The 63,006-nt window shown below is 40.6% G+C and overlaps 1 long non-coding RNA gene across 8 annotated transcripts; it reads left to right on the forward strand.

The window, feature by feature from the left end:
- The first annotated feature begins 1,138 nt into the window (after nt 1-1,138).
- LOC147999889 (uncharacterized) lies at nt 1,139-38,492 on the forward strand. 8 transcript variants are annotated; one of them, XR_015642670.1, is made up of 8 exons: nt 1,152-1,234; nt 2,913-3,072; nt 11,928-12,080; nt 29,010-29,086; nt 30,240-30,451; nt 37,175-37,236; nt 37,778-37,868; nt 37,993-38,492. It is a non-coding gene; the product is annotated as an uncharacterized LOC147999889 (long non-coding RNA). The 8 variants fall into 8 exon arrangements; XR_015642672.1 differs by having other exon boundaries at nt 11,928-12,051; XR_015642671.1 differs by lacking the exon at nt 11,928-12,080.
- Nucleotides 38,493-63,006: the final 24,514 nt, after the last annotated feature.

Below are 63,006 nucleotides of genomic sequence, written 5' to 3' on the forward strand. Positions count from 1 at the left end.
TTATGAGGTAGGCTTTGCTTGCTTCGTGGGCACTTCAAAGTGTTTATTTTTTGAATGTTTATTCTACACTCAGCATTTTCTAGATTCCAGATGCTTACTAAGTATACAATCTAGTAGAAGGCGCTGAACCTCTGTGATTGTCACTTTGAACCCTTTTAACTTTGTCATTCTGATGTTCTCATAAAAATCCAACATGAGTGTGTTTGTAGGATTTACAATGATTTCCAGTACACTTAAATTTAATCCTTGTAATTGTTATTGGGAAAACATATACTCCCCATACTCTAGCTTTTGGTTGTGAAAACATTTTACTTGTGACATAAATTTGTATTCTTACACACAGATCAGACACCTCCCATTTCATCAGCCAAGCTCAGGTTTGCCGTATGAACATGAGTGTGAACCATGCATTGATGAGAGAAGCCAGTTCTGTCGCAGTGAGGATAGAGACTGCAACAGTTCGTCCCATTCATAAGACATTTTAAACTTTCAAAACACTTGCACAGATGGTCCTACCCAAGAATGCAATTTGCGTTGTTTTTATTTCCTATCTTTTTATTAAGCAAAGTTGGAGATGACCAGTAAAAGATTTTCATAAAGATTTAAGAATAGTCAATGAGTGAGAGACAGATACACACACACACACACACACACACACACACACAGAGAGAGAGAGAGAGAGAGAGAGAGAGAGAGAGAGAGAGAGAAAGAGAGAGAGAGAGTTTTGATTTTCAGACACTGGATTCAACCAACTATATTGATTATTTTGACACATAATTCTGCAGTTGGCACTGCTTTGGGGATTTTAGTCATCAACTTGGATGTACTCTTAGACTCTCAGTTTCTTCCCATCTGAGTAGCCCACTACTATTCCCTCCCATTCACCTCTTTCCTCTGCTCCCACCCCAGTTCTTTCACCCTAGCTCCTTTCTCATCACCTCCTCCTCTTCCTCTCCCTTTCCCTGCATGCTTTACCTTGTAAACATTTACATATTCTGTGGTGTTTTCTACGTGAGCCACTAGGCCAGATTAATAATTAATAGAAATCTTCAGGCTCAAGAACTCAGTTTTATGGTGGAGGTAAATAAATAAAGAAGCATTTGTGTTCTGCTGTGACAGTGATGTCACAATGATAAATGGGCATGATTGGGGGAAGGGTCAGGAAGGAGGCCTGATGATAACCTCAGAGTATGCTCGGAGATAACCAGCCAGGAGAACATGTACATTGGATGATGTGCGTGAAGACCCCAATCCTGCTCTTAAATGCTCTTGGTTTGGTTGAGGGCAAAGGAAAGAGGAAAGAGTCTAGTTTTCTTGAGTTATAATTTTCCTAACCCTCAAACTCTGGAATTATTTAGGGTTGGGGCTTAAAAGAATCAAGCGTTGGATCTTTGTAGTTCTTAGAGACTGCTATCTTAAGCTGTCTGGGCCATTCTTCCCCTGGTCAGACCTGAGGTGCTGACTGAGCTGCTAGGCCTCCCGACACTACCGGGTTTGCTGGTGATTAAGAGCATGTTTGTCTGAGTGCCTAAGTACCACGGCAAACTGCCCAGTTCAAATGAATCGATGGACTAAAAATTGTCTTCCCCGCGACACTGCCAAGAAGCCTCCAGCCAACACTCCAGGCCACTGAGAAAAGATCCATTGAGCTCAGCTGGAGGCTCGGTTTCAGCTGACTCAGCATCCTGGAAGCACTTCACCAGTCATTTACCTCTCTGCGTTTCTCGTTGCAGCTCTGCACTACATGGCTTCTCTTGATGCAGTAGGCTTTCTACCAAGCCAGGAGGCCCTGTGGCTTGAAATGATGGCTAACAACATCTCTGTGTGCTTCTGAAAGGCCCGCAAAGTAGACCTTGCCTCCCAGTCCATTTTCTTTCTCTCTTAGTTTAATTCACATTTGGGTTTAGACCAAGTCATAAAGGATTTAGTTCAAGAAAAACATTTTTCAAAATGATGAATGGAATTAATCTCGTAAAGGCTGGGGAAAATAATATTTGCGTTTGAAACTCAAAAGTTTGAGGAGTCTGTGAAAGTCAATGAAAGTGGCTCTGGTCCAACTCGACTGAGAACTTAGAACAAGTTGCTGCAGTGACTGTGGTCCATGACCCAGAGTTGTGGCCTTCAAGACAGGTGAAATGAAGTCTTTGAACTTGAGAGCATCAATTAGTGCATTTGTTAGAAAGAAAATGAAAGAGGGAGGGTTGGGAAGGGGTTACCATCCAAGCATTAGGACTGTGTGCTTTTAAGTAATTATGGAACAAAAATAATGTTCCAGGTAATAGAATGGTTTGTCTTCTCCTGGCACAAAAGAGGACTTATCTCTTCCAGGCTCCGGGAACTGAATCATAAACTCATACACTTGTACAAGGCATAGGGGCTTTGGCCCATAGAATATCTGAAACTGATATCATCATGTTTTCCTGAAGGGTTGAGGTATTGCTGGCACTCATTCTTAACTGCCTCAGTTCTACCTATTTCCTTCCTTTTCAGTCTTCCTTCAGAGGACGTGACCTACTGTTAGGTAGTGAATGAAGGCATGACAGTTATGGTAAAGAACACATGAGCTCCTTCAAACTGAAAGGCTTGTTGTAGTCAGAGTCACTACTCAGAGATCTTCCTGATGTCCCACGGTATAAAGCTGGAGAAAGACCCATTTTAGGTTTCATAGGTATGCCCTCATAAAATAGGACATAGTATAATCTGCAGAAAACAAAACAAACTTGAAGATTAAATAAGCAAGGACCGATGATACATAAAGTCAGCAAAAGTAGGGTTGATATGACAGATGATAAACAGACAAAACATGGTGCATTTTTCCACGCAGGATCTGACCAAGTAGTGAATCCCAAGCCAATCTTTCATGTATATCTTTTAGGTTTTTTTTAATGCTACTTTGAATTCTGTTTTTGCAGGTCTTCCTCCACCAAGCCCATACTGTTTCACCCAAACCTACAGACCACAGTAATAAGAGGACAGGCATCACTTAACTCACTGGCAAGAAAGCCCAGCATACTCTGATTCAGAAGGATCGTGTTGGCCAACAAGTTAAGGCTCTGTTGTTGAGCCATAAAGGTGGGTTACCAAGTGGATTGTAGGACTTGGGAGAGGTTGTAAATACCTAATTAGTGTGCACGTGTAGTAAGTGAAGCTAGTCGGCATGTAGAAACTCTTAAAGGTGGACTGAACTGTTGATGCCTCTGAAGAAGGTTCAGGGAACTGTGGAGATTAATGTGTTCAGTTTTATGAGGGAGAATGTTTGCTTTAGAAAGGAACCTACCTTAGTAAACTCTTCAGATGAAGTAAAATTGAAAGTTTTAAGGACATGTACATTAGGAAAGGCATTTACTATAACACACTGATCCTGTCAGGGAAAAGGTAGCATTGGGTAAAAAAGAGGAACCTCATTCCTTTTAGGGTAACAATATCAGTGATATGTTTGATCAGCCCACCCCTGAATTTCTTTAGAAAGGATGTAGGGGGGTCTCCTCTGCTATCCAAATTTCTTGACACAATAATATAAGGATTTAGTTTTGGTTCTTTATGTTTTTTCAAAGTAATTGATTTATTTACTATACATCCTGAAATTTAATGCCCTCCTTCCTCTCTTGTTAGTTTCTTCCTCCCGCCTTATATGCCTCATCCTCCCTTCTTCCTTTTCTCCTCAGAAAATGGGAGGCCTCCCATGAATATCCATCCACCCTGGCATATCAAGTTGCAGTAGGACCAGGTACATTTTCTCCTATTGTGGCTAGACAATCAGCCCAGTTACAGGAAAGGGATGCAAAGGCAGGCAACAGAGTCAGAGACAGCCCCTGCTCCTGATGTTAGAGGTCCCACATGGAGACCAAGCTGCACAAGTGTTACTTATGTGCAGGGGTCCTAGATCCTTCCCAGGAATGTTCTCTGTACAGATCTCTGTTTAGCCTCTGTGGGCCCCTGTGGGCCCAGGTTAGTCAGTAGGTTTTCTTGTGGTATCCTTGACTGCTGCCTGGTTCCTTCAATCAATGTCTCTTCCAGAGAATTCCCCAAGCTCTGCCTAATGTCTAGCTGTGGGTCTCTGTATCTGTTTCCATCAGTTGCTGGGTGAAGCCTCTCAGATGACAGTTTTGCTAGGCACCTGCCTGTAAGTATAGCAGAATATTGGTAATTCTGTCAGGGGTGATTGTCTCTAATGGCATGAGTCTCAAGCCGGGCCAGCCATTGTTAGCCTTTCTTTCCATTTCTGCTCCACCTTTACCCCTTTACCTCTTGTAGGCAGGAGAAATTGTGGGTCGAAGATTTTATGGTTGGCTTGGTGTCCCAATCCCTCTACTGGAAGTCTTTTCTGTTTATTGCAGATGGCTGTTTCAGCTTCCACATCCCCTATTGCTAGGAGTCGTAGATCCGGTCATCCTCATAGATTCCTGGGAGCTTCCATTGTCCTAGGTTTCTAGCTTATCCCAGACATGAGCCCTCACTGATTCCCATTCTCTCTCCCAGGACTTTTCCCACAATCCTCTCTCCACTATATCTTCCCTCCTCACCCCCACCCTAGTTGTCTATTTTATTTCCCCTGCTCACTGAGATTCAGGTGTTCTTTCTTGGATACTTTTTTTTTCTCACTTAGCGTCTTTGGGTCTGCAGATCGCAGCATGATTGTTCTGTGTAATATCCACACGTAAGTGAGTACATACCGTGTTTGTCTTTCTGTGTCTGGGTCACCTCACTCAGCATTATCTTCCCTAGTTCCATCCACTTACCTGCAAATTTCATGATATTATTGTTTCTAGTAGCTGAGTAATACTCCATTGTGTAAATGTAGCACATTTTCTTTATCCATTCTTCAGTTGAGAGGCGTCTGGGTTGGTTTCAGTTTCTGGCTATTTATGAATAAAGCTGCTGTGAGCATAGTAGGACAAGTGTCCTGTGTATGGTATGGTGGGGCATATTTTAGCTATATGGCTCAGGAGTTTATATAGATGGTCCTTGAGATAGAACAATTTCCAATGTTCTAAGAAACCACCAAATTGATTTCCAAAGTGGTTATGTAAGTTTGCACTCCCACCAGCAATGGAGATGTGTTCAATTGTGTTTGCTTCACACCCTCATCAGCATGTGGTGTTCTGACTGTTCTCAGGTAGTAGGCAAGAAGGGCCTTCGCTTATTGTTCCCAAAGGGGAAGTGCAATCTTATTCAGGGTGGCTTGGGAGAGCTACCTGCCCACCAATAGTGTCAAAGGCTCCCCACTGTCCTGTCAGTGTTAGTAAGTTCCTGCTCAGTTTATCTCATACATTTCATCCCAGCACAATTCTGCAGCCTATAAAACTGCAGTCTTTTCTGTTGCTGTTAAGCACTGGTTAAGAGGTAGCATATTCACCCACGCCAAAGCATAGGGTTTGGTTAATCCCTGGATACACCTATATATTTATCAGGAACTTTTGAGCATTTATCCAGATCAGTCTTAATTTGCCTCAGTCTTGAACAGAAAGGAGCATATGGATCCAGTTGTGTCTTCTGTTAAGCCTAAGCCACCTACAGGAATCTGTGGCTTTGATTCGCCCTGAGAGGGTAGGCAGGAAGGAGACACTATAGGCTTCTCTCTGCATGGAGACTTGTTCTTTACTGCTGCCCAAATTCCCTTCTCTCCCTAGGGAGTCTATTTAAAGGCTGTTAAGGTTGAACCACAATCGGGGTTAGGATTTGGGAATCCTTGTCACTTTTGACATGAATCAGGTTTACCTCTCAAAACAAAGAAAGCTTACACATAAGGAATCGCAGGTCGCGCTTCCTCCTCCAGACAAAACAAATCCAAATGCAACATGGTAAGACTGATACATCCCTCAAGGGGCCACTTTTCTCCATCTCACGGTTGGTATTCTGGCAAAGAGCGACGGCAGAAAAGCATCTTCCAGGTCTTCTTCAGTGTCTGTGGGTCAAACGGGTCCCCGATCCTTAAAATTACACCCCAGCAGAGAAGAAGCAGGAGTGGTCTCTGGCTCTGAGTTTCTAATCTTGGTAACAATGAAAAGGCGAAAAGGTGATATTTGCTCCCTTTCTAAGTTAAATTAGGAGCAGCGCCCCATCCACCCATTCCCTACTTCCTCTCTACACAAACCATGAGCAGAGCATTTCTGAGTCCTGGACCAGCTTGGGGAGAGCCAAGGCTGTACTGTCAGTATAGCATCATGCCTGAGGGTGAAACTTCTGGACTCCAAACCCAGACTTTCTAATTCCATCTGCCAAAAGTAGCCTTTAATTTTTCCCAACGCAAAAGCAGTCTTTGTAGGAGCAGCTGGTGGGAGAGGCTCCTGAGAGTTGCCCAGAGGAGCGGGGGGGGGGGCACTTAAATCAAGAGGTAGAGCATAATTTAGCCTTAGTAATTGAAGAAACGTGTAGGTGAGTACTGTGTGTAAAATAAAAACCTGATCACATAAGCCTCTCAGTGGTTAGCTCAGGAGTCTGGCTTATCCGGTCTCAATTAGCTCCGTATACAGTAGAGGTAACCAGGGTAAGGTGTATGCTCCACAATGGTGGTCTAATATGTGTTTAACGATTAAGTTACCATTACCCATAAGTGTGAGTGTGGACTTCACAATCGCCCCAATGTTCTTTGTATTGTGTATGGTGATGGGACTTGGGGTAAATTTTTCCTGATGGGGACCTAGGTGATACCCCATTTTCCCTGGCCCCTTGGGCACTCCAGAAACTTAAGCTGTGCCAACCCAAGAATGTTTCGATAATTCAATTCCTCACATTTATATCTGCTGTGGGGAAAGGGTAGGGCAGAAATCTGTGTTGCCAAGAGAGTCCAGTTTCATGACAGAGCAAGTTCTCAGCACTCAGATCACAGAGGCATTCCATTTAAACTCATCTAGGCTGTTGAGGAGAGGAGCCACCCAGGGAGAGCTCATCAATACATTCATCAACTCTAGGGAAGTGATTCAGAGAAAAGGGATGCCTCTCCTTTGAATAGTTGTCGCACTGTTGGGGTTTTTACCAAGAGACTGTTAGAAATACACTAAAGAGCAACAATAGTCAGGTCTGCCAGTTGCCTCATGCGTTTCTTCAGTCCCTCTCATCCAAAGTCCTGTCAGAATGGTAAGGGTGCTGGCAATTAGCCAACATGGTTGGGCCCTCCCAAAAGGAAGATCTGGAGACTGACAGGAGCTGGTCATGTGAAGCTTTAAATCTGAGTCGTTAGGACAGCTGCCATGATTGGTGCTTTTAGATGGGAGGTGAGTGCCTGGGATACGTAAGAGGTGTGTTTTTGTGTAACGGGATAGGAGACAAAGAAGCTGGTTAATACCTGACCTCACAATTGTGTTCTGTACAATCTCGGGTAAGTTCCCAAACCATAATAATTATCTAATACTGAGAGCACGCTCTGTGGACTCTAAGGAATAAAGTTGATGGACCTGAGAGACACATACTAGAAATAGAGAAACTCCAGAAGCAGGAGGGATTCTGAGAGCAAAACAGCAAGGGCTGTGTTCATTCAAATGGTACAGCAGTGGGGAAAGGGTTAACATTGTGACCTGTCTTCTCCTAGTGCACAAACTGAGCAATGAGTTAGTATAGCAGAGGGATGGATGCCCATCCACAGATTATCTGTAACCGACATCGTGTCTGGGGTCTCCAGATGGTGGGGTCTTGTCAAGAGTGATTTCTAGCTGCCCACATTCCCTTTGCCTTCTGAGTCATGATGACTCTTGGCTAATTCTAGTCTTCTGTTCTTTATAAGAACGTTATAAAAATGACACACTGCATTTATTTTTGTCATTCATGAAGGAGGGTACATGACATTACCACAACCGTATAGATGAGTGCGGTTGGGCAGACTTGTCAAAAGCTACAGGCAGAGAAAAAGTAGTCACGAGAATTAAAATCTTTACTCATGAGGACTTTTAGTAACATGCCACGTTGTACAGTGTCAGAGTGCTATTAAGTCACAAACTAGATGTGCCCAGAAAGATGATCTGAAAGCCATTTCTTCAGGTTAGATTGTTTTGTTTGCTTGCTCTTTTGAGAGAAATTAATTATGATTATTATAGCCCATGGTTTGAGGTGATAAAGTCAATCATGGTGGGACAGTTTATTAATCATGATTCTCTGAAGGAACAGAAGTGATGAATGAGAGAGAGAGAGAGAGAGAGAGAGAGAGAGAGAGAGAGAGACTCTGTGTGTGTGTGTGTGTGTGTGTGTGTGTTTATTAGCTGTGGGTGTGTGTGTGTGTGTGTGTGTGTGTGTGTTTATTAGCTGTGGTTGGGGTAGTCTAATACCTATCTTCCAATGAGAAAGCCAAGAATCTGATAGCTGTCCAATTTACAAGTAATAAGACTACATGTTTCAGCAGTCTCATTGTGATGTTCCAGTCCCAGAAGTTTCCTAGAGACCTACTGGTCTTCAGTCTCCAGTGGAACACTGGAGAGGTAGGTGACATAGGATACCAGTGAAACAGAGCTTCTGGAGCACTTGCCAATGACAATGAAGACAAGTGACCAAACCACAAAAGCTTCCTTCTTCTATGTCCTTTGATGTGTCTGTTTCCACAGGTTTACAATAATCGTTTGTCATGGTGCTTACAAGATTCTCATTGTATCTGTGTTGCCCACATTACTCTGTTGCAGGCTTGCAAAGTGGGCCATCCCTAGGAGACAGTCCTGGGATGTCAACGAGGAATGAGGCCAGGCTGGACCTTTTAAAGTAAACTAGCAGTATAACTCAGGTTTGCTGAGTTGCTGTTCTGGAATACTGTTTTTCAGGGAAGAAGTCTTCAGATAATTTAGGAAAAGTTAGAAATGTACACTTTTTCTTGTTTGAAATTTCTGAGCTGTTCTTTTTTTTGTAGAAGCTTAAAAATCAAAGCAAATGGAAGCGATATTTGATTACCAAAGAAAACAATGCTTGTGTCCTAGAAATAGGCAGGTTACTCTTTCTGAATAGCAAGGTCTAAAACATTGGTTCTCAGCCTGTGGATCAAGACTCCCTTGGCAAATCTCTATCTCTCAAAAAGTTTATGTTACAATTCATAACAGTATCAAAATTAGAATTATGAAGTAGCAACAAAAATAATTTTATGGTTGGGGTCATCATAACGTGGGGAGTTGTATTAAAGGGTTGCAGCATTAGGACGGTTAAGAAGCACTGCTCTATGACGTCTTGCTGAGTGTGAACTCTCCATCTTTCCATAAACCTTCTTGGAATTCCTCCTAAGTTGTGTTACTTTGAGTGAAAAAAAGAAAAAAGACATTAATTGGAGATGCACGTAAATGCTTGATATATTTTCATAGTGTCGATCATCAAAATGCATCACTTTGCAAATAGCTTCAAAGAGCTCAACTGGGAAGGCTTAAGAGAAGGCAGGGCCCTTCCAATGGAGCTCGTTATCACACTTGGCTACTGCTGCCACCTCCAGGACCCACACTGCACACTAGTGCCCCTGTGCCCATAGATCCACCACTGTGGAATACAGCAATGTAGAGAAGCTTGCAGGGAGATTCAACCAAGATCAAAATGAGCAAGTAACAAGAAGATTACAGGAAAAAAAATTTTTTTATTATTAACTTGAGTATTTCTTATTTACATTTCAGGTGTTATTCCCTTTCCCAGTTTCCAGGCCAACTTCCCCTAATCCCTCCCCCCATTGCCGCCCTCCCCCCAACAATCACGTTCACTGGGGGTTCAGTCTTAGCAGGACCCAGGGCTTCCCCTTCCACTCGTGCTCTTACTAGGATATTCATTGCTACCTATGAGGTCAGAGTCCAAGGTCAGTCCATGTATAGTCTTTGGGTAGTGGCTTAGTCCCTGGAAGCTCTGGTTGCTTGGCATTGTTGTTCATATGGGGTCTCGAGCCCCTTCAAGCTCTTCCAGTTCTTTCTCTGATTCCTTCAACAGGGGTCCTGTTCTCAGTCCAGTGGTTTGCTGTACAGGAAAATGTTTATTGGCGACTTGAGCTGGGACATAAAGTGATAAAGATGTGACTGAGTGCTTGTCTTGATTTGGGAAAGTTATAGATTGCACAATTAAAGCAGATCTAGCCATTGGGAGATTGAGAGGGTGTGCATTTGAGCCTTTCAAAGACACTGCTACTGATAATAGATGCTGGAAACGAACGAATGGAAGCTGTGTCATAAGTGGACACATCCCGAATCCTTGAGACATTAAAAAGGAAGGAACCCCTTAAAAAGATTTTGTGGGTGGATTGAATTCAGATAGTTCCAAAAGCAAATTTAAGGTTATTTTAGAGCCTTGGAAAGTGAAAACATAGAACTTCCAGCGGGTACAAAAACAAATGAAAGAAGAGGATTCACTCTATAACTGACCCGGATGAAGAGTAAGGAAAGAAATCGTTAGGAAGCAAAGAATATCAAATAGTTTCTGGGAAGCAAAGGTCAGAGTTGCACAACCCAAGGTATTTACAGGCAGCAATACCAAGAGCAGAAAGGAGGAAGAAATGCTACTCCTGCTCGAAGGTCACTCTAGGGGACAGAGATGAGGTGAGGGCCAAAACTGAACCCAAGGATTTAATAACTGCTGGGATCAAAACCAGAGGATTATAGTTGTGTTGATGATGGAGAGCAAAGTCAACGGTGGCCATGGTGGTGTCATTAAACTGGCCATAACTGTGGTTTCAATGGATAGGGATGGGGACAGACAGAGTATAGCAGTCAACAGAGCACGTCCAGCAAAGCTTCCTGAGGGTATGGCAAAACAGCTAACAGCCATAGTAAAGGAGGACACTGGAAGAAAGCAGGAGATGTAAAGAAACCATCTTCAGGACCCCATCGGGGATGGCTCTATCTTTCACTACTGTGAGACAGTTGTTTGGTAAAACATCCTTTAGTGTACACGGCACAACCGTGTCCAGCTGTGCCCAGGCAGCAACTTGTTTCTTTGCCTTTATTTAGTCCTTTGCTCTCTGTGTTATGACTCAATGTAAATTTGCATTTATACAAATTTTATGGGAAAGATTTCATGCTAGACCTCAAAGAAACACTTTCTTACACGTAAAAATAATGTAGAAAGGGAAGAAAACTTAAGCAACCCTTTTTATTCTTTGTTGTTGTTGTGGGTGGTGGTGGTGGTGGTGGTGGTGGTGGTGGTGGTGGTGGTGGTGGTGGTGGTGGTCGGCATACACACTTTAACTTTTAGAGGCTGTCTCTCCTGGATAATTAATCTTAGATCAGCCAACGAATCAATCTTATGCTCCACTGAATCAATTTGTAAATGTAAGAGATGATTTCTACTCTTTTTGTTTTCTTCCTCACCCTACATGATATGCAAATACAATATGACACACAGCCATCTAACCTTACCCTCCTGCTTGTCCTTTATCTATTTGTGATTGTCATTCTCCAGGGTGACTGATGTCCCATCTCTTTTGATATGGTCCCCTTCTCATGTCACTGAACGTATTCTCTGGGGCTCATTACTTGACCTTTTTGATGTCTCAGCCATAGCTGAAGGAGATAGCAAGCTTCTCCCTTCGTGCCTATGTATTGTTTCCAAAGCTTCTCTGCCTTTTTGGCTCCAATAGCTCATGGAAAGGGGAGAGTGGGTGTGGCAGACAGTTCAGCTAAGGTGAACCATGCTTATTGCCCCAAATGATTGTTCAAAATAAAGTGGAAGGAGAAAGAAACAGGATTCTACATTCCAAGTTCAGAAGAAGCAGCATGTGGCCATGAGTAATATATATTAAACTAGAGCCAGTAATGTTTGTATCTAAATCATGAGTAAAATCAAAGAGGCTTTGAAACTTCAACTACTGTCAAAGCTGGATCTAAGCTAAGGAGGCTTTCATTTAAGTGACTGTAAATTATTTTTAATGATCCCTTGGGTAGAGGATGATATTGTGTTTGTGCCGCACTCTTGGTTAGGAACAAACTGATTGTGCATTTTTTTATGAAAGGACTTAATTTCCTGTTTTTCCTGTTACCTCCTGATTGCAGTCAACTATAACTCGTCATCCTGAATCCTTTGTGACTTGTACTCATTCCAGTGAGTTGCGTCCATTTGTTCTGGTCTCAGCCTACTTCTCAAAACAATGATACAAAGGCACAGAGTGGGGAAAAGGTAAATCAAGGCACTTTGCTAAATTTGGGGTGAGTATCTGTAAGGTCCCCTATGTCAAGTCTCAAATACTCAGAAGTAATGTTGCTGCACTTGTGGAAAAACTTACTCTTTTGTTATTGAAGAAATTGAAGTTGTCCCTTTGAGTTCTTTGTTTAATAAAAATAATTTAAAATTTGTCTGGGAGGAAGCTTGAGGAAACTTTTATCTTTGTTAAAAAAAGAGCAACAGGGCAAGAAAACTCTAAAATCTTGGAAGTGAAGAAGATGTGCTCTTTTGTAAATAGCCACAGGCAGCCACATGGTGAGAACTTGGAGCAGGAGGGGATTCAGAGAAAAGAGAAAGCTCAAGGTGTGAGGGAAGACATGCTCAAGAGTGTGATAGGAAATAAAAAGGGAAACTTACAGATTGTGCGTTAGAGCTGAGAAAAGTGAACACAGGCTGCAGTGTTACGGGTCTGGGACTCTGCCTGAGACTAGACTGTGGGTGGAGGTCTGGGAAAGGAAACACACATTATCTCACTAAGGAAATAATTGCTTCAGTCTTTCCTTTAACTCCTCTGTAGGGGTCCCCATGCTCAGTCCAATGGTTGGCTGCAAGCATCCTCTTCTGTATCAGTAGGGCTCTGGCAGAGTCTCTGGAGAAACCCATATCCAGCTCCTGTCAGCAAGCACTTCTTGGCATCAGCAATAGTGACTGGGTTTGGTGTCTGCATATGGGATGGATCCCGGGTGAGGTAGTCTCAGGATGACCTTTTCTTCAGTCCTGCTCCAGTCTTTTTCCTTGTATTTCCTCCCATGAGTATTTTGTTCCTCCTTCTAAGAAGGATTGAAGCATCTACATATTGATCTTCCTTCTTCTTGAGTTTCATATTATCTGTGATTTTTTTCTTAGGTATTCCAAGCTTTTGGGCTAATATCCACTTATCAGTGAGTGCATACCATGTGTGTTCTTTTGAGACTGGGTTACCTCACTCAGGATGATATTTTCTAGTTTCATCCATTTACCTAAGAATTTCATGTAGTCATTTTTGATAGCTGAGTAGTACTCCATTGTGTAGATGTACCACGTTTTCTGTATCCATTCCTCTGTTGAAGGCATCTGGGTTCTTTCTAGCTTTTGGCTATTATAAATAAGGCTGCTATGAACGTAGTAGAGCATGTTTCCTTGTTACATGTTGGAACATCTTTTGGGTATATGCCCAGGATTAAGTAGTATAGCTGGGTCCTCAGGAAAATCCAGACTGATTTCCAGAGTGGTTGTACCAGTTTGCAATCCCACCAATAATGGAGGAGTGTTCCTCTTTCTCCACATCCTCGCCAGCAGCTGCTGTCACCTGAGTTTTTGATCTTAGCCATTCTGACTGGTGTGAGGTGAAATCTCAGGGTTGTTTTGATTTGCATTTCCCTTATGACTAAAGATGTTGAACATTTCTTTAGGTGCTTCTTACCATTTTGTATTCCTCAGTTGAGAACTCTTTGTTTAGCTTTGTACCCCATTTTTAGTAGGATTATTTGATTCTCTGGAGTCTAACTTCTTGAGTTCTTTGTATATATTAGATATTAGGCCTCTATCAGAAGTAGGATTGGTAAAGATCTTTTCCAAATCTGTTGGTTGCCATTTTGTCCTACTGACAGTGTCCTTTGCCTTACAGAAGCTTTGCAGTTTTATGAGATCCCATTTGTCGATTCTTGATGTTAGAGCACAAGCCATCGGTGTTCTTTTCAGGAAAATTTCCCCTGTGCCTATGTGTTCGAGGCTCTTCCTCACTTTCTCTTCTATTAGTTTCAGTGTAACTGGTTTTATGTCTTTGACCACTTGGACTTGAGCTTTGTACGAGGAGATAAGAATGAGCCAATTTACATTCTTCTACTTGAAGGAGTTTTCAAACCCCATAGGAAGAACAACAATATCAACCAACCAGACTCCACCAGAGCTCCCAGGGACTAAACCACTGACCAATGAGTACACACTGGGAGACCCAGGGCTCTAGCTGCATATGTAGCAGAGGATGGCATTGCCCAGCATCAACAGGAGAGAAAGCCCTTGGTCCTGGGAAGGCTCATTTCCCCAGTGTAGGAAAATGCCAGGGCGTTGAGGTGGGAGTGGGTGGGAGGTAGTGTGAGCATCCTCATAGAAGGAGGGGGAGGGGGTACGGGAGAAGGGGTAAAGGGGATAACATTTGAAATGTAAATACATAAAATATCCAAAAAAATAAAGTTTTTTAAAAAAGGAAATAATTGCTTATTTTGTCTCCTTGGATGTTAGCCTTTTTGAGGAGGAATCTCTTGGCCAAGTGACTGACAGGCTGAGTGTAATTAAGTCATGCAGGAGAAGAAAAAATATATAATTTTCTATAATTTGGAGCAAATAAGAATGTAATATCTCCACCCAGAGTCAGAGGCATGTTTCATTAGATAGTGGTCCAATCATAGTGGCCTTTTTTTTTTCCAGAGCTGGGGCCCGGACCCAGGGCCTTGCACTTGCTAGGCAAGCGCTCTACCACTGAGTTAAATCCCCAAACCCCCTCAGTGGCCTTTAAGGCTCCAATAACACTTTAAGCATCTCAAGTTTTCTCTACCTTTCTCCCTCCCTTCATTTCTCCCTGCCTCTCCCTTTCCTATGTAATTCTCTCCCTCTTTCCCCCTTTCCTTCACCCCTTTCCTCCCTCATCCCTTCCTTTTTAAAGAAAAAAGAGAAAGAAGGAAAGGCAGGAAAGAAAGAAAAATCAAAACATAAAACAAAGCAAAACAGAGACACCCAAACTCTAAACACTATAATTATTCAGTAAAAACAATAAGCACTAAATAGTCACTTAATATTAAAATGGAAACAAGTATGCATCTCAACAAGTTAGTAGCTATCTGAAAAATAACCTTGTGAAGAGAAAGAATTTTTTTATTCTTAAAATAGCTCAATGTTTTTTCTAAGAATCCAAGCAGGCCTGTTAGGCACAATATAATTTCTCAAGCCGTAAGCACTTCAGTTCTTCAGTTTTTGTTCTGATCGGGGCAGGAGGGGACAAGGACCCCTGGCTGGACCAGCAGTCCTGACCAACTCATTCTTTCCCCTTCCCTCATCCTTGTTTCTGTGTAAGTCCTTCAAAGGTCCCAGATTAGCAGCTCTCCCTGCCCTTGCACACGGGTTCTTTGTTCTTTCTTTCTTTGTGCTCCCTAAGCTCCCACTTATGGACCCAGAAAAATGAAATTTGCTCTAAAACATACCCTCTGTGGTCTTTCAATTTCATTCTTCAAATCCTTGAGGGAAGACCCTGAACACCTTTCTGGCTTGAGGCTTTGGTGACTGTCAAGTTTCAAGTTTCTAGCACCCCAACTCTCCGCTAACAGCATCAATGCTTTTCAAGATACCCCAATATTTCTGTATAATTTCTGCCTTGGTGTTTGTTCAGTTTCTTTTTGACTCACTGGTACAGATGACCATCAAGCTTTTCAATGAAACAGAATGATCAAGAGGAACATAAAGCAATTTTGAAACCATGAACTCTCTGGAGCCAATAGTTCATTTTGTGTCTGACAGACATCAATTATTGCTGTTTTCTTTTTCACAGAAATGAAGAATATAGGAAGACATTTTGCTATCATTTCTGTAACATTTTGATACATTTTAGCTAATAAAAAAAAGGCCAAAGAATCAACTGTGAATCATAGCCCTGAGTCAGCTAACATTGTAACACTGGACCAATCATTTGAACTTTCTCCAGTATGTTTCCTTACTGCTCTGGAGGATGCTTCAAGGATTTGTCAACCCTTGTGGTTCCTTCTGTTTGCTTATCAAAAGTGGTCTTATTCTATGAGTGCCCCTAAGGAAGCTTAGAAAGAATTTCTTACCTAAGTAGCAGAGAATCATACTTCTGGTCTTGAATTCAGACACCTCAATGCCCGACTACCCTCCTGACCTCTTTTACCTTCTGCATGTTTAAATTCCATTTGGAGGAGTCCTGTAAGGAATCCCACATGTGCTTACCACCAGTCCTGGGAAGCAGGGGGAACAAAGGAGCCTGAATATTCTGATGCTTTGAAATAGTCTCCTTACTGACACACAAGAAACACCCTCTAAACACTTTTTTCCTTTTCAAAGAGACTCGTTTGAGAGGATGAAGGCTTTCTAATCAGCACCTGTGAAAGCATATGGAGTTCGGGCTGGAAGGGAACTAATTTTTTAATAGCAAGGATGAATATTATCTGGAGTAGGTCAAGTGAAAAAGCCATATGTAAAAGTTTCCAAAAGGAAAATATGGAAAATAATTTTCTTCACTGGTGTTTTTCACTAAACAGAAAGCCCCACTTATTTATAAATCATTGCTCCTTTTTAATTGATTTCCATTGGTGAGCCTCATCCCACCAGGTCTTTCTCCCTCATGTCTCTCTCTATCCCTGTTCTTATTCTCCCCAGACTGGATTTGAACTCGCAACCACAAGAGATCCTCTCACCTCAGCCTACCTAGAATGTGGGATTGCAGGTGCTACCAGGCCCAGCTTATTCATGTACTCTTGACCCTTACTTGTGTTTTTATTGTATAGCTTTGTGCTATGTATGAGCATAGAAGAGGGCAAATTCTCTATTCTTCAATTCATTTTTGATAACTTATCTCATTAGCTCGTTCCTATAATTAGATACCTTGGTCTATTTTGTGTCCCTATAATAGACAAGATGAAGCTGTGTTATTATAATGAAGAGAAATTCATTAACTAATGGCTCTAGAGGCTGATAAATCAAAGACTAAGAGTTTAGCCTTTAGTGAGGAACAACATGCTATGCCTTAACATGTGTGGGGACAAGATTAGGTCAAGGAGAAAAGGGAAAGTAGGTAAAAGACAGTCACATTTCCCGGTTTTATAAGGAACAAAAAATAATACTCACTATTTGCCCTTTCTGGCCTAATTATAAGGCATTTAGTCTTCTTTTCTGATACTGTTGCAGTGAGAACTAAGTTTGCAATGTGTCCTTTTGGGGACACATATTGAAACCATAGCAGGAAGTAACACAAGGTTTCAGAGAGGTACCACATAGAAGATGTACACCATGGGATACAGTTAGAAGCAACAAATTAGATAGCATTCCACAAAGTATCCTTAAGAGATAATTAAAATAAGCAGGGAGAGGGGTAACAAAATGAGGTGTACAGTGCAATAGCTTTTATGAGAAAATTAAAGCACATAGGCTTACAATAAAATATACTTAATCTTAAGAGCACATCAAAAGGAGCAACAAAATCATTAAGCCTATCAGAGGTGCTCTCTGTTAGGTAGAGTAATAACTGTGAGTAATAAAGCTAGATAACAAATATTAAAAAGAAAAAATTAAAATAAAAAGGGGTTTATATTTTAATGTAGCAAACTATATCTAAAATAAAATATAATGGTGATTTTGAAAATAGAATAAAAAACAGCAGGACAAACTTCCCTTATTTTTCAGGTTGGGACTAGAAGGACATTCTTTCCATTACGTCATTTTTGGATGGACAGGAGGAAAGAAAGAAAGAAAGAAAGAAAGAAAGAAAGAAAGAAAGAAGGAAAGAAGGAAAGAAGGAAAGAAGGAAAGAAGAGAGAGGGAGAGAGGAGAGAGAGAGAGAGAGAGAGAGAGAGAGAGAGAGAGAGAGAGAAAAGTAGCAGAGTACCCAGTTCTACTCTGCAAGTCTGTGCTTATAAACAATCAACCCACTCAGTGAGTACACAGAGACTCCTCACGGGAAGGGGTGGCATCACTGAATAGTGTTTCTTGTTAGTTATTGATATTGCTCAGAACCAACCAGTGGGGGAAGACTATCCCAAGAATCTCCAGTGATCTCTCTGGGAGGCCCCAGATGTAAACATGAACAGACTCTGAAGCCATTCAACATCCATTGCTTCAAACAAAGTATCTCTTCATCCTGGAACACTGTGCCCTAACAACACTGTCTTGTCTTTTTGTCAATTATCTTTAACTCCAAAATAAACACTCTTCCTTTAACGATAAGCTGCCTGAAGGTGCATTTCCTGAGGGTCAGAAAAGGAAACATAGGAGGAGAAAGAAAGCACAGAAATAAAGCTTAAAACAGAGTTGCGGGTCTTGAGTAGAATTCTACTGAAGAGCTTTGCGTGAGCCTCAGTCCAGGGAGGAGGAGAAGATGGAGATAGCAGGTGCTTTCAGGGGTCTTCATTTGCAAAACCAGCCATTCGTATGGGGAGCCATGAGGCAGGTCGTGTTTTCTTACAAAGCTCGTCTTACTAGTTAGTGAACCGGAAGCATTTTATTCACATGCATGTACACATACTTATGTTTGCTTCTATTCTATTTGAGGGAGAGAATGTTATTCAAATTCTTATTCCCTATATTTTCCCATTTCCATCTTTCTCCCGGAACGGCACCAATGGCAGTGTGCTTTTCCCTTCCCTTCCTTCCCCGAGTCTCTCTGTGCTTAGCAAACATGAAATCCAGAAGTTCACCTGCTAATTAGTGTGAGCATGATTTGCAGCCTGCCCAGAGTTGCCAGAAAGTGAAATGCAACCTTTTCAAGTTCCACGGCGATCATGTAATGCAAGTCAGAACAAAGATACAGTCAGCAGACGGAGCGGTAGCGGAGGAGTTGAGGTTTGTCCAGTGAAAGTTCAACCGTGACGTGTCACCTGCAGGGGACAGTGTGCTAAAACGAGACTTTCTAGACCAAGCACAAGGAAGAACCTGTCTTATTGGAATGAGCTGTTAAATGTGGGAACCCAAGAACTGGGACGCCTGTTTTTAATCAGATGCAAAGATTATTTGCCCTTCTCTTCAGTTCTTGAAATGACAGCTTTCAAATAACTTTGGAGGAATAATAAATACTTGGTTGTCTAATTATTAGCTTAGATAGTTTTGGGATTTTTCTTCTCCTCCCCCTCCTGTTCCTCCTGCTCCTCCCCCTGTTCTTTCTGCTCCACCCCCTGATCCTCTTGCCCCTCCCCCTGCTCCTCCTCCTCTTTACTTCATCTTTTCTTACTTCTGCTAAAGACAGGAAGATTTTTATTCTTTTAATCAAATCGCCAGTTCTTCAAACCTTATTTCTCTGGGGCTTTTCAACACAAGTCTTGTCCACCTAGAATTCCATTTTACTTTGTGGAGTCTGGACTGTTAAATTTATTTTAACCAATGTTTGCACATAAACATGGTAGCAGTATTTTCCTTACAGGGAATTGTAAAGTAGACAAGCAGGCTGGCCTGAGCGGCAAACTCTCATTCTAGGGTTCACATAATAGTGATAATAGCATTTCGAGAATTAGAGTTCTTGGACTTAAAATCCAAATAGCTATTAAGGATTTTTGGCTGCTACAGAGAAGCTTAGCAGGCTCGAGGAGTCTTTTTTATTGTTTGAGAATTTCACACATATATTTAATGCCTTTTGACCAAATCAACCCCAGCTCTGTCTCCTCTACAGTTTTCTCTGACCCTTCTCTCACAAGCGTTTCTGCCTAATGTCACACGCTCTGCACTTAAACCCAGCAAGCTGACTTAACATCAGATATGGATGTACACAAGCACCAACAATCTGCTGGATTATGAATATCCTAGAACCCCACGCTCCAGGAAAACGGACTATTCTTCATTTAGAAGCCATCAGCTCCCAATGTCCGTGCCAACATTTATTCTCCTCCTCCTCCTCCTCCTCCTCCTCCTCCTCCTCCTCCTCCTCCTCCTCCTCCTCCTCCTCCTCCTCCTCCTCCTGTTCCTCCTTTTTGTTATGGCTATTTTATTTATTTGTATTTCAAATGTTATTCCCTTTCCCGGTTTCCCCTCCGAAAACCCCCATCTTATCCCTCCTCCCACTGCTTCTATGAGGGTCCTTCACACCCACCCACCCACCCACTCCTACCTTCCCCTTGGGGGGAATCTGAATTGAAGATCCAGAAATGAACCCGCACACCTATGGTCACTTGTTCTTTGACAAAGGAGCTAAGGAAAAAAGACAGCATTTTCAACAAATGGTGCTGGTTCGACTGGTGGTCAGCACATAGAAGAAAGCAGATCAATCCACTCTCCTCTCCTTTGCACAAAGCTCAAGTTCCGGTGGGTCAAAGACCTCCACATAAAACCAGATACATTGAAACTAATGGAAGAGAAAGTGGGGAAGAGCCCTGTCCCATTTTTCAGTTGTTGGTCTTAATGCTACAAGGGGTCTAGTTCAGAAAGTATTTCATTGTCTCTAAAAGAGGCAAACCCATTTTCTGCTTTTCTCAATTTGACAGTCAGGGTATTAGGCCTTAAGTTGATGTCCTTGATCTATTTGGAGTTGAGATTGGTGTAGGGTGAAAGAAAATTTCTAGTCCATTCTACATGAGGCTATCCAGTTTGCCTACTTGAAGATGCTGTTTTTCTCCAGTGTGTGTTTTGGGCCTCTTTGTGAAAAGTCTGGTGGCTGTAGGAGTACAGTCTTCTCTCTGGTCCTCTTTTCTGTTCCAGTTTCAACGTGATTTCATGTCTTTCCCATGCTGCTTCAGTCTGCTGGATTTCTTCGAATCAGGGATGGTGATCTCTCCTGCGGTATTTTTATTGTTCAGGATCGTTTGGCTGTCTTTTGTTTTCTATAGGCAGTTTTAGGGTTTCTTGGTTTGTTTTTGTGTTTTGTAATTTCTGTGAAGAACTGTGTTGAGATTTTGATGATGAGTGTGTTGAATCTGTAGATTGCTTCGGGCAGGATAGCTGTTTTCATACTACTAATCCCAGCAGTCCACGATCATGGGTCTTGCCCACTTCTGGTATCTTCATCTGATTCGTTCTTCAGGGCCATAAGATTTTCTTTCTGCCATAAGATTTTTCTTCTGTGGTAAAATTTATCCCAAGGTATTTTTTGAGGCTATGCGAATAGGACTATTTTCCTGATTTCTTTCTTATTACGGTTGTCATTTCTGTATGAAAAAACTACCAATGTTTGTCTGTTAATTTTGTGTCCTGTGGTTTTGCTGAATCTGTTTGCTAGTTTTAGGAGATTACTCATGAAATGTTTAATATATATATTCTGCAAAACAGAATGTTTTGACTCATTTTTCCTTTCGTATTTCATCCCCCCTTACCTTCATATTTCGTTTTCTTGTTCTAGCTAATACTTCAAGTACTATATTGAATAGAAATGGAGAAAGTTGCTATCCTCGTCATATTTCTGATTTTGTCGTTAATGTTTTGAATTTTCATCTACTTGGCATGATGTTGGCTGTGGGCTTGTATTGTCATTACCACCTCTATTGTTGATCTGTGCCCTGTATCCCTGGAAACTCCAGCATTTTATCATGAAGAAGTGTTGGTTTTCTTAAAAACAAACAAACAAACCTTTTCTCCATGTAAAGAGGTGATCCTGTGGTTTCTTTCTTTGAGTATATTTATGAGACGCATTACATTTATAGATTTATGTATAATGAATCATACCTGAATTTGTGGGAAGAAGCAGACTTCATTGTAGTAAATGATTTTTATTTTGATGTATTCTTTGCAAGTTTGCTTTGTTTTTTCTGTTTTTTGTTTTTTGTTTTTTGATTTTTGGTTTTTTTTTTTTTTTTTTTTGGTTTTCTTCTTCTTTTTTTTTTTAACCTATGATCATCAGAAAGATTCAACTACTTTAGCCCATGTTTGGGTCTCTATTTGGTTTGGGTACCAGAATAATTCTCGCTTCAAAAAAAGAATGTGAAAACATTCTTCCTTTCTTTCCTGTTTTACAGAATATCTTGTGGAGCATCAGTCTTAGTTCCTAGAAGGTCTGGTCGAAGCTTATGTGGATCTCTCTGGCCTTGGGTGTTTTTCAGTTGAGAGGTTTTTAATTACTACTTCTACCTTATTGGTTGTTACAGATGTGTTTAAATTATTTACATTTATATTGATTTAGATTTGGTGGTCATATCCATCTAGATATTTTTCAGTTCATTTTAGGTTACCCAGTTTATAGGAATACAGATTTTTAAAGAGCAACCTTAAAATTCTGTGAATTTCCTCAGTATGAATTATAATATCACCTTTGATCTTATTAACTCAGATCTCTCTTTCTCTTTTGGTCAATTTGACAGAATCGCTGTCAATTCTGTTCATCTCTTTTAAGAATCATCCTTTTATTTTATTGATTCTTTGTGTCTTTTTCATTTCTATTTCATTAATTATTTCTTCCCTTCTACACTTTTTGGGGTGTTGATCTTGTTTTTCTGAGGCCTTCAGGTCTATCAGTAAACCATTAACTTGAGATCTCCCTACACCTTTTGTTTTTTAAACATTTTTTAAAGGTTATTTTATTTATGTGAGTACACTGCTGCTGTTTTTAAACACACCAGAAGAGGGAATCAGTTGTGAGCCACCATGTGGTTCCTGGGATTTGAACTCAGGACTTCTGAAAGAGTCACTGACTAGTGTTCTTAACTACTGAGCTCTCCGGTCATTCCCTACATCTTTGAAGTAGGTCTTTATTGCTAACAACTCTTCTCTTAGGACAACCTTCCTTGTGCCTCGGTACGTTGTATTTTTATTTGTTTGAATTCTAGAAATATTTTTAGTTTGTTTTTCATTTCTTTATATATCAAATTATAACAATGTATTGTTTAGATTCCATGGATTTGTGGGTAATTTATATGATTTCTTTTCCTCTTGGTATCTACGTTTTTTTCCATGTGGTCAGACAAGATTTCAGGATGTTATTTGACTTTCCTAATTTTTTTTTTGAGATGTGCCTTGAGTCCTAATATGTGGGTAATCTTGGAGAAAATTTCATGAGCTGCAGAAAAGAATGTGTATTCTTATATTTTTGATTGTAAGCCTAGACTTTAATGGCTGAGCAATCGCTCCAGCCCAGATTGTGTATTCTTTAGTATTTGAGTTTGAAAGTTCTATAGATATTTATTGGGTCCAATTGATTTATTATATCATTAACTCCAGTATTTTTCTGTTTAATTTTTCATGAATAACTCATCTGTTGGGGAGTATTGAAGTATCACTTGGAGTAATCTCTGGTTTTACAGCTAGTGTAGTTTTTTTTTTAATGAAATTTGGTACATTCGTGTTTAGTGTATGTATTTTTAGAATTGCAATACCCACTTGGTTTATTGTATCTTTGATGAGTATGAAGTGGTTGTCCTTGCCTCTCCTAATTTTAATTTGAAGTCTATTTTGTGAGCTATTACTATTATCTACAGCTACTGATTTTTTGCATCCATTTCCTTGGGTTACCTTTTCCCATCCTTATTCCCTAAGTCTATCATTGATATTAACCCATATGTGCATTTCTTGAAGCCAGTAAAAAAAATGGATCATATTTTCTGATTCAGTGCAACTTTTTACTTTTTTTATTGGAAAATAAGGCCATTGACTATTCAGAATTATGATTGACAAATGTGTGTTAATTCACATTTATTGATTTTGTGCTATTTTTGGACTTCTTTTCATCTACTGATATGGTTAGTGTGACATCGTGTGTGTGTGTGTGTGTGTGTGTGTGTGTGTGTGTGTGTGTGTCTATCTGTCTGTATGTGTGTGTGTCTGTATGTATGTGTGTGTGTTTTCTCTTAGATTGAAATATTCCTTAGCCATGAATTCTTTTAGTCTATTTTATTATGAAAGTATTTTATTTCTCTTTATATTTTAACAGACAGTTTTGCTGTCTATAATAGTCTGGTTTGGCAGCTGTGGTCTTTCAGAATTTGGAGTTTACAAGTTTCTGGCAATAACCAAGCATTATTCTGTTCAGCTTGACTTTGAAAGTGACTTGACCTTTCTCTCTTACAGCTTTCAATTCACTGTCACTATTCTGTGTTTTTAATGTTTTAACTTTAGTGTAGTTCTTTGTTTCTTTGTTTGGCTGGTTGGTTGGTTTTTGTTGGAGCTGAGTAGATACTGAAACTTTTTTTCTAGGTAAGAGAATATTTTTTTGTATGATTTTACTTAAAATATGTTCTATGGTGTTCTTCTTCCTTTTCTATGCCTGAAGGATATGTCTTTTCATTGTGTTCTGAAGCTCTCCAATTTTCTATTCCCATATTTATACTTACAAAACTTTATCATTGACCTTTATTCATTGATCCAATTCCTCTACTTTGGCTTCCAACCCAAGTCTCTGTTTTCTGCTTAGTCCTTTCTGTTGGGAAAGCTTTTTACCGAGGTTTTTATTTGGCTCATTGAGGTTTGCGTTTCAGTTTGCCTTCTTTGACAATTCTGTTTCATGCCTTCTATCAACTTTCTTATTTCAACCACATTTGTTTTGTTTTGCCCTATGTTACTTTTGTAAAGCCGTTTAGCTCTGCTGTCAGTACAGGACACACCCAGACCCCAAATTCACAGCTCGAAAGAGGTTTATTTCTCTGGAGGGGCCAGTAGGAGGGGGACATGAGAAGGGGGTGGGGCTGCAAAAGCAGAAATCAATCAATCAAGCAGCAGCAGTAGCAACAAGCAGCAAGCAAGCAAGTATTTGTTGCAAGAGTGGGTTTTTAAGGAGAAAGGGGGAAGTAGATCTGTACTAGTGTGAGTTGGTAAATCCTGATTTGGACATATTAGCTAAATAATAAATTGTGTTTTAGACCTAGGCGTTTTATCTCAGGAATGAACCAGTGATCAAATAAGGGAATGAACCTTGGGGACTAGATTTAGGAATGCCATCTAATAATTTTTAGCAAGGAGAGAAGGGTAAAAGGGGAAACTTATCAGCACCATGTTCGCCATGTTTCAGCTTGTGTTTGCCATGCGGGGACTTATTACAAGTCCCTTCAGCTTGAACATAGTTGTAACCATGTCTTGGATTTTTTTTGTCCAAGAGTACTTTGAAGCCATTTCAAGTTGAGGTCAATTACTGTGAGATTAGTAATTTTTGGAGGAGACGTGTTGTCTTGGGGTTTTCATACCGTTTCTATTTGTACTGATATTTATGTATTTGGATTTAGTTGGTTAGTGGAAATATGGCACTGGGAGTGATTACTAATCTGTAACTAGAGCTATGGAGCATGCAGAAGTGTGGGCAGAGTCAGGGACCCCTTCAATATCTGTGGCAGGAGATTGGTAGACAGGACACAATATTCAAGGCTTGACAAGTCTTACTTTTTTGGTGTGGATCGGTAGGTAGACAAGGAGGTGGGGGCAAAGCTAACTTGATGACTCTTAATGAAGGTATTCCTTTGAAAATAATTGATCCACAGTTATTCACTAGACAATAATGTTTCCAAATACATTATGTAAAATCTAGGATGTTTTTAACAGGCTCATGTATTATTAATAAAGAGGTAGCCCAGCATTCCTAATGTCTCTGAATATTGAGTAAGCTGTTAAACTCAGTGCAATAATAATATTCATGATGCATAATTGACAAATAGATTAAGGGACATGTCATATGTTATACAGTTAACATAGAATGGGTCTGGGATTACAATTACAATTACAATTTAAAGTCTATTTATTCATCAACTGCAAGTTTCTTAAGAACGTACCATGCCTAAATGTATTTTTGTACTCAATTTATAATGCAACATCTGGTTCCTAAAAGAGGCCCAAGAAATATGTATGGATTGAGTGTATGTGTTAAATAATTCTGTAGGCACTTGATTTAAATTTCTTTCATGAGCTCCAAATCTCATGTAGGCTCCATTTAGTTTATACATTTTCTTTTGTTATATCAGACAGAAATCCAGATTTACAACAAAACTCTGAACTTGGTTTGAGTTTGTCTTTTCTATTCTTCCTGGATCTGAGAGTCTACAATGATTATATAATCTGGTGTTGATTTACTACAGCAGTGGCCATTGGCCAACTTGCCAGCAGTGACTGGAGCTGATGTTACAACTTGAGGAGAATAAAGACACCCTCACCTTGTCTCTATTTTAAGAACACTGGTCTGGATGTACCACACTTGAAAGTTACAGTCTTCACTGTTAGACGGTCTAGCTCAGGTCACTCAAGACTTGAATTATTTGATTGAAGTAAGATATTTTCCATTCTTCTGCCCTTTCCTACTTCCCCACACATTCAGAGTGGATATGTTCACTGATAATTACTATTACTACTTATGTCTGGAAAGTGTTAGTGCTATAGACAGGAAAGTGTAATATTAGGATGGGAAAACAAACCACAACTAAACCAAGCCAAGCAAAAACAACAACAGAGAGAGAGAGAGAGAGAGAGAGAGAGAGAGAGAGAGAGAGAGAGGAAGAAGAAGAAGATGAAGAAGAAGAAGAAGAAGAAGAAGAAGAAGAAGAAGAAGAAGAAGAAGAAGAAAGAGGAGGAGCAGAAGAAGAAGGAGGAAGGAGGAGAAGGGGAAGAAGAGGAAGAGGAAGAGGAAGAGGAAGAAGAAGAAGAAGAAGAAGAAGAAGAAGAAGAAGAAGAAGAAGAAGAAGAAGAAGAAGAAGAAGAAGAAAGAGGAGGAGCAGAAGAAGAAGGAGGAAGGAGGAGAAGGGGAAGAAGAGGAAGAGGAAGAGGAAGAAGAAGAAGAAGAAGAAGAAGAAGAAGAAGAAGAAGAAGAAGAAGAAGAAGAAGAAGAAGAAGAAGAAGAAGAAGAAGACTGACTTGGAGGTTTGCTTTTATAGGAAGTCTGTCAAAGCTAGAATCATTTACAATTCACATGTCTTACCATCTTGGATCCAGTACCTTACTTATATTCATAGTGGAGAGCATTAAAATCCCAAAGGACGTGTCTTTTTAAGGCTCTTCAGGGAGAAAAGAGATAAGTGAGAAGGAAAGAGAGGAACAACAGTGAGTGTGAGAATTGTCCATGTGCTGTGGTCAGAGATCTTCATATTTTGGATTATCTATGTCTTATTTATTTTCCTTCAGTTAAACATTGTTTTAGTTTATCTATTTGTAGTGTTGGGAATTAAGTACAGGGCCTTGTACTTGAAACACGAGTCCCACTGTGCTGCATACCTGGTCTTGGTTTTATTAATTCTTTTCCATGACCTTCAGAGAAAAGCTTCTTTTTATACAGAAGAGGTAACTCAGTCTTGGAGAGGGAAGGTTACAAGCTCGCATAACTAGAATGGTCCAGATAAGCTATTTATGTAATCCGTTCTCCCAAGTCTCCAGTTTAGGATGCTGTCATCTGAATTCTTATCCATGGAAACTCACTGGGAATTTGTTCATTCTGTGCTAACTACACTGCTTGAGGTGACTCAATGCTATGCTTCTCTCCAGTTCGTCAACCTGAGCTGTGCTCTGTTCAAACCCAGGCTGGGTATGCTTGATTCTGTGATTCAATGCTGTAAGGCTCTGGGACGAAACAGATACCAGCTCTCTGAAACCAAATTCACTTTAAGCGATGTCAACCAATAAGAAAGGGGAATACATACTTTGCACAATGCGATGTTGATACAATGTTAAGAATTTAGAGGTTAGCGCGAAGGACAAGGATTTTTGTATTTATAGAGATTACAATATTAAAAGAAATAATGTAAATAAAATATGAGGGGAATTTTGCCAGTGCAAGTACAATATGTTGTGAGAATACATAGCAGGAAAGCATAATATAGACTCGGGACCAAGAGGAGGCTTCCCAAAAGCAACAGCTAGAAGAACAACAGGAGTTAGGGCCACGGAAGATGCAGACGAAGATCCTGGCTGCAGAGATATTTCAGAAGTGGAAATAGTGCTCGCGGATTCTAGCAGTCTAGACACTGTGTTCAGAAATTGCATTTGACCAGAACTGAAAGCAGCTTATTATGGTGGAAAGGGAGGGCGGCAGAGAAGCTGAACTACTCAAGGTAGGAAGTCTCCAGATGGACAAAAGCCACGAAAGCCCCATTAAAGTCTTTGGATTTTATCCTACAGCATTGCTAAGCCACTGAAGTTTCCCAATCCCATAAAAATGATCTAAGGATTAAAACGAAGCAGTCACATAAACAGGTTTATAGTTTTCGGGATACTTTGATGGCAGTGTGAGTGATGGATTGGGCTGGGCTGTGCTTGGAGGCGGAGAGGCCAGCTAGGAGCTGACTTCATTTGGAGACTGGAGTTGTGTTATTCATCCTCGCAGTTTCAGCACCGAACACACTGCCAGTGCCTAATATGTATTAAACAAACATGGCTCGAGTAGATGTGGAAAGAAATGTTCTCCGGGAACAAAACAGCTCCCAAATATTTCTTGCTCCTTCGCGGCTTTTTTGTTCAACTATTTTTCTTCCTCAGCCGGGCGTATTTTTTTTTTTACCATTTATTTCAATGGCTCCCATTTAAACATGGTTTAAAGTTTAACTTGAAGCTCTGTGCTTCTTGAATTGTTCTTCGACTTCTATTCACTTTCATTGACTTTCGAGCATGCGCAGTTACAGTGTGGCTTGCATTCTGCTTAAAGCTTTATGATGTCACGCAGCGCCGTGATTCTGATGCTCCGTGTTGTTGACTCCATTTCTCGATTTAGCTTTGAAAAATATTTTAATATTTAAGGCTATAATAATAATATCTATTTCTATGCTAAAATGTTGAACGAGAGAACGTCTTCTGTACAGATTCCTTCCTGGAAAAACTAATGAACACTTTTACAATATTCAGATCAGTCGACTCAGAAATATTTTTAACTAATACATTTTTGGAACTAAAATATAAGTGCATCATTCCTCCCTTTCCCCCCCACCCCATGAAATCCCCATTCTTGCTCTCTCTCAAATGTATTAACTCTTTCTTGTAAGTTTTATGTATATGCCTACAATTTTTCTCTTAAGGGTCTCCGCTAAGCTGAGAGGGAGAAGTTGACACAGTACCCCACCGCTAACAAAGAATTGATATACACTGGCAAAGGGAAAACCTGTTTTCTCCAAAGGAGTCTCACTGGGTATATTAACCTCACTTCAGGGCAGGCCCCTTTCCCGGGAGTCATTGGCCAACACGAAATGAGTTTAATTGTGTTCTGTCTACTTTTTGTTTCATTTTGCTTTGTTTGTTTTTGTTTGTATTTATTTATTTATTTGTTTGTTTGTTTTGTTTTGGGTTTTTTGAGGGGGGTTTTACTCACCTTTTGCCTTTTTTAAATTTTCATTTGTGTTTTGCAGGCTTTTGTTTGTTTCTCTTTATGGTGTTGTTGCTGTTTCTTTGCTTTTGAAAAAGAGAGAAAAAGAACATGAAGTTGGTGAGTAGGAGAGGGTCTGGAAGGGACCAAGGGCGGGGAAAACCATAATCAAAATATTATGTATGGATTTTTTTCAATAAAAGTCTCTGCCAAGGGAATGGTCAGAAATGGTAATAAAATGATAATTTCATCCTTGTCTTTCGGAGTTCTGAGAAACCAGAAGCCATCTTAGTCAACATGGGAGTGAATGTTAAAGATATCGCATTACATTCATATGTAAAATATGATTAAAAAATAGGCTTCAGTGAAACATAACGAAGAGTGCCATTTGAAATGCTAAAATGATAATATAGTCGTATGGATTTTTTCTATAATTTTTTTCACACTGATAATATAGTTAAACCACCCATAGAAATATTATGTCAAAGCACAATTATTTTCTGTTTTTTCCTACTGCAAACTGCCCAAGTTGGCAAGTAGGACCAGCATTCCATTCAGAGACCGCACCGCACACCTTCTTGGCAGCAGATGCAAAGGGAGAAGAAAGCTTCCTTCCAAGTTGGAAGGCAGCGAGATGGCTTTCTTTTCCTTTCCTGGTCTTCAGGCCAACCTTTGGAAGGACTGTAAGGAGCCAAGCCTAAGAGCCACCTGTCCAAGCACTGGTCTGCTCACATCTGATTTACTTTCTGCAGACGTTCAGAGACATGAAACACTGGCAGGCAGGATGTGGCTATGGCTCAGGACGACACAGGAGCTCCTTCTAATGGGATTCCAGATCTCATTACCTGCCAGGCAGTCTACCCTTCCCTTCCAGCAACTGCCTCTACTCCGAAAGCAATTACTATAGGTCAGATGATCATCCTCCTTTCCTACCTGGAGAATTGTGTTAGACCTGGTTCTTATCCTGTTTAACTGCATTGGGGCATTCTTATAAAGTGTTAGTCAGGGATGGCCTGGCTTATGGTGATGGGATTAAGTGCTATGAGAGTTGTTATCATAAATGTCTCTGAGGTAAGACCCTGAAGTACAGAGTATATCATGATTACACCTTCAGTGAGAAACAGAAACCGTCTAATATGAAGCAGCAGCAGCAGCAGCAGCAGCTGCCGCCAGACTCAAGGACCAGCTTTCAACTCCCCCTTTCATGATGCGATAGTCAAAGCGGATAGACATGTTTTTGTGGATCTCATTTGAAATATTTCTTATCTTCTAGGTATAGGCTCCTCTTGCTCTTCTGCAATGAATTAGAATTCAAACTTCTGTGATGAATCAGAATACTTTGTCCTGGATTGAGTTTTAAGATGGACGTATTGATTGCTTCCATGGAGTCTCGCAATAATCACATGCGGTGGATAATATCATAGTCATCACTTCAATTCACAAATGGAAACACGGAGGCATAAGCCATTGCCCAATGTAATATAAGTAAGAATTAAAGAGTAAATAAAGATCAATCAATATTCTGGCAATCTGATGCTGGGCCCTACCATAACTATCATAACTACTATATTGCATTACATTAACATATAAAAATGCTTAGATCAGTGACTTCTATTCTGTTGATATAAAATAAATATTAGCTACCATTAACTCATTTTAATAATTCTTATCAGCCTCCAGTTTTATTCAAGGGAATTAAATCTCTCTCTCTCTCTCTCTCTCTCTCTCTCTCTTTCTCTCTCTCTTACACACACACACACATACACACACACAGATACATACACATACACACAGATACACACACACACACATACACAAACACCAAAAATATTACAGATGCATGAATTATTGTCAGACTTCTTTGGATGAGACAAGGAAGGGTTGTAAAACAAGGACATTGAAGCTGTCTTAGTCTTAGACTTTATACCAAGTTAGGAATGTGTTAGGGATGATGACAGGATATGTCAAGGTGAGGTTACAACCCCCAATTCCACATGACAGTGGCCCCTCAATAGTACATTGTTCCTTTCTTGTGTCAAGCAGGTCATAGAAGAGGGGTGGGGGTAGAAAGAGACAAATGAAAAATATCACTTACAGTCTTGAAGATACCGAGACTTTCATGATACTCACACACCTTTGATGGTCTGTTTCTTACCTGTATTTTATGAGATTATCTTTCCTTCAGTAACTTCTTTTACCTCAATTTGGCCAAACTCCTACTAAAGTATGTTGAACCCAGAAAAGGATCAGGAGAGAAGCAGGTAGTGAAATTCTCTCCCTGCTCTGCTGCATTTAAGGGCATGTTCATGCTGATGGAGTAATTTTAACGCTTCTTATGGAGCATAGAGAATCACTGTTAGGTGGCTTACTGACTCCAGTGCCATAAAAGTAAGCAATCACAAGGACTAGGAGCCTTCTGTGGAATGTTTAACGTGCAACCGATATCAATACCTTGGGAGGCATGAATATTAGACTGATGTACATAATGAAATGGTAGGAAAATCGCTTTGAAGAAGACTTAGTCTACTGTTGCTTAGAAACAGTAGAACAGCACCACAAAACTTGACATCCTTTGTACTTGGGACAATTATTTGATTCCCCCATGTAGCTGGATGGTCTCCCACAATTTTACATTCATGCTATGGCCAAGGCCATTTGATGAAGGCCAGTGCAAGAGTGGCCAAGTCTTAGAGGACCTTAAACCAGCAATCAATGTTCTGCTTTGAGAGTGACACAAATCACTTATGCCCAAACTCTAGACGTAACCCTTGAACGTGCCATTATTTCTTGTCATTGTATGGCTGGACAGGTAGAGATCCTTAGAAAGTAACAGAACTACTGTTAGTATCGGATATGCTAACATTTGACTGATATGTTTCAGTCTAAGAGAGGAAGGAAGGGGAAGAACATCTAAGAACCACTGGGAGGGTTCGTGAGAAAACGTAGCAAGGTGTCCTGGCTCATGTGTGCACTCCTCATCCTTCCAACACAGGAGGATTGCTGTGTGTTCAAGGCCAACTTGGGCTACCTGGTTTTGCCCAGCGTAGCCTCTATGCAGTGTGAGAAATTGTGTCAAAACAAACAAACAAGAAAAAACCCTACTCAACTCCTTATGAAATGGCTAATTTAGAATTGTAAAGTCATTCCTTGGAAGAATCTTAAAAATTAGAATTTTGGATTTTTTACTTAAGGTATTGATTTCCAGCTTATATGCTTTTATTTTGTTTTTCAATAAAGATAATCTTAATACAAACTCTTGAGGATCCCAATATGTAAAGTTGCTTTCGAATACAAGGTCAACCTGCCTGTTGTCCTAAGAGAATGTTGGCCATGGAAGCTGTACCAGTTCCCACTCTCCCTTTATGGCACTCCCAGCCTTCTTAACACAGCTGAAAATGCCTAATTCTAGGATCTTAAAACCCTGGCTAGTACATTTCAATATTGGGGCTATAATGACAAGTGACAACTACTGACTAATTTAAAAGGTAAGTTTGGCTGGGACAGAAGCCTGAAGTTGAGCATTCACAATACAGCAGAAAGTACCACGTGTGATGGCATTTAATAGTAATATCAGTATTAAAGATATAGAGGTGGGTGGGTCACTAATTGGAGACTACTCTGAGATGCATAGTAAGTTTTTGCATTAAAAATAAAAGTAAATAGGACCAATTAATTGGTTCAACAGGTAAAGCTGGGACTAAGACAGATGACTTAAGTGCCATCCCTGAAAGTCACATGGTAGAAGGAGAGACTCAAGTTCTGTAAGTTGCCCTGTGATCTACACACACACACACACACACACACACAGACATACATACATACATACATACACACATACACACACATACATACACACACACATACACACATACATACATACACACACACATACACACACATACACATACACACACATACACACACATACACACATACACACACATACATACACACACACATACACACACATACATTCACACATACACACATACACTCACATACACACATACACACACACATACACACAAACATACACATACATACATACACACATACACACACACACACACATAAATAAATAAGCCAATATTCACCAAAATAAACAATTTTACGGCATAAAATATTAAGATTCTAGACTCTGGTAATGACGAGGATGGATCAGGCTCCAAGAAATTTTGAGTAAACTGGTGATTGGTTGAACTTGAGAGATCATAGAAAAAGCAAACTCAAAGAAGACAATCTGCATAAGGGTGTGGCGGGATGATGGAGCAATTAGTGTTCATATCAAGATGAGTAGAAAAAAATATAAAATTATCCAAAAAGGTCCATTTAATAGCTTGTCTGATGTAAATTTATCATCAAATATTTTAGTTTTAAGTAGCAGCCAATTAGCCTCAGGTAGTTGGTAGCAAACCATTGTTCACAGCTGTAAATATGGCTGCTCATGAGCCAGGCCTAGGCTGGAGTTGTGATTTGGGCGCTTCAGAGGACAACGAAACCTGAAGACAAATGAAGTAATTATTTTTGGAACTGATAACAATGCAGATTTATACATATCTGACCCAAAGCACTAAAGGGGATCGCTCCTCTGTAGTTCCCCTAAAACAGTGACCAGTGACCAGCCAGGGAGATGAAAATGAAGACAATGGGGTGGGGAGGGGACTTCTCCAACAAAATCTCATGCACTAGAGTGGGCTGAAAACGTTAATCTTTTCCTCTGGTGTCCTTGGTGGTGGGTTCATTCTTACAATCCTAAAAAAGTAATTTAGATGGCTCCTAATTGTGTCTTCTTATTTGAGGCCCCCAAATAGCTTGTACATTGAAGCCATGAGTCCTAGACTAAAATCTGAAGCAGAAGAGTTAGAGTCCATAGTCAATATAGTACTAAGGCCTGTACGGGGAATAAGAGGGCCACAAAAACAAAACAAACAAAAATGTAAATAAAGAAGCCATTCATATATTCTTATGTATTTAATGATCAAAGACACCAAGGTTATTGAGTTTTCTTTCTTCTTTTTCTTTTTATTTTTTCTGGGGATGGGGCTATATTTGTCTACCTCCAGCTTTCCAAATGAGTTGAGGGCAAAGAATTCTTGTCACCCTTGTCTTTTGGTTCTATAAAGAAGGAGAAGAGAGAAACAGGGTGCAGCTTTCATTTCTGCCCCCTTGAGTAAATGCTCCCCTCTTTCAATTCTAACCTGAGAGGTTCTATTGATCCATGCAAGACAATGGTGTAGAGGAATTTTAATTCAGCAACAAGACTGTTCTGGCAGGGATCACAACCAGTGACCTTCTAGGTTTACATGATCTAACTGGAACACAGACATGCTCTGGATTACGGTATTATTTGGCTGGAATACAGACATGCCCTTAATACACACTTTTAACTCCTAACAATGAGCATAAGTTTAGTTTGTAGAAGGAAGCAGCCATATTTGAAAGTGACGTCTAATTGAGAGGCAGACAAAGTGACGAATCAGGGAATGATTTGAGAGGATGAGTCAGAGATAGCATGTACCCGACTCTCACAAGAACAGAAGAGGAAAGAAAGGCTACTTAACAGCAGCACAGGGAGGGAGAAGAGGCTAGACACAGCTGTGGTGTGTGTATGGCAGTTTTCATGGGACACTTTTACAGAGACAGGTTGCAGAGAGGACAAGTTAGACACAGGTGAAGACAAAATGAGCCAGAGAATGAGAAGGAGCCAGAAGACTGGAACATTTTGCCGAAGTTAGTATGAGGACAAGCAGAGCAACTCAGGCAGAAGCCAAGAGAAGCCAGATTGAATCAGTCAGATTGGAAGATTAGCTTGTACAGAGGCTAGCAGCTACTAGGCCTAGGCCTAGGGATAGATAGGACAAAGAAAGACATGTTCTGAGCTCAGCCTAAGCCTTGTATTCTCATGACTTGGGTATGACTCTCATCTCATCCCATCATCTGAGGAGTAATAGTGGTATGTACAGAGTGGAACGCTTGGCTTATTGGTAAGTCCTAGGAAAATGACATGGGGCACATGAAGATGTTTCTGTGTCTTGTGTCACCATAATCCTTTTGTTCCTTTCCGTGTGTGTGTGTGTGTGTGTGTGTGTGTGTGTATGTGTATGTGTGTGTATGTGTGTGTGTGTATGTGTATGTGTGTGTGTATGTGTGTGTGTGTGTATGTGTATGTGTGTGTATGTGTGTGTGTGTATGTGTGTATGTGTGTGTGTGTTTGTGTGTGTGTATGTGTGTGTGTGTGTGTGTGTGTGTATGGTGTGTCAACAACACACATTTATTCAGTGACCAAAGACTGGAAAAGCAGGATTCTGACTTAGAAATCAATCTCTAAGTTCTTCATTTCACGGCTGGAGAAGTCTTAGTGTAGGGTAAACAAAATGAGCAGGGATGAGTTAATAACGGGGAGGGACACACATAGATTGCCTGAAAGGAGGAAGAAGTTTACCAGAAATTTGGATGCCGTCTGTGTTTTCTCATTTCCCATCTGCAGAATTGTTGCCAGTTGTCATGGTGAGCAGTGGGGTTGGGGTGTCCTTCAAAGTGACGATGCAAATAGAGTGTGGTCCACTAGAGTTCGTTTAGGAGGCCACCATAGAACAGAGTGTCCGATTGTTTTTGTCACAGAGAATGTTCTTCAGGTGACCATCTTGTCATGCTCTTTGGTGATGGCTAGTATGCAAAATGGCAGGCCTGATTATTTTGTCAGGAACTTTTTCTTTGGATGACTTGGAATTAAATCTACTCTAGTTTTCTCTTCAGGACCCCTTCCTCAGGAGAGGTGATGGAAGCAGAGGTTGAGAAGTCTCAGGACCATAAGATGATAAGGCAAAGCAATACATTGGCATCAGATGAGTCCGTCAGAGCAATATGGAGTAGTCAGTGATGACCTGTGGGAAACAGAAAATGGTTTCTTCTACAGCACGTACATCTGACCTGAGGAGACAAATAATGAGTAAGTCTTAGATCACAAAGTCATGTACAATTGATGAAACTTTAGTCTTTTGGAGTCTTATTTTATAGAGTAGGTAGGAAAATATTGGAACCTGTCCCTTTACTGGGAAGCTAGCTATGAGATTAGACCCATAAGGAGAATTGGGGAGCCAAGAATCTTTATATACACCCCTAAAGTATGTTAACAGTACCGAAGAAAGCTCAGTGGCCTAAATTCCTACAGCTCAAAATTCTGCCTGTGCTATTACCCAGTGGTACCATCTGGGACAGTTTTCCTCTCTTTACAACACCCCTTGTTGATATAAAATTAAAGATTTGAATTCAAGGTAATTGATTATTTTCTTATTATCACTATCATTTCAAATTAATGTAATTTTTAGATTATTTAGTGTAATGTGAAACCCCACAAGGTTTATACTAAGCATCTAAATCTCTACTAAGAACTATGCATATATTATCTCATTTAATCCTCAAGTGGCATTTGGAAGAGTATTGATATCTCATAAAAATGGGACAACCAGGTATCAGAAAGATTAAGTGATTAGCTGTGCAGCAAACACGGGGTAAAGCTGGGATTTCAACTTAGTGTGAGCTTCAGGCCTTACACTTTTATCCCCTAAGGTAGATTCCTCTAAAACTACTACTCTATTCAGCATAATCCTTGGCTCCAGTCCCAGTCACAGACTAGCTAGAAAGATTTTAGTCTTAAGAATAATGCACTTAATGGTGGGAAGTTCGCACTTTGAACCCATGCTTAGTCTTTGAATCATCAAAATGTAGAATGACTATTGACAAATAATGTTCTTCAATTACCATGTTATTATGCCTTAAGACATTCCTTGTGTAAAAACTCTGGCAACAAAAAGGCCATCATCTCTTTAGCTCTAAAGCCCCAAGTGTCTGCCCAGGACTCTCGGAGAAACTCACAGGAGGAGAGAGTTGCCTTCTCTTCACAGGTGATCCCCTAATCCAATGAGAGAGATGTCATTTAAGGCTCAACTCTTCTCATCAGGGTTTGTTATTAGCTGCCCAGCTGACTGTCTTTGCAACCTTTGTAAACACCAATCTCTTTCCTACAGCTGGGCCTTAGAGGAGGCTTTTGGATTTGATAAATAGTTGTGTAATTTTTTATTTTGCACTGTGGGCCACATGCCTTAAGGACAAAAATCACTATGCATTTCTTTGAGCTGTACAGTGTGCCAACCGTAGAGTGCCTCCCTCACAAAACGACTAAACAGTACCGTTGTCTCCCATTCGTAGCTCATCTAGGATGGCCTTGAGGCATCCAGACTCTGAAGACTTCCAACAGGGTAAACACGAAGGTGAGAGTGAGTTTTAAAGATCTTCCAGCCCAACTTCCTATCTATTGACTGGGTATCTTCCCCTTCTGCAATGCTTTTCAGTCTTTCTCTTACAGACCTTGACCTGCCCCAACACCTCTCAGAGATGCTGGCTGCTGATTGAACTGTTGTTGGGCATCAGTGGTGGTGCCCAGGAGTATCTAATTTTGAAGGAAATAGATGTGACTCAGCTATGAAAATTACATTTTGGCTTTCAAGCCACAGTATAAATTTTTTTTGAACCGGTGGGGAATAAAGTAAATATTATTTCAAATCTAGTAAAGACTATTAATACTGTGCTCAGAAGAAAAATTCCACCTTGGTGACTGGTTGAAATGAGCTCTCTTGGATATGAATTTTTCTCCAAAGTGCTCCTCTCCTCCAAGATAATATCGAATATTGCTTTCATGTGCTCCCTCTCATTAAAATAAATATTTCTTAGAGATTAGGAGCAGGGAACGTTATGATTCGCTTTGTCAGCTGGACGCTGCTGAAGAATAGGAACGTTTTTCTTCTTCATCAGATCATGTCCTCTGAAGTGTCATGGCTGCCACCAGGTAGGCCCGAATATGCTTGTTTCTTCGGCTAGCATGAAGCATGAAGCGGTCAGTCTGGTGAGTGACAGTTACTTTATTCTCTCGGAGTAGTTGCTATTATCTTGGTTTGAGAGAATGGTGACAGTAGATTGGGATAAGGGTTAGATAAATGAGCAAAACTAACAAATACTCTGCCTCCCAGACTTTCAAGTTACTTCTTTTTACAACGAAGCAGCATGAATTTACACGTTTGAGAGAAGAATGAACTACACCAGCATGTGTGACCTATAGGAAGGCAGAGGAAAAGGCAAGATGCAGCGCCATAAAAATAAACTAAACCCGTGGATGTCCTTGAGTTTGTCCATTTGGTGATTCTCCTCAGGACCGGATGCCGGAACAAGAAAGTATTAGTGACTTCTGTCGGGTGGCCTTCTCTTCACCCGTTAACCTCACCATGCAGAATGACAGCGAAATCTCATTTACCCCACCATCTGCTCAGCTGGGAACACTAGTGAGAGGCTGAGTGTGGCTAGTCAGAAGGTTCCCCACATTACGGTAAATGAGGAGGCAGTCAAGAGGGAAGCAACAGGCAGCGAAGCAAATGGCAGCGATTAACTGCAGAACACAAAGGGAACCCCTAGTGGGCTAATCGAGTCAATGCACTCTCCCGACTGCTATTTAATAAATCCTAATTAAATCAGATGCTACTAATTTGAAACTCTTGTTTATTTGGACTGGACCTCGCTAAATGCTGCTGCTACTCTACCCGAGAAAGAAAGGGTTTTCTTAGCAAATTATCGGAGTAAACAAGATTGTAGAGAATTAAAGTGTTTAATAGAAGAGTAGAGAATCAATTTGCAAGAAAACAATCATTGTGCTAATTTTAAGCTGTTCTTACCTGTTCATTAAAGCAGGCCATTAAGGACTCTGCCTCTCAACACTTCCTTCTCTTAGTCTGAGTCATTATGTTTACTAATGAAGAAAGAGAAAGAGTTGGGTCCTGGAAATGCCACAGGCTTCTTCGGAGGCCAGCAAATGTGAAGCAATGACATCTGTCTGTGGGCAGTCTCAGAGAGACACTTAAAAAGACACCACCCAAAGAGCACACATGGAGCTTCCCATGGCTCCAGCCGCATATGTAGCAGAGGATGGCCTTGTCAGGCATCAAATGAGAGGGGAGCCCCTTGGTCCTGTGGAGGCTCGATGCCCCAGTGTAGGGGAATGTCAGGGCAGGGAGGTGGGAGTGAATGGATAGGGGAGCATCCTCATAGAAGCAGGGAAGGGGGAAGGGATGGGGAGGTTGTGGTGGGGAAACTGGGAAGGGGGATAACATTTGAAGTGTAAATAATTAAAATAACTGATAAAAATGTTTTATGAAAAAAAATCCTTACATGATAGCCATTTATCCTAAAGTTTAAAGTGGGAGTCATCAGATGTCACCCAGTCCTCTTTCTTCCTTCCTTCCTTCCTTCCTTTCTTTCTTTCTTTCTTTCTTTCTTTCTTTCTTATAAGGATGACATTTAATTGGGTGTGGCTTACAGGTTCAGAGGTTCAGTCCATTATCATCAAGGAAGGAACATGGCAGCATCCAGGCAGGCATGGTGCAGGAGGAGCTGAGAGTTCTACATCTTCATCTGAAGGCTGCTAGCAGAATACTGGCTTCCAGGCAGCTAGGGTGAGAGTCTTAAAGCCCATGCCCACAGTGACACACCTACTCCAACAAGGTCACACCAACTCCAACAGGGTCACACCTCCTAATAGTGCCACTCCCTGTTCTATACACAAGTTTCTAGTATATTTGGAGAAGGGAATGTCTGTGGTCATGGTTAACAGGAGGTCAGCTTTGTGGCTGAGGTCCATCTTCACACAGATTACTGACTCCTGGGTACCAGGCAGAGGAACAGAGCTAAGCTGCTGAAGAAGTTCTAGGTTCACTTGGAAGGACTGATGAAGACTTTTAGAGTATACCGAACTAGTGAGACAGCTCAGTTTTAAAGGCTCTTGCCTCCAAGTCTGAGATCCCGACCAGGATCCCTGGGATCAGCTGGGTGGGAGAGAACAGACTCCTGACATTGTTCTCTGACATCACAGCTCCACCACCTCGCACAGGTGCCCGTGCATCTAATACAACAAATAAAGAGATGAATAAATGTAATGAAAGTGAAAAAAATAAGTTCCAACACATTAAAAAAGAATATACTCAAAATTTCAATTTTAATTAAACTGTTCCATAAAACAAGTCCAGTCTGGTCTTTTAGATATATTGACTATCTAACCCTACACTGCAGTTGTCATTTTGTTATTGTTTTATTATTGAATGTATACAAATGAGAGGTACCCAGTGATCATTAGGAATAAGAACAGAATGGAGAAGGAATAAGAAATACAGAAGCAATGGGTACCCAGACAATGCCCTCCCAAGGAGTTGTACAGGTAATACTTCCCTGGAATCAGAGACTAAGAAAGTCTACAATGGAAGGATTCCATCGCCCAGGGCAAACTGTATCTTGGTGAATTGCACCAGCACAGGTGCAGGGTGAGCTGTGATCTAATTCCTATCAAGCAGCCCAAGGTCGATATTGCTGATTTCACTTAATTAGTATCTTTGAGATGAGTGTGCACATTTGTTTGGGTTTTAAAGATTGAGTCAGAAAATAAGAATTTTATAGGAAGCTTCATGTTCATTCATACTTAAGACTATAATAAATATATCCAAGACAGTATTGGGAGTCAAAGAATGCTTTATTCTTTCAGTAGAAGTTGACCCACAGAGTATTGGAATTTGAGATTACTGTACTAGTTTTGAATTTCTAGACCTGGGTTCTAGGGATCTCTATGTTGTGAGCTACTTAGAATTAAGCTGGGAAAACAGGGTTGTGTGGAGGTCTTTCTGTCCAAAAGCCTAGGGAAATGAAGGGGTTCCTCTCTGGAACACTTGTAGGGCTTATCTACTGAATAAATCCTGCATGAATGCCAGAAACAAAGCCTTGTTTAGTTTTGTCACAGCAGTACTTTTCAGTCATAGCAACAGTTGGAACTTCTGGACAAAAAGGACCTGCACGGATTCCGTATAGGTCTCTCCAGCAGCATTGCTCAGGAAGGCCAGGATGAGAGTTCAGACACCAATATTCCAACTGAAAAATGGAGAAGATGCAGAAGGCTGAAAAATTATCACTCAAGGTCACGTGAACAGGGAAGCCCACACATGACCCAATTTGGAACTTAGCTCATTGCCCACAAACTAGTGTGGATCAAGTTGTGATCATTTATTTGAATGATTTTATTTATATTGAATTCACATCAGTGAATGTGCCGAAAGAAGGTCAAATCATTTGGTCAGTGATTAGTCTGTGGAAGTGTCTTTTGATGTGATCAGCGTTCAGATTGATAGAGTGAAGTAGATGCCGTCCGCAACGTAGGTGAGTCCCATCCAATCATCTGAAGACTTGGATGGGATGAGATAACAATTGCACAGTCTCATCAAAGTAAGGATTCACTTTCAGTCACTTTCTGCTGAGTTCCCCCCACCCACATGCACTTCTCTTAGAGTTAAAGGATTGGCTTTTCCTGGGTCTGTAGACTGGCTACCTTGGAGTAGGGCCTTTGTCATTGGCCTTCCACTTTCTCCAGCCTGCACCTCATCTCCCAACACTTGTCAGCTTATCCATAACTGTGTGTGCTGATCTCTTGAATCTTTCTCTATATAAATACATACAGTCCATTAGATCTATTTCTTTGGGGGAATACTAATAGGGAAGTTTCACTGGATTACTGTAATCTCTAGATTTAATGAGTAGTGTCAGTAGGAGGAGATAATTCTAGAGGAAATCCACTTGATGGCAGAACCATTAGAATGATACCAGTGAAGGTATCCTGGCAACCACCAGAAGGTAACAAGTGGCATGGAGCAGATCCAACACTACCAACACCTTGACCTTGGATTTTTGGCTTCCTGAACTATGTGGGGACACATATGGGTGCTTGAAGCCACTGAACTGGTTTCCTACACTAGGAAAGATGGGAGTGAAGTGACCAATTTATTTGAAAGATAGAGCTCGAGATAAAATCTCTGATTTTGCAAACAGTACTCTTCATTGACTTCATTTATATATTTTCAGTCCTATTTTGTTTTAGAAAAAAAAAAGCAAACAACAAAGTGTGTGTGTGTGTGTGTGTGTGTGTGTGTGTGTGTGTGTGTGTGTGTAAAACCTAAAGGCAAATGCAGAAAAGTCAAGGCAAGAAAATGTATCTTAAGAAGCAGCAGCAGAATGATCACGTAGGCAAACCACCAAGGGCACTTCTGTAAGAAACCTGGGTCCGTTAGCTGTGTAAGTCACCATCTGTCTATTGGATGACAGAATTGGTTGTTACAATTATCTTATTTAGAGATACAAACACTTTTCTAAAGCTAGCAGATTAAATTTTTAATACTATAGCAACAACCTTGATGGTTTAAAATGACATGATCTATTACAATACTGGAGGCCAGAAATTCAACACCTTGCATGATGGGTTAAAATCAAGGTATCAGTAGGACTGGGTTTATTTTTTCTGGAACTCAGGGAGGAATCTTCTAGAGGTGAACTGCATTTCTTGGCTTGTGGCCCTGCATCAGTGTGCCCTGTAGGTCTGTCATCAGCAATCCTTTACACCTTTCAATTTCCTGTCTGTCACTTACAGGAACTCTGGCAATTATAGTGGGTTCACTTCATGGTCCAGGAATATCCTCCTGTCTCAAAAACATTAACCCTACCCTAACCGTACAATTCAATTCTCTATAAATGTCACATACTCATGGGCCATAGGGGTTCAATTTTATGGTGGTTTGAATTGGAATGGCCCCCATAGACTCATATGTTTGAATACTTGGCCCATAGGAAGTGATGTTATTAAGAAGTGTGGCCTTGTTGGTTTGGATGTGGTCCTCTTGGAGGAAGTGGGTCATAGTGGAGGTATGCTTTGACCTGATGCTTAAGCTCCTCTCAGTGATACATCCAATCCCCTCTTGGCTACATTTGGATCAAGATATAGACTCTCAGCTCTTCTCTAGCACCATGTCTGCCTGCATGCTGCCGTGCTTCCTACCATGATGATAACACACTAAACCTCGGAAACTATAAGCCAGCCCCAATTAAATGTTTTCCTTAATAAGAATTGTCATGGTCATGGTGTCTCTTCTGTCTCTTCATAGCAATGGATACCCTAAATAAGACAAATTGAATATATTTTAAAATACATGTTTTCATTTTTAAAAATTTTATATGTATGTGTGTATGTGTGTGTGTATATGTGTGTGTGTGTGTGTGTGTGTGTGTGTGTGTGTGTGTGTGTGTAGTGTATGTATGCAGATGCTCATGGAGGCGAAAGAGGGCATCAGACTCACTGGAACCCAAGTTACTGGAGACTGTGAGCTGCATTGTGAGTGCTGAGAACCAGATCCTAGTAATCTGCAAGAATAACAAGTGCTCTTAATCAATGAACCATCCTTCTTCTCCTTCTCCTTCTCCTTCTCCTTCTCCTTCTCCTTCTTCTTCTTCTTCTTCTACTACTACTTTTTAATTGATTCTTTGTAAAGTTCATATTACGCTTTCTGATCCCACTCATTTTCCCATCCCTTTGATCTACTCTCTGCTCTCACAGCCTCCCTGCCAAAAGAAAATAAAAAGTAAAACAACCGCCCCCGCAAACAACAAAAAAATCTTCTTGTGGAAGCTGCACTATGTCACAATGTGTCCCCACAATATTCTTTTTTTTTGTACTCATCTTTACTTGCAAATGTTCACTGCAATGAGTCATTCATATGGTTCAAGGCCTCTGGCTTCTGCTACACTATTAGTACTGGATCCAGGACCTCTATTAGATATCCTATGATTGCTCTGTGTGATGGAGATCCTGCAGCTTTGGGCTCTGCATGAACAGCCCCTTCACAAGCTCCAGCAGTTTATAGATGGAGTAAATGTTGTGGCCGGCCAACTCAAAACCCTGGATCTGGGTCTGGGTGGTCTGGGTAGGCGAGCTGGTCAGCCCACCAGCTTGCTCACACTCACGCCATCAGGGCGCCCTCCCCAGTATTGCCTAGCTAAGCTAGCTCACCCAATGTCATGGCTGGGAAGGGGGAAGGTCAGCCATGCCCCTCTCATGCCCTTGAAACTGGCTCACCCATACCTAGATCACCAAAGCCAGCTCTATTTTGCTACCCAGGCAAGGTGCAGGGCCTGCTCTCCTAAGAACTACAGCAGGTGAGGGTTGGGGCCAGCTCTCATGCTCTCGTGCCCCATGGGCCAGCTTTCCCACACTACTCAGGCTAGAGGACAGGTCAGCTCTGTAGTCTGCAGAGAGTGATGGGAGGGAGGGGGCATTTCTCTCACCACCCAAGGGACCTCATGGGTAGCAGGCGATAGGGCCAGCTCTCTTGCACTCATGCCCTTGTGGCCAGCTCACCTACAACCCCCATGCAACCAGGGCTGGCTCTACTGTGCTTCCTGGGTGAGCCTCTACAGAGTGCTACTCTACAGAGGGAGGGGTAGAGCTAGCTCTTGTGCTCTCACAGCCTTAGGGCCAGTTCTCCCATGATGCTTGGTGAGGGGTGGGGCCAGTTCTCCCATGATGCTTGGTGAGGAGTGGGGCCAGTTCTCATTGTTATAGCTGATGAGGGGTGGGGCTACCTCTGTGTAGCCCTCATACATGGCCCCAAGCTGCAGCCAGACCAGGATGTCCCAATGGCTTTTGGTAGTAACAGACATCAAGTGCTTCAAGGCCAGAGACCCAGACATGGCCCCAGGTGGCAGCACTGGCCAGGACCATACCATGGCTTCAAGTAGCACTGCTGGATCCTCACCTTAGATTGTTACTATCCTTAAGTCTCCCTTTATTGTGCACACACACACACCATTTTGCTTTTCTTTCTCTCCCATCTTCCCCCTACTTACTTGATCATCTTAGTGGTGCCTGGGGTCCCTGGATATCTGAGGTCTTCTCAGAAGTGCTATACCCTGCCACCTCAGTTAGCCTGGGTGGGGTTATCTCAGGCGCGTTCTGCCCAGCTATGCTTCGTGAACCATCTTCCTAACTCTCCTCTTCAAATGTGAGTACCTTTCAGGGTAATCGTTATTCAGACTACTGCTGCTCGTACTGGGACTGTAGTTAGAATTTACAGTGTAAAGACCTCAGTGCATTGTTCACAGTTATAATAAATGTCGTCACAAGTGGCCTTAAAAATCAGGATTTCTCTTAGAGTCTCAATTAAGCCACAAACTGTACGGAATAATGAACAGAAAGGATCAGAAGCCGCTTACAAACACAGTGCTACAAACTGGGTATTGCTGCTGCTCCATATAGTAAAATAGAAGCCCCCATCTGTAGAATTAATTCCTCTCTTACTGCAATCTGTGCAGTGCCCCTGGTGGGTCAAACCACGGTTGTGCTGCTATCATGGGGCCTGTGTGCATTTGGCAATAAAGACAACCCTGGGTGATAGGTTATTTCTCTACTGGTGAAATGACTCAATTCAAGCCAGATTAGGTTATATTTAAAAAGGCAGGAGAGTTCACTGACCCCAAGGATTGAGGCCAAAGGATTGCCATGGGGAGGGGGGGAGGGGGAAGAAAAGGAGAGATAGGGCCACTATGCACAGGGAGAGAAGGAGAGGGAGAAGGGGTGGGAGAGCTCAAAAGAGGCCAAAATGTCTGGATTGCCTTTTGGGGGAAGGGCAGCCCCTGGACTGGAAAGTTTAGGGTCAGGGACAGGGTATGCTTAGGGACTGAAGGATGCTTGGAGAGCCTAGAGGCCAGGTCTGCTTTGATATGCAAGATACTCAGGGTTGTTTCTTGAAAATGACCTAAGGGTGGTTTTGCTTTCTCCTGTAGGTCAGTGTTGCTTATGTATACTCGAATGCTGTATGTGTCCATGGGCACATTCATGTAGGCAAACACGGGTAATTTCACAACAATACAGAGGGGTAAAGTGGGATAACAATTTATCCTAATGTTTTACACGTTAAAAACCTTGGAGCCGAGTTGAAGCCACGTACTTCGACAGTGAGTGACTTCTGGGACTCAAGCCTGGGTTCCATGACTTCGACTAACTGGTGCCTCTTTAGATTAGTCTAAAATTATCTAACAGTAGTTGTAATATACAATAGAAATTACAAATTACAACTAAAACATTAGAAAGTACCCAAACTAAAGTACACACAGAATAAAAAACAGGGGGCTATATGGAAAGATTATAAGAGATTAAGAAATGTATAGGTCTGTATAAAGATAATATATACATATATATAAAGATAATATATACATATAAAGATAATATATACATATATACATATATACATATATACATATATACATATATACATATATACATATATACATATATACATATATACATATATACATATATACATATATACATATATACATATATACATATATACATATATACATATATACATATATACATATATACATATATACACATATACACATATACACATATACATATATACACATATACACATATACATATATACATATATACATATATACATATATATATATATACACACACACATGAGCTGAGAGCAAGACAGGGGGGACTAAAAAATGAGTGAAGAGATAATGTCTGATGAGTTATGAGTTTGACAAAGACATAAAATTTTATACCTGAAAGTCCTAGAGGAAAACTTCAGGAAGTGCCTTGATAGACACAGGAACTACTGCAGTAGTTTACCCAATAGGAAAGCTAGGTGCTATTATGTCTTAAAAGCCTGGCTCATAGAATTCATGTGCTGTCATTGGATTAGCCAAGCGATCCATTGTTGATATTTAAAAGCAGGCCTTTTGGGACAGTTCATGGTTTTTAGTAGGCTCTCAAGGGAGTGGCTGAGATAGAAACCAGTTGTTTCAGGCAGAATTGTTTTATCTCACACCACTATGAAATACAGTGCCAAACACACGAGACTCATTGATATCTCTTTTCTTCTCAAGTTTGACTCTTCAATAGCACACAGGATCATATAGGATGAGGGACTATCCTAACAACTTGTTTAAAAAAAATCTTGATCATATCATTAAGATTGTATTTCAAAAAGAAGTCCCATTCTTTGATACCAACGGTTGATATCAAATCTGCTTTGAATAATGATGCCCATCTCACTACCTTCACCATTTTTACTTTTTTTTTTTTTTTCTGGAGCTGGGGACTGAACCTAGGGCCTTGCGCTTGCTATGCAAGCACTCTACCACTGAGCTAAATCCCCAACCCCTCCTTCACTATTTTTAAAGTGAACAGCAGAAAGGTCACAACCTGAATGACCTCAAAGCAGGTAGGGGTTCAGCAGAGGTTATTTTGTGAGTGCTGACAGCAAGAGAGACTGTGGAGAATGAGTAATACAATGACTGGAAACAGAAAATTCCCAGTCTCTAGTTCTACGCCCATCAAAAACCTTCAAAAATCAATGTGAAATGAGAGCGCGTTTAGGCAAACCAAAGTATTAGCAGAAATGCTACAGGCGGTCTCTCCAATAGAATAACGCTCGTGAAGAGGAGGAAAGTACACCAGAGAGTGTAAAGTAGGTAAGTACTTCTCACTCCACACGCATTGTATAAAATAATAAAAATACCTGGTAATATGTGTCCCAAAATTTATGATAATCCTAATGCAGAATAAGAAGAACACATTAAAGTATGCAAGGCTCTTGCATTGTTGGGGAGTAATGAATATTATAAACCTTAGGAAAATTACTTGCTCAATAATAATAATAAAAGAATGAGTAACACAGAGTGAAATAATGGCATGGGATGACAGAAATAGAAATCATTCAAACAGAAGTTGGAAAAGAGTAGAAAGGGGAAGAAAAATCTTGGAACAAACTGAGATGTTAATAGCAATATGTAAGACAAGCAGAATAAACATTTGAACAAAAATAAAACTTTTTACTAAATCACTGCTTCCAGGATTGGGGAAGCAAAGTAAAAGGTAGGCTGAATATTTTATAAAGAAGTGTTCAGGAATACAACCAACTTTCATGTAAAAGGCTCTAGGTAAGTGCATCAAAATTATTCAAAATAAAAAAATGGTGCGTGTTATATACTTAAATGAAATTAATGTAAAAATCCATGAAATTATTAGTAGTTCTTAGTGCAAATAAAGAACAAGAGGGTATGAGAAGGTGGGTGAGGTAGACATGGGGGATGTTAGGGGAGGCATGGATATAAATATGATCATAAACATTGTATGAAGTTTTCAAAGAATAAATAAAAGTATTGCCTTAAAAAAAAAGAAGTGTTCAGAATATGGCATGACATCTCAATTGGACAGGAGAGCCAACTTTAAAGGGCTCCCACTGGCAAAATCTAGTAAAACCTAAGCTTAAAATTAACAATGATAGTTAATTGTAGCTGAATAAAATAACAATATATGTGGAGTATTTTTATAAAAATAAATGAATGATGGAAAATGGAGTTCAGACTTTAACATCTGACAGTTTTATCAACTGATTCAAATAGTGGCTAAATTTTGAGGACTATTTTTATGTAGTCTCAAAGTCTCTCAAATATTAATTAGTTACAAATGGGATTATAAAAGCTCTACAGAGGAAAGCCCTAGAGGATGATCTTATCAGAGAATTGACAATGTTGTTACCAATAACAATTTGTGATCTCTAACCAGCCATGCCTAAATGAACACGATTCTATTTCTGTAGTATTCTTGCATTTAAAAAGTCCCCAATTTAATCAATCATGAAGCTCACACACTCTAACAAGGGTTGTTCTGTAACCTTCAAATGGGTAAGCAAACAATAATAGTATTGTCAATTTCCTTATTTTTCTTATTTTAATTATTTTTTCATGTAATGTATATGATTGTTTTCCTATTCCCTATCTCCTAACAAAGACATAATATGATAACAAACACAAACACAAACAAAAGTAAACAAAAGACCTACAAAAACATCAACAACAATAACAACAAAACATGGAGTTTGTCTTGTACTGGCTAACTGCTCCTTGGCATGGGCCTGCCCTGAAATGTGGTTGATCTGTTTAGTGACTCCCCATTGAAGAAAACTGATTTTTTTGCCACTAGCTATCAATTGCAAACGGCTTCTCTGTTAAAGGTGGAAGACCATGTCTACTTCTTACTAAGAGATCTGGGATCTCAACTGTATTCAACCTGTGCATGTTTTCTGTGTGCTGCCCATCTCTGTGAGTTCACATGTATAATCAGTCCTGTGCTGTCTTGAAGACACTGCTTTTTTTTTTTTTTGGAGTTCCCCTATCATCTCTGGCTCTTATATTTTCTGCCTCCTCTCTGAGCCTGGATAGGGTGTGGGTTATACTGAAGACTGCCCACTTAAGACTGAGTGCCCCCCCAAAACCGTGAAGATTTTACTTCTAGAGTTGATAAAAAACACTCAGCAAAATTACATGATACAAAATTAAAACAGAGAAAGCAATAGCCTCCCAATAGACAAATGGCAAAAAAGCTGAGAAAGAAATCATGGAAGCTATCTCTCAGAATAACCTCAAAAATACTGTGGATAACACAAGCCAAGCAAGTGAAAGACTATGATGAAAACAGTAAGATGTTGAAGAAAGAAATTGAAGAAGATGGAAAGATCTCACATGGTCAGGATCAACAGGAGTAATGCTATGAAAATGACTATACTACAAAAAGCAATTTATAAGTTCAACGCAATCCCCATCAACATAGAAGTTCAAAAGCAATCTCCAACTTCATATGGAAACAAGAAAACCCAGGATAGCTAAAAACAAAACAACATAACTTAAATATTAATGCCAACAAAAGATAGCATCTTCTACAAATGGTGCTGGTCAAGTTAGATGACTGAATGTAGAAGACTCCAAATAGATCCATATCTATCGCTTTGCAGAAAACCAACCCCAAATAGACCAAGGCCCTCAAATGAGATCACATATCTTACTCTGATGAAAGAGAAGGTTGCGAATGGTCTTGAATTCATAGGCTCAGGAAAAGAGTTTCTAAACAGGACACTGATTGCAAGGCGCTAAGATCAAGGATTAATAAATAGGGCCTCATAACTGGAAAGCTTTGTATGGCAAAGGTCACCATCATTCAGATAAAACCATAGGCCACAGAATGGGAGAAAAGCTTCCCAATTATTAATTTACATTTTCATGTTTTCCCTTTTATTGAAAACAGATTCTCATAAATCTATCCTGATATCAGTTTTCCCCCCTTCTACTCCTTACTGTCCTTCCCCATGTCTCCTCCACTCAGATTCACTCCCATTCTGTCTTTCATTAGAAAAGAAAAGCTTCTAAGAGATAACAAGCAAACATGACCAAACGTAAGATGCAGCAAAAAAAAAAAAAAAAACAAAAAAAAAAACCAAACTATTATATTCCAGTTGGTCATGTCAACCCAACAAGAGGGAAAGAGCCCCAAGAACAGGCACAAGAGTCAGAGGCCCACTTGTTCTCACAGTGAGGAGTCCCATAAAAATACTAAGCTAAAAGCTATCACATATACACACATGGCCTAATCAGATGTATGGAGGCCCCGTGCTTGCTGCTTACTCTCTGTGAGCTCATATGTGCTTTGCCTCGTTGATTCAGAGGGCCTTTTCCTCAAGGTGTTTTCTATCCCCTCTGGCTGCTAAAGTTTTTGAAAATTCCCTGAGCTCTGAGAGGAGAGACTTGACTGAGACCACCTACGGTAATTTGAATAAGAATGGCTCGCATAGACTCATGGGTGTAAATGCTTGGCCCACAGGCAATGGCACTATTAGGAGGTGTGACCTTGGAGGAAATGTATCACTGTGGAGGCGGGCTTTGATCTCTTATATGCTCAAGTTATGCCGAGTGTGGGTCACAATCTCTTTCTGGTACCTGTGGATCAAGTTGTAGAACTCTTAGAGCCTCTAGTCTACTTCCACACTGCCATGCTTCCCACCATGTTGATAATGGATTAAACCTCTGAAACTGTAAGCCAGCCTCAAGTTAATGAGTTTCTTCGTAAGAGTTGCTGTGATTGTGGTGTCTTGTCACAGCAATGAAACCCCAAGACGCCATCCATTTAGACTCTCTCTGTGTGTAATATCTGGCTCTTGGCTTTTGGCTTCTGCATCTGTTCCCACATGCAGCCAGAGGAAGCCTCTTTGATGATGACTAGAAAAGTCACTGATCTATGCATGTATGTATGCAGAATACTATTAGGAGTCATTTTATTAATCCTTTTATTTTGACCAGTAGCATTTGGTTTCATCTAAGTTTCTGGGCTATCTAGTCCCTTGTTCTTGATTACACGTGCAGTACAAGATATGGGTTTCTTTTTGGATTTATCTATATATTTATGTATATGTGTACTTTGTCTGCATGTATATCTTCATATCAGAAGACAACATCAGGCAGTTGTGAACTGTCATGCCAGTGTTGGTAGTTGAACTCAGGACCTTTGGAAGAGCAGTGTGTACTCTTAACAACGGAACCATCTTTCTAGTCCATGGTATGGGTTTTTATCATGGAGTGGGCCTTTGATCAAATCAGATATTAGTTGGCTATTGCCACAAGTTATGTGCCACCATTGATCTAGACTGTTTTACAATATTCTACAGATTTTGGGTCAAAGGTTTTGTGGCAGGGTTGGTGTTCATGCTTCTCTTTTTGTAGCATGTAAAGTACCTTCTTGTATCAAAGACACTAGAACATAGAGGTGAAGGCTTCATCTTGGCACCAGCTTGACTTCTTCATGTTGAATGAGTTGTGTGGGTGTTATCTTTGTCAATAGGGCCCCATTTTCAGTTTGCAGGGAGAATCCTTTGCTTTAGCAAAAGCCTGGGTTGCTTCGAGATTTCCATGACACCTTCTTGGCCAACAACTCAATTGAATGCAGCCAAGTCCTACCACTGAAAGCCTTGGCTGACAATAAGAGATATTCAGTAGATACTCCATATTTCCAAGAGTAGGAGGACCAAGAAACCTCATGAGAATCACCTTCATAAATTCCAGGCATTTTCCCCTGCACTAGTTTTCCCCCATTACATCCCAATAGCTCACCAATTCTAGTCATCTCTACTTACACTCTCTCCTTGCACCTCATCTCTCCTACTACCTGACACCCCACCGCTTCAACATCTCCATCTTTTTCTCTCCTAACACCTTTCACAATAGTGTTGAATAATATAAAATATTTTGAGGTAATTCGAACCAAGCAAGTAAAAAACTTGTATGATAAAAACTTCAAGTATCTGAAGAAAGAAATTGAAGAAGATATCAGAAGATGAAAAGATCTCCTATGTTGATGGATTGTTAGGATTACCATACAGGCCGTCTCAAAGACTCAAAGCAATTTCTATCAAAATTTCTACACAGACCTTGAAAGGACAATTTTTAACTTCATATGGAAAAACAAATAAACAAAAAGACAACAACAACAAAAAAAACCAAAACCGAGGATGTCTAAAACAATCTCGTATAATAAAGGAACTGCTGCAGGTTTCAGGTTGCACCATAGAGCTATAGTGATGACACTAACATAGTACTCACGTAGAAATGTTGATCAATGGAATTGCATTGAAGACCCGGATATAAAGACACACACATATGGACACCTGATTTTTGATAAAGAAGCCATAACTACACACTGGAAAGAAGACAGTGTCTTCAAAACATAGTGCTGGTCAAACTGGATATTTGCATGTAAAACAATGCAAATAGATTCATTTCTATCTCACTGCACAAAACTTAATTCCAAGTGGATAAAAGTCCTCGATATAAAATCAGTTATGCTGAATCTGATCGAGAAGAAAGTGGGGAATAACCTTGAACACATTGGCACAGGAGATGACTCTCTGAACAGAACATCAATAGCACAGGCCCCAAGATCAACAGTAAATGTGGCCTCATGAATCCTAATAGTTTCTGTAAGACCAGGACTCCTTCAACTGAACAAAGTGACAGCCTACGGAATAGAAAAAGATTTTTACTTTTTACATCAGGTAGAGGATTATTATCCAAAACATGTAAAGAACTCAAGGAATTAGAAATTTAAAAATAATTAATCCAATGAGAAATGAGGTACAAACCTAAACAGAGAATTCACCATAGGAGAATCTCAATCAGCTGAGAAACACATAAAGAAATGTTCAACATCTTTATCCATTAGGGGAAGATTAGATCAAAACTACTTTGAGATTCCATCTTACCCCGTCAGTACGACAAAGATCAAAAATGACATATGACATATGACATATGACATATGACATATGACGACAGCTCATGCTGGAGAGGATGTTGAGCAAGGGAGACACTCCTTTGTTGCTGGAGGCAGTACAAACTTGTACAGACATTATGGAAACCAATATGACAGTTCCTCAGAAATTGGAAATTGCTTTACCTCAATAATACCAGCTATATCACTCTTGGACATATACCCAAAAGATGCTCCATTCTACCACAAGTACCTTTGCGTGTCTGTGTTCACTGTGCCTTTATTCATAATAGCCAAAAACTAGAAGTAACATCTATGCCCCTCAACAGAAGAATAATAAAGAAAATGAGGTATTTTTCCACAATGGAGTATTACTCGGCTGTTGAAAAAAAAAAATAGAACATCATGAAATTTGCAAGCAAATGGATGGATCTAGAAAAAGCCATCCTGAGTGAGGTAACACAGACCCAGAAATATAAATATGGTATGAATTCACTAATAAGTAGATATTAGCTGTTAAATAAATGATAACCAAGTTATAATCCACAGACCTCTAGAGCCTAGATAAAGAGAGAGAGTCTGGGGAATACATGGATCTCCCTGGGAGGGGAACAGAGAATAGATTTTATCCATTTATACTTTGATTCAGTAGTTTTTTGACAGCCATAGGAAAGAAAATGATGACACATGGAATAGCCGAAGAAAATGGGTGAAACTCTCCCTTTGCCCCTGTGATGTTGCATATAAAGATAAAATCTGCTATTTTCTGCACTAGTGTTTGATAGTCATATGCTCCTGCTGGTTCAGGGTGAGAGCTATGATAAAATAGGATCTTTTAACTTGAGGCTTGTGATAAGAGTCATGGAAGTCAGCATTGGTCGGTTTACGAGATACTCAAAACTTATAATTTAAAACAATCACAGAGCTAGATTAAGGTGGCCACTCGAACATTTGTGCCATCTGAAAGTCTGTCCACCTCAGTGTACTATGCAGTTGGGATGAATCTGGGGGCTTCATTGGAGTTTCACACTTACGCTGTGAATCATATTTTTGTACACTTATGCCCAAATGGAAAAGATCATGGCAGAATGGAATCTATAACAGCAATTACCTTTATGATTTCTTTCATGACTCAGGTGTCCATTTGCCTACCTGACCCAATGGCCTGCATCACATTCTTGTGACCCAGTGACCCTCCTCTAGTCTCCTTACTGAATGTTATATCTGCTAGATCTGCCAGAATAGATTCCTTATTTCACCTATGAAAAATTTGTATGCAATGGCTCAAAGACCACAATTTAAGACCTGGGAACGCTAGCAGGACACAGGAAAAAGGTTGTAGGACTTTGGAGTAGGGTGGGTAAGAACTTTCAGAAAGGAACTTCAACAGCACAGGAACAAGCCTCAAGTATCAGTCAGTGAGGGTCCATGGAGTCGGGAAAGTCTGCACAGACAAGAGAGATATCAGCAGAGCACACAGACAGCCCACAGAATAAGGGAAAGTGTGTATCAGCCATCCGAGATAAGGAACTGATATGCAGAATTTATGAAGAACTTCAGAAATTAAATACCCAAGAAATAAAATTGGCAATCAGTAAATGGGCTGGAAATTTTTTCAAAAGAAGAAGCACAAATAGCCAAATAGCTGTTGTTGTTGTTGTTTTTGTTTTGTTTTGTTTGTTTTTATAAACATTGACAGTCATCAGTGAAAAACGAAAATAGCCTCCTTGGAGATATTACTTCAATCAAAATGGCTGCCATTAAGATTGACGATGAATGCAGAGAAGGATGTAGGAGGGAAATAGAGCCCTTTTTACTGCTGGTGAAAGCAGAAATTAATACAGCCTTTATGCCAATCAGCTTGGAGGTTTCCCAAAAAGGAAAAATAGAACTATCATATTACCCAGCTATTTCACTTGGGGGCATATATCCAGAGAACCCCATATTCCTCCATAGGACCCTGTTTGTGTTACTCCTGTATTTTCTATAGCAGAGAAATGTGACCAACTTAGATGTCCATAGATAGATGAATGGATAATGAAATACTGGTGCGTACATACAATAGAATATTACTTAGCTTTAAATAAAAGTAAAAAAAAGTTTTCAGAAAAACAACTGGACTTAGAATATGTAATATTAAGAAGTCATTCAGACTCAGAAGGATAAAAACTGTATGATTTCTCTCATACACAGAATCTAACCTATTGTGTATACTTGCAAACCACTGTAGGAATTGGCGTAGCCTGTTCCTCTTTTAAGACTTGATGTGATTCATTAGCATTTAATAATAATCTTCTTTTTAAATCCCGTCTAGGGAGGTTTTTCTTATTTATATTTTTATATAGTATATTTTATCACGTTCCCCTTCTAAAGCTAACTTGTCTATCATCCTACCTGCCTTTCTACGCATTAAACTTCATGTTCTCTCTCTCTCTCTCTCTCTCTCTCACTCTCTCTCTTTCTCTCTTTCCCTCTCTCTCCCTTCCTCCCTCTCTCTCTCCCTCCCTCTCTCCCCTCCCCCCTCTCTCTCTCACACACACAAACACACACACACACACACACACACACACGATAAATTTGTATTTTACATTAGGTTATTCAGCCTACAGCCCTAAACTAAGCAAATAGCTTAGAAGATCCGAGAAAACAAAAGTGATCTATTCTTTTTATTTCTTCACATCTTACATGTTCTTAAAGCTTTCTCTTCATTCCCTCAATTTTATAGATATTTTGCATCTATGATTGGAATACAAGATGCTCAGAAATGCCTTGAGCATGGAGTTTGATCCAAAGTCTAACAGGAATGTTTGGCCCAGGGAAGAAGCACGGCACGTGTTGTGAGGACACAGTGATCCACCTCGAGACCAAGCCTCAAATCCCTCCAACTCGTGCTGTAGCTGCACCCAGATGTGACTCTGCAAAGAGCATCTGTCCTCACGGAGCAAATAAAGGTGCTGCAGGAAGAAATGAACGGCCTCGGAACAGAGAGCAGAAGGTGAGATCCACCCATTACCACTGCCTGTCTTGGTTTTGGACTATCTGTTATCTCAGAATCTGTGTGATTTCATTTCTCTATATTTACTATTTTCTTATCAAGTATGTTTCAAATGTTTATGTCAGGGTTGACAAATGTAAAACCTTATTATTGCTTGGGGATACCTTAGCCTAGGGGGTATTTCTGAATATTTAAACAGAGATGTCTATGGCATTGCTACAATGTGGTGGTAGTTGAGTAAATCTTTGGCCCACCTTAAACTATGTGGATAATGGTGACCATGATATTTCTAGATACTACATAGTACATCTGGAGCCAGACAGCTGACATTAAAGATACACACACATACAAACATATATAAAACAATTTTAATTTTTGGTGTGCCAAATTTTAACAAATTACTATTATTATTGTGTATATGCATAGTGTGTGTGTGTGTGTGTGTGTGTGTGTGTGTGTGTGCGTGTGTGTTTCTGCACACGAGTTCCCATGTATGTGCATGTGCCTCAATGGGCATACATTTGTCAGAGGATAACTTTCAGTAGCCAGTTCAGTCTGCCCTCTTGAACCCGTCTCTCTTGTTTTTATTATGCGGTATATTTCAGGCTTTTCGGACCTTAGCTTCCTCTCTAATCTTCATCTTTACCTTGTACATTTATGTACAGGGCTGGGTTACATTGTGCATTCCTGCATCTGGCTTTTTTATGAGGGTTCCAAGAATTGAACTTGGGCTGTCAGGCTTTGGGAGCTGGTACTCTTACCAGCTGAGCCCTCTCCCTGGCCACGGTCTTCGTTTTTCATAGCTCCTGGTAAAAAGCAAGATGTTTGAAGAATATGCCATTTGCACCTGCACTGTGAGATAAATGCTGTATTTTCTGGCATACAGTTTTCTGGCAGACAGTTAAGACTTCGGCAATAACATAGAGATGAATTTAGTGGTAAAGGAAATACTAAATTGAAATCCAGCAACTTTGGATTGCTGTAGACTCGAGGGACGTGCATGAACCCAACAGATACTCGAAATAAAGTGCGTTTGGCAAAAAGTGAGGATGTAATGTGACAAGAAGACTTCTGTTCTCAATTACCTCAGGAAGGAAGAGGATTCGTGTCTCCACGCCAGGAAGTCAGAGACAAGGTGAGCGAGCGTGAGAGAAAGCCGGGGAAATTTCGAGAAGACTTTCATGAGCAATGTATACAGACAGTTCTGTGGATGTGAGAGAAAACATTAAAAGGAAAGCTTTAATTGCTTCTGCAGTTGAGCAAGGTCGAAGTTTAAGGCTGCAACAGGATCAAGATCTTACTCTTAGGAGATCATAGGTTCTGTGTGTTATCCTGAGAAGAAAACCTATTTTCTCTCAGGAGAAAACAGAAGAGACATCTGGAAGTTCCTTAGTTCCTGTTCGTCTTTCACATGTGTGGCTAATTTGGATCCAACCAGGAACAAAAAAGAACACGTTCCCTTCTTGTTTGTGAGGAGGGACACTTTGGGACAAATAAAAGAAAGTCCTTGTTAGGAAGGACTGTCCTTTTCATGCAAAGAACAATGTTGCGATATGTCTGTTTTCCCTTCAGTAATATGGCGAGGTGGAGTCATTCCCGGGAAGGCATTTGCAGAAAAGGAAGGATAAGGTGTTTAACCCATGGTGAAATACCTTTTGCTCCACCCGGACACTAAGCTGTAAATGTTTACCTCCTAAGATCGCTGCCAGTCACTCCTGGGGCATAAGAGGGTAGGAGAGGAAGGGGAGGGGGAGGGGGAGAGGAAGGGGGGAGGGGACCTTTGATGGAATAATACCGGAAACGTCAGAAGCAGCCAGCAGATGATTGTGCTCGCCTTCTTGGGCCACATATTACGGGCTGCTCCTCCAGGTCTTCTGGGAAACAGCGGACTGGACCGGAACCTCTGCAACTAGGTGTCCAAGGGAACTCTTAGCGCTTAAACTCTCCAGTGTTTGCTCACAGAAACAAAAGTTTGACTAATTCAGTATTGCCCTCAGGGATTTTGAAGATACGGAATGTGGTAAATATACCCCCAAAGTTCAGTAAATGTCAACTATCTTTTTCAGTATCTGGGACAGAGCCCAGGGACTGGCGCATCCTTGGGCAATCGCTGAACTGCTTAATGATACACATTGCCACATCTCTCCTTTGGCGTTTTGCGTCGTCCATTCTGTCTTTGAAGCTGCCTCAGCCTCCTAAGCTACTCGAACCGTAGTTCCGTGGCATCAGGCCCAGATAATTAATTATTGGACAATTAATTCCAACATTGTTGATCACTGCAGTCACAGACAACCCTTACTTTTCCTTTCCACCTCCCTCAGAAGTGCTGGGGAATACAGTCAAGAGTCTCAAACTTCAACACGATGAGGTAAGAGACAGGTTTGAGCTTTGGAGTGAGAGTTACCCTGGGCTATTTCCTGTATGTCATTGATGACGATAACTATTCTTACTTAGTTCACTTATAGTTGACCTTACATGTTTGAAAACTAGCCATGATCCATAGGAAGTGACGGGGAAATGAACTCCATGAGGTGGTCCCTCAACACTATGTAGCTCTAAGTTTAAGTGACGTAAGGCCCCACCAGGTGCATGTGGTAAGACTTGAGTATGTAGACCATGGCGGATGTCACAGAGCCAGACGACCTCTTCTCACCTCCTGCTGGGTTTGATTTGATGAGATGGTACTGTGTTTGAGTTTGTGTAGTACCCGAGGCCCATTCCTACCGTTTGAGAGCTCTTTAGGCTGGAAGCCTTGGATGGGTGTTGTCACTAAAGAACATCACAGGGTGGACTTCAAAATTATTAGTCCTGATATGTGAAAAGAATGCATTTTGATGACAAATCACCATGCTGGCTAATTTCATGACAACTTGATAGGAGCTGGAGTCAATTTGGAAGAGGCCACCTCAATCGTAAAATGTCCCCAGCAGAACTGTCTTTTTATATTCAGTCTTCCTCATTCTTTCATGCACTACTATGCACATGTACATTTGTTTTACATATATAGACATGTATGTTGATGCTACATATTGGCTAGACTCTATGAGAGAGAATATGTGGTTTATTTTTTTTCTGACATTGTGTGACCTCACTTAATATTGAACAACCTGAGTTCATTAACTTTCCTGAAAATCTTAAAAAAATTTTTTTTCAAAAGGTCTTCTTCTTCTTGACCTGCAGAATAATCCTTCCTGCCCCAACTCTTTGCAATAACAGTAGGGTGTTTCTGTTATTTAATATTGATTGATTGAGTGTATTTGTGTGTGTGTGTGTGTGTGTGTGTGTGTGTGTGTGTGTGTGTGTCAGGGGTGTGGGCTGGGGACACAGTCTCTGGCTTTACACTTGGGGGCAAGATCTATACCACAGAGCAGTGCTGTTAGCCTCTGTTCTACAATATGTATTATATTAGGTGTGTGTAGAATTCCCATTTGTGAATGCAGAAGCTGAGATATTTACAGGGCTCATAATGACAGAGCTAGTGACAGAGCAGGCTGGCGTCCCAGTGAGAGCTGCCTTCCTCTGGACCCACTCTTTGCTTTCTACCTTGTGTATTTGTGTTGAGACAACACTTGGGTGGTGGTAAAAGCGAGAGGATCAGGAAAGTTCTTGGAACGCACACCCGTGGGATGGGTAGCTGCAAAACAAGGAAAGCCATAGGCATGCGCTACTGAGGAGTGAACCATAGGCCCTGGAGTCATTCTTTGGCTGCTCTCTCATTGTGCCTGGTGCATGCTTGACTAACGTAAGGCCAGCCTAGCCTGCAGGGGCTCATTAATTGGTGGGAAGAAGCTCTGACATGTTGTGTAACCGTTAGTTAAGGGATAAATAAAATAAAATAAAATACACTCACAATCTCAAATTAGCACCGGAGAACAGTGCTACCCTGTGAAAACCAAGGTGGAGGCTCATGGCTTTGGTGTCTCAGCTAGACCCAAGCCAAATAAAATAATTCATTTTCCATACCCACCTCACTGCTTCCATTTAGGCCCTCGGCACTTCTCCCCTACATTGATGTGACATCATTGACTAGGTCTTGGAAAGTAATGAAACATACCAGTTCTTAAGAGGATATAGTACAGGGCTAGAAAGCACTTGGGAGGCTCTGGCTTGCATCTCATTGGCTTCATTCTTCAGAAATCCGTAAGATAGACGCTGCACCACACAAATTCCTTACTTACCCAACTCTGTCTATTGTTACATTTCCTCTCTCAGTTTTCTCAGTTTACATCCCAGGTAAATTGAGAAATACCCTCTCCACGGGAAGTATTCATAATTTCTCAAACCAACATGACTTTCTTCAGGGTTCTTGCTCTGAAATACCATAAGCAGAGTGTACCCTTTACAGTTCACATTTCCCTGGGCTGATCTTTATTCAGTCTGATATGAAGCTCAAGTGTTCAACTCCCTTGGGATCCCTTGTCACTATACTTGATTCGTTTCATATGGAATCTAGACATAGTAGCCATTGGCGATTGGTATGCCACTCCGGGTCTACAGGTACCTTCCAAACACAAAGAGGACAGCGACACAGGTCAGAGGAGCTTACATCACTGGAGCCTATGTAAGCAGAGATTCCTCAGCAACTATGATTTTGTCATCAGATTCTATGAAACACACATTTGAAGACTATTGGTTTAAACTTCTGTTTGTGTTGTTGAAACTAGAAATGAGGTAATGAGAGAGAAGATAGGGTGTGGGTTTTAAATGTGTTTCCTTTTTTCACATAATTTGTTGGCTGGAAAAAGGCTAGTAGACAGAAGTACAGATCTTCTAGCTACTAATGCAGTCCACTTTTATTCCAGCATAAGTCAATTATTTGGGTAAGTGTGATTAAAACTAATCATCAGTCTTCTTGGGGAAAAAAAAGCAAGGTTCTGAGAAAAGAAAATCACTCTGCTTCCATATCTACTGCTGACCTCAGTTCACCAACCATTCAATTTCATTAAACAACTAGAATTCAGTTAAATAATTGAGTGGTCGAATATTCTCCATAGTCTACACAGACGGTACTCAATGGGCTGAGTATCTGCACAGATGATATCCAGAAGAGTGAGTGTCTGTCGTATAGATAGCCATAGCCTGATACCTTCTGAGGTGGCAGCTTCAGAAACAATCACAAGGGAAGCCTATGCACAAAGCTTGGTTCCCCTGAACTACCAAGTCAAGCTGATCAAGCCGGTAACTTTGCTCTGTGTGTGGACTTGTTAGTTATGTATAGGTGTTCTAGGCTTCGCCACTGACAATCAGCCAGGCAGAAAAACCAATTAACTAGTGGATCTAAATCACAAGAAAGGGGAGTCATTTTCTAAATGACTTGGATACAATCTTGGTATTAAATTACTAACTTAATTAATGAATAAATTCCAAGACACTGTTGGTTTGCAACCTCACTCATCAATCACATTTTATGAATCAATTTTTCCTCCTGCATCAGTCATTGAGAAAAATTATAATTAAAATATATTTCACTTCACATTAAAGAAGGAGATGCTCCAAGTAGATAATTTCAAGTTGATTTTTTTTCTGGACATTTCTTGAATGCATAAGCCTGGGAAGTGAAAGGAAAAGAGAAGGAAAGAGACGCATCTTTTTATACACTTGATTATAGCTACTAAGTGCACCCTCTTCATTTTTTATTTATCATTCCATTCATTTACATCTCAAATGATATCACACTTCCTGGTTACCTCTCCACAAGCCCTCTCATCCCACAACCTCACTCTCCTCCCTTCCCTTTACCTCTATGAGGGTGCTACCCCTCCCATGCACCCTCTCCTGCCCCATCTCTCCAGCATCTGCCTATGCTGGGGCATCAAATCTTCATAGGACCAAGGGCCTCCCCTCCCATTGATGTGAGACAAGGTCATTCTCTGCTATCTATGTATCTGGAACCATGGATCCCTTCCTATACAATCCTTGGTTGGTGGTCTAGTCCATGGGAGCACTAGGTGGTCTGGTCAACTGATGTAGTTCTTCCTATGGGGTTGCAATCCCCCTCAGCTCCTCTAATCCTTCCACTAGCTCCCCCACCGGGGTCCCTGAGTTCAGTCTGATGGTTGGCTCCAAGCATCCACAGCTGCATTGGTCAGTTGTTGGCTGGATTTCCAAAGGAGCAGTCATACCAGTTTCCTGTCAGCAAGTGCCTCTTGGCAATGGCAACAGTGTCTGGTTTGGTGTCTGAAGACAGGAAGGATCCCCAGATGGGTCAATCCTCTGATGGCCCTTCCTTCAGTCTCTGCTCCAGTTTTTGTCCCTGTTCTTCCTTTGGACAGGAACATTTCTGTATTAAAATCTTTGAGAATTGCCCCATCCCACCACCAAGGGCCATGCCTATCTATGGGAGGTAGTGCACCCTCATTTAGAAGATCAGGCTTCCGAAGAAAGGCAGTGACAAGTGACTCACGAAGGTATCACACACATCTTCAGGTAATTGCCTTTTGTTTAAATGCTGATAACTAAATTAGATAATAATTGCTGGCATTTTTTTCTGGTGCCTTTCACAGTATCACATACATTTCATCTTAAATGACTTTCTTTTTTTGTTTTAAGAGAAATAGGACAAACACTACCAATTCTGTTTTAACGATGAGAAAACAGGCCTAAGACCAGTTACCTTATGTCACAGGGTGCATAACTCAGTGCCATTTGTAGCATGTCATGTTGCCTTCTTCAAATACATGCCAATCTTTACATGGGCACTCTTTTACCAATAAGAGACAACTCCCTGCTTATTTTGCTTTTGTATAAATGTCTGGATTTATTTAGTGTAGTGATGAGAGACCGTCTCACACTCTCCGTGTTGATGCTGATAATTGATGAATCTGTATCTTGACACACTGCTCAGTAACAACTGTCTTCATCTTTCTCTTCTTCCATAGCTGTGTCTAAGAAGGTTCCTTTGAAGGTGACTGTGAAACCTTTCCTACTTCCTCAAACACACACTGCTTAGTTTAGTCGCTGAACTCTTATAGCAGTACAAAAGAAGACTATTGAAGTAGATAATAGACTCATATTTGATCTACTAGT

Source organism: Rattus norvegicus, chromosome 18 (assembly GCF_021556685.1).
Source record: "Rattus norvegicus strain SHRSP/BbbUtx chromosome 18, alternate assembly SHRSP_T2T, whole genome shotgun sequence".
Taxonomy (NCBI): domain Eukaryota; kingdom Metazoa; phylum Chordata; class Mammalia; order Rodentia; family Muridae; genus Rattus; species Rattus norvegicus.